The sequence below is a fragment of the Crocodylus siamensis genome, chromosome 6, assembly GCF_052110815.1.
Source record: "Crocodylus siamensis isolate JL-2025a chromosome 6, ASM5211081v1, whole genome shotgun sequence".
Classification (NCBI taxonomy): domain Eukaryota; kingdom Metazoa; phylum Chordata; order Crocodylia; family Crocodylidae; genus Crocodylus; species Crocodylus siamensis.
The window spans coordinates 16,152,063-16,222,981 of record NC_143400.1 but is presented as its reverse complement, the minus strand read 5'-3'; the positions used below and the strand labels follow the sequence as shown (position 1 = coordinate 16,222,981).

At 47.9% G+C, this 70,919-nt stretch overlaps 2 protein-coding genes and 1 pseudogene across 4 annotated transcripts; all 3 read left to right on the top strand.

Annotated features, from left to right (window-relative positions):
- Window positions 1-454: 454 nt before the first annotated feature.
- Window positions 455-4,453, top strand: MLLT11 (MLLT11 transcription factor 7 cofactor). The gene is made up of 2 exons (XM_090056448.1): window positions 455-772; window positions 3,216-4,453. The coding sequence occupies exon 2, from the start codon at window positions 3,222-3,224 to the stop codon at window positions 3,486-3,488; it is 267 nt and encodes an 88-aa protein (XP_089912574.1). The 5' UTR covers window positions 455-772; window positions 3,216-3,221; the 3' UTR covers window positions 3,489-4,453.
- A 31,173-nt stretch (window positions 4,454-35,626) lies between these two features.
- LOC149861271 (U2 spliceosomal RNA) lies at window positions 35,627-35,785 on the top strand (annotated as a pseudogene).
- Window positions 35,786-51,449: 15,664 nt separating this feature from the next.
- Window positions 51,450-70,702, top strand: GABPB2 (GA binding protein transcription factor subunit beta 2). 3 transcript variants are annotated; one of them, XM_090056392.1, is made up of 9 exons: window positions 51,450-51,529; window positions 53,614-53,753; window positions 55,111-55,278; window positions 55,900-56,094; window positions 56,621-56,771; window positions 60,511-60,624; window positions 64,323-64,508; window positions 67,013-67,146; window positions 67,993-70,702. In XM_090056392.1, the coding sequence occupies exons 2-9, from the start codon at window positions 53,646-53,648 to the stop codon at window positions 68,275-68,277; spliced, it is 1,341 nt and encodes a 446-aa protein (XP_089912518.1). In that variant the 5' UTR covers window positions 51,450-51,529; window positions 53,614-53,645; the 3' UTR covers window positions 68,278-70,702. The 3 variants fall into 3 exon arrangements, with proteins under 3 accessions (XP_089912518.1, XP_089912520.1, XP_089912519.1); XM_090056394.1 differs by having other exon boundaries at window positions 51,512-51,590; XM_090056393.1 differs by lacking the exon at window positions 51,450-51,529 and adding an exon at window positions 51,613-51,776.
- Window positions 70,703-70,919: the final 217 nt, after the last annotated feature.

The following is a 70,919-nucleotide window of genomic DNA, read 5'->3' as shown; positions in this document are numbered from 1 at the left end:
CACCCATGGCACCACCACCCTGCCACTAAAGTCTGTCTGGACCCAGTCCCTAAAAAGCCCTGCAATCCGGATCCGGCCTAGTGGGACAGCCAATTTGCCCCCCTCCTTTATAGACAGGGGGGGAAAGAGATAGGCCTTTGCTTTGGCATCTACTAGTTTGAAAAGGATCCCTTGCTTTCACATCTCTTTTCCCATGTCAAAGTTGAGGGTCGCAGGGAGAAACAGGATGGCAAGCGAGGGTAGAAGAGGGAAACCGCTGCACAATGACACCAAATATTTGAATTCTGAGCAAGTAAAAAAAGCAATGTCATACCGGGCTCAGCTCCTACCTCTCAGCACACAGCCGGGCAAATGAGATGGAGCTGGCCCTCCCTTATGGTATGTAGGCCAAGATCATTTTATTCTAAAACCTTATTGTCATTGCCTTTCTCACGATTATAAAACCCTCTGCTGAGATCTGCTGGGTGAAATTGCACTGGAAGTGAAATTGTGTCTGCTTTCCACCCCCATCCCCTTCCCCAATTAGAAAGAGCAGGCGAGTGACTTATATAGGAGGGAGCTCATACAGCTGAATCATCCGCCCAGCAGCCCTCGCAGGAGGGGTAATTAATGTGCTTGGTTAGGAGGGGCTGCATTGCAGAGGGAGACGCACAGACAAAAGCAGGGCAGAAGATCCCGCAGCCTGCTGATACTCAGCACCAGCAGCTTTCGGCACAAAGAAGATCTTGGCCATCAGACGAGCAGCCCGTAGACCTGATCTTTCCTTAGACAGGTAAGTGCAACTTTATTCTTTAAAATGATGATTTGCTTGGGAGGTTGCAGGGATGCTTAAAAGGCTGCAGTGTCAGCTTCTGGGGACTTTCAAGGGGGAAGAAAAAGAGATATACATATATAATCAGCTTAGAAGTGGGCTTTTATTGAAACTAAACAAAGGCTCCTTTTACCATCTAACCTGCATGGTTATGATGGTCACATTAATAAAGGCAGTGGGGTTTTTATTAGCTCTGTGCCTGGCATGCAATGCAAAGGAGTCTCTGAAGGGTTCTCTTCTGAATTTAAAAAAAAAATCAAGTATTTCATCTGTTCCTTCTCCACCCCAGTTCTAAATTTTGTCTTGGTTCAGTCTATTTCTAAATTAAGCAGATTGCCCAGTGGTGAATAAGCCGTCTAATTTTAATAATTCACTCTCATCCTGCAAAAAGAAAAAAAAAAGAAAAAAAGCTACCCAGAAATATATCCATGAGGAAGATGCTATTTAAACCCATGTGCTCATTTTAAGGAGGGGATGACATGGTCATTCATTGTCTTCAGATTACATTTTGGATTTTAAATTTAGATGTGCATGGGGCATCCAGTGACGGGTGCAGCCTCCAGGGTGCATTGGGCACCCAGCAGTAGGATGACTCACAAGGATCCAGCCGGGACCTGGTGAAAGTGAAAGGAGTGCATGGTTTTCACATGGCTCGACTGCAGCATTTCAGAAATAATCTCATCCAAGCAAGGATAAAATGACACCCTCCTGCCACAAAACTGCTGATGTGATGCGAATGAGACCAGGCCAGATCACTGAGGGGTAGAAATGAAACGAGCCGTGCATCCACGCAATGGATGGAGTCAGTCTACATAAAGAGCTGGGGAGGGGTGGAGAGGAGGGGCTCTGCGGCTAAGGCACCAGGGTGGGGCCATCTGCAAGGAGGGTGCAGCTCAGCGCACAATGGCTGCCAGTGGTCTGGGAGCAGCTGGAGAGAGCGGGGAGGTTCCTGGGTGGGGAAATCCTGCGCTGGACTGACAAGCAGAGGTTTGCTGCAGTCAGCCACGGATCTTTTGGTCCCTGATCTGCTTCTTTCACTCACTGGTTTGACAAGGGGGAGACTCAGCTGATCTCCCTGGGCTGCATCCTGATTTCTAGGAGGGTGTGGGAAAAGGGAGTTCAGCACTTTGTCTCTGGGTGTGTGTATGTCATTTGAGTGCGCATTTATATGTACACCCACCTGTCACGTAAATGCACACTCACCCATAGATGTATGCAGCCATATACACGTGTGTATAACCCTGCCTGTACCCTAGGCCCCATGCAGGGAGCTGTCTGCAGTTTTGTGCATCCTTCTTATACATGCTGCTAGCCCCGCTGACACTTCTGTTCCTATTTTCATTCCCACTCTCTGTCCCATTTCTGTTTTTCTTCCTGGTCACGTGCAGGTTCCTTCCTCATTGCTAGAACCAGGCAGTCTTGATATCATTTACTTTTCCTCATCATTCAGTGCTTCCCTTTCCTATCACACAAGTTCTCAGGAGGTCTGTGCATCAGAGGCCAAAGGCACTTCCTATAGCTAGTGGGTATAAGTATACCTTTTCGAGGGGGGAAGTGCAGGGTTCAAAACACAGGGGGGCTCAGGGGGTCTGAGTCACTCCATAAGCTCCCATAAGAGATGAGAGCCCCCCATAAGCCTCCCCATAAGAAACAAAAGCCCCCGGCTCACCCCATACCTATCTAAGCAGCTCAGGTGGAGGCAGCTCTTTCCCGCTTCCAGCTGTCACCACTGCAGACCCCCCACAAAAGTATAATGCGAACCCTGGGAAACTGAGGCACAGAAGCATGCAGTATACCACCCACACACCTAAGATTATAACTCAGATGTGGCAGACTGTTACACTATCCATTAGGCCATCCTGGGCCATCAAGAGACCTGAGATAATTAAGTAGAGTCTCGACTAGAGAGCAACATTGAACTGGCAGCATGGCAAACTGGTGCTATACCAGACCTTTCCAGTTTGGGGCGAGGAAGGGGCTGTCACCAGTCCCTGGATTTCTGGGAGAGATCCAATTTCATTAATGCTCTTTGGATTACAGGAGCATCATGGGGGAGTGATAGAAACCAGGTCTGAATTGTGCTGGATGCTGCATGTACACTGAACAAGAGACAAAAGCCCTTCAAATCTAAGCAGTTGAGGCAAGGAAAGATTGTTAGGACCATGCTACAGAACTGAGGCTTGACAAGATGAAATGACCTAAATTAGGTATTACAGAGAGTCAGGAATTGAACTCTGAGCCTTGGTGACAAGGTGATCCTTCCTCATCCTCTTAGCCATGACAGCAACATACACAGGCTCCAGCCCAAGTAAAAGCATCACATTGTGTCAAAAAGTGACAATGGTCTAGGTTGCCCTGGGACTGCTGTCTATGGCTTTAACAGGTCATTTCTTCTTCCTTACAGTGAGAAATGCTGGACACCATGAACACCCAGTATGACTCCTTCCTGTACTGGAGGATGCCCATCCCGGAACTGGACCTGTCCGAGCTGGAAGGTCTGGGCTTGGCTGACATGGCGATCTACAAGCCCAAGGGAGGACTGGGCAAGCTGTCTGGGGACCGGCACCAGCTCCACAAGGACAGCTCAGAAGAAGACAGTCTCCTGCAGTTCAACAGCTTTAATTTCTGGAGAGCTCCTATAGCCAATATTAGCACCTTAGATTTTGATCTCCTCTGAAGCTGCCTGTCCCCAGCCCCTTCCCTGTCTGTCAGGTCCAGGGAGAGGTGTTTTGGTTAGTCTTGTATGTGGTTGTTTTCTTTTAAAGCAGTTCTTGATGATGCTCATTAACTCAGCGCTCCCACCCCACCCTGATAAAGACAAACAGGTTCACCTCAGTGCCCAGTTTTCCCTGCCCACCCCTTTTGCGGCATCTCAGATTAGCTTCTCGGCCCGGGAAAGCCAAGGAGGGTGCAAGGCGGGCAAGCAGCTCAAAACATACCTGCGTGACCATGCACTGTAGACCCAGGCAGTAGTTGTGGGAAGGGTTTGACTTGAGCTCATTCCTCTTGGGCTTTATTCTGAAACTCTGTTCTGCAAACAGACACAGTGCAGCCTTGATTATTTCCCAGCACCTACCTCCAGTTCATTGGAATTCCCTCTTTTTGAGAGCAGATCATATGAGGAGTGGGAGGCAGCGTATCCCTGCTGCTCTCAACCCATGCACATCTCACCCCGTTACGTTCAGTTCCTCTTCCCCTTCCATTCAGTTAATCAAGGTTTCACTGTAGTACCAGTGTGCCAGAGCACTTTGTTCTGGGACTGCTTGGACAGATAACTGGGAAGACACATTCCCCCCAAAAAAGATTTTAGACTTATCTGCATTTTGCATCCAAAACCACAGAGCGAAGGGAAAGCAATCAGTGACTGGGTTTTGCTGAGATGTGAATGCGATAAGTTTCCTTTATAATCTGTCGCATGTACATGTCAACTCACCAAATTATATGTGTCCTGAGCTCCCTTGCCCTCGGGGTGCTGCTATAATTCACAGGTACTTGCAAGTAATTTGCAGTGTGATTTGCAGGTATTCTGTGTAATGAATGTTTTGGCACACCAGGTGTAGCTGCAGAGCCCAACATGGATCAATCTTCTTCTGACCTTTTTTCTTTTTAAGTTCATTAATTAAATTAAATATTGAAAAAACACCTTTTTGTGTTAGTTGTCTCCAGTTTCACTGTAGTGACAGCTAGTGTGTGTTGGGGACTTGAAGATTGGGGTGCTTGAACTATGCCAGGCATCCTTGAGCACAGGAGCATAGTCACTAAAATCGTGTTGCAAGCCCCCCACTTATTACAGGAAATGCCCTCACGGATAAAAATGTGTGATCGCTCAGCAGAACACTTCAGTGCCCGAACCCTAATAAGAAGTACCAAGGTTTTGGGGGTGACTTCCCCCATGATATCACCATGCATCTGCCATCATCCACCCACTCTCCAGCTCACTCCAGCAAGTGAGTCCCCAGCTCCTAACTCTTTGGGTGAAGACAGGGCCCACATCTTGCCCAGAGTGATATTGCATTTTCTTGGCTTGTAGCAGAGGCCCATTCCTCACTGTTTCCATGAGATGCTCCCATGTGACACCCTCTGTGGGTGGGGCTAATGGACCCAGACCCCACCGCTGCTGCTGAGAAATGGGTGTGCTCCCCTTTGCAGCCCCACCGCAGCTCTGCCTGTCAGAGGTGGGCAAGAGCGAGCGCAAAGGTGGGGAGGAACAAGAGGGATCCACAACTGGCCCTAGCGCATGGCAGGCCAGGGCAGTAGGTGTTTTCAGGAGCCTGGCACCCACCTCAGCCCCAGTGCCCTGAAGAAGTATCCCATCAGCTCTTGCCCACCCCATGTGCCCAGGCTGCCCGACTCCTGGGGACCCTGCTGGGTGGCAGGATGGGGCCTGTGGAGAGGAGCTGGGCTAAACAGTGGTCTGACAGCACTGCAGCCTGCAGCTGGGAGAGGTTTCCTTCCCAGGCCCAGTCCAGCTCCACTGATGATCCCCAGGCTGTGGCGGGCAGACCCCGCAGTGCATCACTACATCCTGCAGCCTTCACAACATCAGTCAGGGGGACAGTGATGCCAACGGCTCATCCCACCCCGCCCACCTCTCTGCAGCAGAGCCCACTTTGACCCCAGAAACCAGCTCTGCTAACAGCGAGTAGAGTGGTAAGGTGCAGAGGGCAGTCTCTGAAGGCTTGGACATTGTTCCCCAGGTCTAGGGCAACCCATGGGGAGGACAGTAAACCGACCCAGAGCTTAGGCAGCATCAGGCACTAGGAGCTGGGACTCCCCACATGCTCCACTGCCGCTCCATGAAACTCCAGTTCCCAGAAATCCTTATGCTCCAGGCACATCGCCCAGGCCGCTGCAGCGTGCAGCCAGAAAGCACAAGCAGGAGCAGGAGCAGGAGAGCAGCATCTTCTCCTTCCAGGCATGTGCGTGGCAGCCCCAATGGATTTCTAGCCCAGCCCTGGGGGATGACACAGCAGCATCAGATGCCTCCAAGGGCAGACCCATGTCTTGGGCAAAATCAGATTCAGTACTCAAGGATGTTCAGTGTATCTCAAATCCCACTGTCCAGCTGTTCCTTGCCCTGGATTCTTGCTTCTGGGACACAGCACTTGGCTGGAAAGCAGTTTCAAATGGGGATGGGCTTTCTGGTTGCTGAGAAGAGCTCTCCCTGGCATCTGGGCTTGGCTAGTCTCCTCTCAGGGCTGGAAAGGACTATTATGGTCCCGTTGCTGTGGGTTTTCACCATCCTCAGCCCACCACTGGATGCCAGCCACAGTCCAGACCAGGATGTGGACTAGGTGGTGCCAATGCTCCTGCTGGGACGGAGCGGAGTGGCAGGGTGGGGCTCCTAGCTGGAAAGGTTTTGTCCTCCGCCCAAGGCAGCTCAGTGCTGCACTGGGGGTCAGAAAGGGGTTAGACCCCCTCCGACACCTCCCGCCCATCAGACCAGCACAGACTGGGAGACGGGGTGCCTGTGGCCTCCTTTGCTGTGGGGATCAGGCCTCTGCTTGGAGGTTCTTGAGCATGTTTTAACCAGCTCCTCCCCGGCCTCATGAAGCAGGGGTCAGACACAGCTGATCCTGCCCTGAGTTGGGGCTGGCCAGATGGAGAGGAGGGGAAGGACCCCCTGGTGCTTAATGGTTTGGGGCAGAATCAGATCCCACTTGGACACCACAGGCCCCGGGAGAGACCAAGTCAGGTGACAGGATCTGGCCCAGCGCCCCCTCCAACAACCACGTACAGCGCCAGACACGGGTGGCTTTGTGATGTCGTGCTCGTGTCATTCCATCACCACGAAGACTGAAGGGGCAGGCAATAAATACCAGCACCAGGGTCATAGTTTCATAGTTTCTACGGTCGGAAGGGACCTGAGCAGATCATCTAGTCCGACCCCCTGCCATGGTAGGAAAGAGTACGGGGGTCAAACGACCCCAGCAAGATGTGCATCTAACCTCCTCTTAAAGACCCCCAGGGTAGGAGCCAGCACCACTTCTCTTGGAAGCTGGTTCCAGACCCCAGCCGCCCTGACTGTGAAGTCGCGCCTCCTGAGGTCTAACCTAAACCTACCCTCTGCCAGCTTGTGACCGTTATTCCTGGTCACTCCTGGCAGTGCTCGGGGAAACAGGGACTCCCCCAATGCCTGCTGATCCCCCCTGACTAGTTTATAACAGGCCACTAGATCCCCCCTCAGCCTTCTCTTGTGGAGGCTGAACAGGTTCAGGTCCCGTAGCCTCTCCTCGTCGGGCCTGCCCTGCTGCCCCCGATCATGTGAGTGGCCTCCTCTGGACCCTCTCTACGTTGTCCACATCCCTCTTGAAGTGTGGCGCCCAGAACTGGACACAGTACTCCAGCTGTGGCCTGACCAGTGCCGCATAGAGGGGGAGGATCACCTCCTTGGACCTGCTCGAGATGCATCTGTGGATGCATGACAAGGTGCGGTTGGCCTTCCTGACTGCATCCCCACACTGCTGGCCCATGTTCATCTTGGAGTCAGTCATGACTCCAAGATCCTTTTCCACCTCCGTGCTGACTTGTTGTTCCTCCCCAGGTGCATCACCTCACCTTGCACTTGTTTGTGTTGAAACCCATCCTATTCTCGTCCACCCACCCTTGTAACCTGTCTAGGTCTGATTGTAGCCTGTTGTACCCTTCCAGTGTGCCCACGTCCCCACACATCTTAGTGTCGTCAGCAAATTTGAACAGGTGCTTTTTACCCCCTCGTCCAAATCACTGATGAAGATGTTGAACAGTGCGGGCCCGAGGACCGAGCCCTGGGGACCCCACTGACCACGTCCTTCCAGGCTGAGAAGGACCCATCCACTACCACCCTCTGGGTGCGGCCCTCCAGCCAGTTGGCGACCCAATTGACTGTATGGGTGTCTACACCACAGCCCCCAGTTTCTTAATGAGAACGGGGTGAGAGACAGTGTCAAAAGCCTTCCGGAAGTCCAGGAAGACTATGTCCACTGCTACCCCTGCGCCTAATGATCTGGTGACCTGGTTGTAGAAGGCCACCAGGTTGGTCTGACAGGACCTGCCACTGATGAACCCGTGCTGGTTGCCCCTAAGCATGCAGTCCTCTGCTGGCCCCTCCTGGATGTGTGCCAGAATAATTTTCTCGAACAGCTTGCCTAGGATCGAGGTAAGACTAACCGGCCTATAGTTTCCCGGGTCCTCCTTCCTGCCTTTTTTGAAGATGGGGACCACATTGGCCCTCTTCCAGTCCTCCGGTACCTCACCAGAGCACCACAAGTGCTCGTAAAGCCGTGCCAGGGGACTTGCAATGACCTCGGCCAGTTCCTTTAGAACTCTAGGGTGGAGATCATCCGGGCCGGCTGACCTGAATACGTCCAACCCCTCCAGAAGCTCCCTAACTAAATCCTCACTAACTCTTGGACTAGGTGTGCCTCCCCCAGGGCCCGAGGGGGGCCCAGCAGGGAGGTGGCTGTTCTGGTCCCTACTTAGGAAGACAGTGGCAAAGAAATCATTAAACATGTTAGCTTTGCCATCTGGTGTGACGACCAAGTTACCCATGTCGTCCTGCAAGGGCCCCACATTACCCGGGACCTTCTTTTTACCTCCTATGTATTTAAAAAAGGACTTTTTATTGTCCTTAATCTGGGAAGCTAGTCCCAGTCCCATCTCCGCCTTGGCCTTCCTAACTACCCCCCTACAACCCCGAGCAACTGCAGGATAGTCCTCCCTGGTGCTGACCCCTTTTTTCCATTGGGTGTAAGCCTCCTTTTTAGCAAGGAGACATTCCCGGATGCTTTTGGTGAGCCACGGAGGCTTGTGTGCTCTCCTGCTCCCTTTGATCCTCGTTGGGATTACCTGCCTTTGGGCTTGGAGGATCGTCTCCTTAAGGAGCGACCACTCTCCTTGGACACCTGGCTCCCCTCCCCTCCGGGACCTCAGCGCTTCTCCAGCTATCCTCCTTAGCTCGTTGAAGTTTGCCCTCTTAAAATCTAGGGCCACTGCCTTGCTGCAGGCCTTTGCCACCTTGCGCTGGATAGTGAATTCCAGCAGGCGATGATCGCTGTCGCCCAGGTGGTCGAGCACCCGCAGCCCCCTCACCAGGTCATCACCCGTGGCCAGCACTAGGTCCAACAAGGCGTCCCCCCCAGTGGGGCTGTGCACCTCCTGGGTTAGATGGAGGTCCTGCACTCTGGCCAAGAACCTACGTGAGCGGTCAGACCTGGCTGACTGCTCTTCCCAGCAGATGTCCGGGAAGTTCAGGTCCCCCATGACTACCACATCCTTAGCCTTCACTACCTCTGTGAGCTGACCCAAGAAATCCTGGTCAAGCCCCTCTCCCTGGTTGGGAGGTCTGTAGTAGACTCCCACCGTTAAGTCTCTTTCCCCTCGACTGCCTTGTACTCTAACCCAAAGCACTTCAGAGTGCCCTCCCCTGACTCCTTGCTAATTGACGAGGATGTGTATTCCTCCTTAATATAGAGCGCCACGCCCCCACCCCTCTTTCCTATCCTGTCCCTCCTGTACAGCCTCTAGCCCTTGACATTCACCGCCCAATCATGCCTTGCGTCCCACCACATTTCCGTAATCCCCACTATGTCCGGGCTGGTGTCAGCCAGCAGGAGGGTGAGTTCCTCCTGTTTGTTACCCATACTACAAGCGTTTGTGTAGAGGCATTTGAGGCCTCCTGTGGATGTGTGTACTGCAGTGCTCTCAGGCGGGCCGTCTCCAGCTTCTTCTTGTGATGGGCCTTCTCCTGCGCCTCGAACTCTGCTTCCCGTGCCTGCCGCAGCACAGCCCCAGCTCCATGAGCTGCGGGGCCACCCTGAGCTGCTGACCCCCCCACGCACCGCACCGGCACACGTGTCACAGTGTCTCGTGTGTGCGTGTGTGTGCCAGGTCGCTCATGCATGTGCATCATTCTCACACAGGCATCATCATGCGGCTATTTAGGGATTTCCTCTGGGCCCACGCACTGAGATGACACACTATTTGCATAGCTGCATGTGCTGATGGGTACAGGCTGCACATGCAAATGCTCCATGTGTGGCACATCACATGTGTGTGACACTGAATGCTACACACAGGGGCACTGCACATGGGTGTGCATGACACTGTGTGTGAATGCTCTGTGTGCATCACTGTGTGAACACTGCACATGCATGTTAGTGCTGCACATGGTTGTGTGTGGCTGCTGAGTACACATGCACACATGTGGAAGAAGAAGCTGGAGACGGCCCGCCTGAGAGCACTGCAGGAGGGGACCCAGGACCTCCAGGCTGAGAAGGTAATGCATGCGGCTGCCTCTGTCCAGGATGCCCTGGTCAGCCAGCCTCTCCTGCTCCAGCTTCTGCTCCGTGCACCTCAGCATTTCCTTGTTGATTTGGAAATCCTTTGCATGGGCTTCCCTTTCGGGCTGCCGTTTCTGCTCCATGCCCTGAGGAAGGTCCAAGTGGGTGGGACTGAGATGCCAGGGGCATGCCCCAGTACGGATCCTCGTTCTGACTCTTCTTCCTCAGCAGCTTCCCAGAGCCGGATGGTGCCGAGCCCAGCTTAAGCCTGCCAGACCTGCCCTGGCCTGGGTCTGCGGGGCAGCCCTGCTGCGTGGCACTCATGGGGCACAGGGGATCTGATCCTGCTTTTGGGCAACTGGGTCAGTGCAGCTCCATGTGTCACGTGGGGCAAGCCCAGACCTGCATTGATGGGGATGGTGAAGATGAGCCCTCCCCTCCCTCGCCCATGCCATCCATACCCTTAGCTCTTCCAGATGAAGCTGCTGCAGGCGGTCCCGTATCTCCTGGGCCCCCAGGTCCTGCAGCTTGGCCTGTATGGCCCTCTCCTTGTTGTTTTTGATTTGCTCCTTGAGCTGGTGCTTCCCCCTGGGTGAGACACGTGTCCTGGGCAGGTCCCGGGAGCCCCTGCCAGCAGGACCCCTGCAAGGCCAGCTGGGTTGAGGGGGCCAGCTCCCAGGATGCTCTCCAGTGGCCAAGAGGTGAGCCTGAGCCTGAGCCTGAGCCTGGTAGTGTCCCTATCTCGGCCTCCACGTGAGGTGCTACATGTGGGAAGTGCCCGCATTTGAGGCAGCCCCTACCTGGCCATGGGGGGAGAGGGCCTTCCTGCTCACTGGATCAGCTCCTGCTTCCTCTTCTGCTCCAGCTGTTCCTGCATCTGGATGGCTTTCTGGTGCTCCATTTCCATCTTCTTGTCTAGGTGTTTCTCCTGTTCCAGCTCCTTCCCCATCTGCTGCTTCTCCGACATCTGGGCATCCAGGACGGCGTGGCACCTGGTGTTAACAGTCTGGGGCAGAACTAGATCCCGCTCGGACACCTCAGGCCCTGGGAGAGGCCGAGCAGGGAGCCATCCTCTGACTGACTAGGTGGACCCTGGCGCTGGTATTTATTGCCTGCCCCTTCAGTCCTCGTGGCGGTGGAATGACACGAGCACGACATCACAAAGCCGCCAGGCTGAGAAGGTAACGCACGCGGCTGCCTCTGCCCTCACTCCCTCCTGGCCTGTCTGGCAGTCGGGGACCCAGCAGAGCGGGAGAACCCCAGCCCCACGCACATGGGGAGAAAAGTGGGGGATGCTTCCCTCAGGATGGCAGCAGGGTGGACCAAGGCTGGAGTCCCAGGGCTGAGCAGGACATGAGCGGGTGTGCGGCAGGCAGGGCTCAAGTAAGAGGATGTTAGCTCTCCAAGGCGGGAGGCAAAGCTCTGCAGCTCACCTGGGTCCTTCCAGCTGTGCTGTGGCAGCCCGCACCGCACACGGAGCAGAATCTATACAGCCAGAAGGAGCCAGGCAAAGGCAGCCTGAGGGTCGGGGCAGCAGGTGCGGTATGTTGGCCTGGCTCCCTGCTGCCTGGGCGGCACAGTCAGTGCCTCCCTCCCAGCAGGACGCTTTCTGGGCCAAGCGGCACCAGGAGGGTAAGGAGAGGGAGCAGTAGCACAGAGAGATGAAGGCCTTGCTCTGGAAGGTGGAGACCTGGGATGACAGCGGGGTTGCAGGCCCTGGAGAGCATGCCTGTGGGGGAGCCAGGCTAGGGCACATCAGGCTTGCCCTCTGCAGCTCTGGCTGAGCCTGGGGGGCACGAGCTGCGGTGGAGACGACCTGGCTCGGGTAGACGTAGGACCCCATGTCTGCGGGAGTGGGGTGGGCCAGCCCCTGGCAGGAAGGTCATGGCTTCTCCAGCCTGCTGTGGGGAGGACGGGCACTGCCTGTGCATGGGGCTGGGCTGGCCCCTATCACCAGCACTGGTGTCTCCCCCAGGGAGCAGGCACTGAAGAAGCAGAGGCAGCAGGAGAAGTGGGCAGCCCAGCATGTGGATGCCAAGGACATTCGGGGCCAGATGCAGAAGTATCAGGAGAAGCTGGCGTGTGAGCGGGTTGTCTCCTTCAAGGACATGAAGCATCTGCAGAAAGAGAGGCAGCGGCATGCTGACCACGTTGCCCAGCTCAAGAGGCAGAGGATAGAGGAGCTCCGGTGAGGATGGGGCCATGCGGGGGCTGGACCGTGGGTGCTTGGAGGGGTGCTGGTCTCTGGGCACTGCCCACCAGCATGTGGCACAACTCATCCCTTCCCTGCCCCTTTGCCATGTCCTAGGGCAAGCTGAGCCCCTGAGACTTGCTGGCTAGAGAGGGATCAGGGCAGGGGGCCCAGGCCCTGGGCTAAGGGCAGGATGGCTGCAGCAGGACTGGCCAAGCCAGTGGTGGGAGCTGGTTGGACGGGCGGGAGGCAGCTCACCTTACTGGGTGCTGCCCCAAGCTGCCCTTCCTGCCACCTGCTCTGAGCCTCCCTTCTGCCCCCCATGCTCCCGTGCTCACCAGGGACTGGGGCTCCCCATGGGAGCGAAGCCACGGCAGAGTCCTTCCAGCTGGGCTCAGTCGTCACCTGTTGTCACAAGTCAGCCCTGGTCCTGGGGGGCCGAGGTGCCAGATGTGTTGCTGGGCCCCTTGGGACTGGCTCTGGGCCCTAGCACACCTGGAGATCCCATGGCAGGTGGCCCTGTACCATGTCTTGCTCCATGACAGTGGTCTGGGCTTTTACTAGTTTTTTTCCTGTTTCCAGAGCCACCGGCCTGCCTGAGAAATACTGCCTAGGTGTGGAGCGCCTGGGCTTGATGAAGCCAGGCCCCAACGACTGAGGGTCTTTGCGCACTGCCCAGCCTGCGCCAGGGGACTTCCAGGGGGTCATGCATGGCCTCCCCCCAGCCTAGACTGTTTATATTCTTGAATTTAGAGAGCACAAATAAAGCTGTTTGTGGAGCTGGCCGTGCCCATTGCCATTGCTCACCTGAGCCAGCCTGGCCTGCAAAGCGGGTGCCAGCTGGGCCCCCTGCAGCTCAGCCCTACACCATGGGCCCTGGGGGATGGGGTTTGGGTCCTGGGCCTCTCGTGCTCCCCAGGAGTGTGGGGCTGACAAAAGCAGAGGGTCTGCCTCTCCGCAGGCGCAGAGTCCTGTGTCCTGGCTCCGCCAGACCCCTGGGTGCCTGCTGGGCAAGGCCCAAGGGGGTTGTTTCCCTGGGCCATGGGGCAGATCTGCACTCCAGGGCAGAGCTCAGCCCTCTCCTTGCCCAGGAACTGAGCGCTGGGGCCTGATTCCCAGGGAGGGGCACAGGCTGGGCCCTTGCTCACAGCCAGGGACCGCTCTCTCACCGCCCCACTTGCCCTGCAGTGGGGAGCGCCCAGCCCAGGACTTAAAAAGCAGCCCTGAGCATGGCTGCCCTGCCTGGTGCCAGCCCTCCCTGCTCACATGCACCCTCCCTGCTCCAGCTCTGGCCCCAGCTGCACTAGGAGAGGCTGCGGGGTCACAGCTGGGCAAGGCACTGCCCTGCTCCTGAAGTGATGCTGGTCTGCTTGCAACCTGACATCCTGCAGCCTACCAAGCCTGTCTGCAGGCAAGGATGGGGGCAGCAGGAACAAAGGGGATGATTTATTTTAATTTTAAAACATTGTCATTATTGTAGTTGAAAGTTGAACATATTCTGTGGGGGGAGAGAGAACCAGCCGAGCAGAAGGAAATCCATCCACTGTGCACGTGGGGGATGCGCACCTCGTGAGCCTTGGAACAGCTGTGCCACCAAATTTTGCCGCAGCAATGAGCTGCAATGAGCTCATAAGTATGGGGATGGGGAACACCTGAACAGGTGTGCCACGGAAAGTATGTATTGTTGTAAGTGTACCATGGGCTGGAAAAGGTTGGGAAATGCTGGTCTACATCATACTGTACTGTAGTATAGTCAAAACAGCTCAAAACAATCCCAGAGCCTACCACGGGTCTGGGGCAGGACCTAACAGAGATGCCTTCTATGGCAACCCAGTGAGGACCAGCAGAAACCCCTGGCAGGACAGAGGAGCGATGGATACCCCCAGTGGCATGGTGGAGTGACAAAGACCCCAACGGAGAGCCCTGGAGCTGGCATCCACAACGGCGCTTCCTAGCATCAGACCCTAGCACCGCTCTCCACCATCAAGGAACTAGCCAGTCCTTGCTACTTTGGCTATCATGGTAGAAGCCCAGGAGAAGGGCAGCTATTAGGGGTGCACCCATATCTCAGTTAGCTATTGGATCGGCACTAATAAAAGGAGAAATGACATTTTTGGCTATTGGCTCTTGTGGGTCATTGTAGCTGATGATGTTTACCGATAATTATGCCTTCTGGCGCATTGATTGCTGCACCGCATAAACCAGGAAAAGAATATATTTGCTGTGGTGTGCACCGTGCAATCTCAATCAGCTGTAAATATGTCTCAGGGGGCATTTTTTTTAAGTGTCTGAAAAGAACAACAGAACAACTGATTGCCAAGTATGTGCTGCAAATATTTCAGGCAGAGGCAGCACCAGTAAAGATGTCAATGCAACCAATTTAGGAACGTGAACAAAATCAAAGGAAGCAGACGACAGCACTACAAACCCAAGCACCATGTTTGATGTATGATGAGCTATTGGAGGAAAGTATATGTAGGGTACAAAGAAAGTAATGCTTCAGAAACAAAGCTACCTGAGTGAGACCATGCTTCCAAGTACAAAAAAAATGAAATACCAGGAGAGCAACAAAGGCCGATTTCCCAGTTTGGCTGGAGCTGCACAGAAGTTTCTCTCTGCCCACCCCCCGGCAGCAGTGGTCAGGGCAGCTTCACATGTTGTGGATGAGGAGAGGAACTGACTGATATGCAAAAAAGCAGAAATGTTCCCTTATGTCAAGAAAAATCTTCCACTCACCCACTTACTACAATAAAGCTGTGAGTAAGCAATGAGGAAGTTACACATATAAGGTTTTTTTACTCTACCAATACTGTAAATTATTTCTTATGATGATGATGATGATAATGTGCTACAAACTGTATCTCAGCATTTTTCGTTTTGTCATTTTTACATTTTGATCTGCATTTCTCATGGGTTTATCTTGAAGCCAAAATTGTTACGGTTATGCTGTTTTTTTCCCCGACTTTCTTTTACCCCAACAAATTGAAGATTGAGTTTTATGACTTTGCTGTCAAACAAATCATTATAGAAACATATAACATATATGCTGCAAACTACCATCTTAAAAGTAAAAGTTTTTAAGTTAAATGCTTTATTAAATTTTCCTACCAAATGTTTCTAGAAGCAGGAATCCAAAAAATCTATCATCTGTGTGTGTGTGTTAGAAACGCAAAACAAACAAAAAAGGGTTTATTTACCTCGGGAGTTTAAAACAAATTACTGAATATTAGTTATCAGATTGGCATCAGCCAATATGGTTGGTTAATCATTGGCTATCAGTATCAGCCAAGAAAATCTTTATCAATGCACCCCTAACAGCAACCCTTGCAGAGGGGAGGTTGTGGACCAATGGCATGAAGTTGCAGCAAAGTAGATTTAGACTGGATATAAAGAAAAACTTCTTCACTGTGAAAATAGTAAGGCTGTGGAATAGATGCCCGGGGAAATTGTGGACTCCACCACTGGAGGTGTCAAGAAGAGGTTGGACGTAGATTCATAGATGCTGGGGTCGGAAGGGACCTCAACAGATCATCGAGTCCCACCCCCTGCCCTGGGCAGGAAAAAGTGCTGGGTTCAGATGACCCCAGCCAGATGCCTGTCCAGCCTTCTCTTAAAGACCCCCAGGGTAGGGGAGAGCACCACCTCCCTTGGAAAACGGGGATGATTTAGGCATAGCAATGCCTACATGGGTCAGGGTGCTTTTAAGACTTCTTCAGAGGCAAGGCTGAGACTTGAACTGGGGAGGTGCTGATTTTCCTGCTAGGAGCAAAGCCAGAGGCTCCTGGCTGGAGGGTCTTGCCCTTCACTCAGGATAAATCCAATCGCCACATTTGGGGTCAGGAAGGAATTGTACCTCACAGTCAGATTGGCATCTGGACTGTGGAGGTTTCTGCCTTCCTCTGTAGCATGGGCATGGCTCTACCCAGGAGCACATATGGATAACATCTCACAAAAGCGGGGCCGTGGCTGCCGTAGTTCCCCTACCTTCCTTGTGCCAGGTTCAAGCGTCAGGTCTGTGTTGTATGGTGTTGTATGGTTAGATGGGATGGTCTGGATTCTGCCTCGGGCAGGGGTGCACCTCACGTGAGCTCTGGGGGTCCTTTCCAACCCCACTTCTCTAGGATTCGATAAGTCTATGAGCCCCTGGCAGTGGGGAGCAGCAGAGCCTCTGGGGTGGTCCTCCCTGCCCAGAACTTATTACTAAGCCGGTGCAGGTGGTAGAGTCCCTGGATGGCAGCCCTGGGTGAGACTCCCTTCTCCAGTGACTAGACTCAGATGTAGCTCCCCGGGTTGGTTTGCTATGACTGTGATCAGTTTTGAGCTACAGTTGAAGGTTAATAGTTAAGATTTGGCTTAGGGAGCACCATTGTTTCCCTTGTCATAAACTTGGTTTAGTTTAACATTTGCTTGTGAGGGAGCAGGTTTCATTAAATTACATCATGCAGTTCTATGTTACTTTACCAAGTTTCTGCATGACAGATGAAGGTAAGTGTGAAAAGCTAGTGAAAAATCCCTGTGTTGGCACACAGCTGTTCTTCCTGCCATCCAGTGCCTGGCAGAACAGCAACATGCAGGTCTTACAGGTTGGGTGCCAACCAGCAGCTCACACTCAGGAACCGAGCTTTGGATCAGTTGGTGTATTAAACATAAAAGGTGCCAATTTGTACTAAAAATATTAGGTCCTATTGCATACATATGATTGAAGTGCATTTCAGCTCCTAAAAACTTTATTGCAACTGTCATGAATATATTTATGTCAACAGAAGAAGATCCAATCAACCCCAAATCACTCCCTAATTATCTTTAATAGGGGAAGCAGCAGCTTTGCCATTGAATCCAAGTGCCATTAAAATGAGAAAATACATCTCAGCACTGCAATTCTCTGTCTCAGAGGCAACTATCAATTAAATTACATGCCCCAAAACTTCATTAATTTTGTATTAGCAGTTACTAAATCCTCATGTCCTTCCAGAAGGTAATGACTATCTTAAATATCTGGAAAAAGTAAAAGTTATCATTGTAGGCATTTCTCTTCATTTGAGAGTCAAGTCAGTCCTGAAGCCGCTACGACCACTGGGGCACCTTAGAAGCTGTAACAACCCTAGGTTAGTTGAACTGCTTTGCATTGTTGGCGATTCTTTAGGCAAAGGGACCTGGTGGCACTCATCTGTCCAAGTATGGCTGGCCTTTGACTCAGAGGGAGCTCGTCCACCCTTTGACAAGTCTTGCTTGTCTTAGTCCTGCTGGGTGTCCATACACTATCTTCACACAGGCAAGCCCAGGTGGGAATACCGGTTTAGTTACCAACAACCTGACCATGGAACAGGCTGTACTGTACTGGTTTACATGGTACCAAATAGCAGACCAAGAGAGACCTGGCCTGACTCGGTTATTTGATAATACCCCATAGTTAAAAATAAGTACACTGATGCTCTTGGGACTCGGTGCTATTATAATTCCATTCAGATATTAGCTACACCAGCCAGCAAAGTGGCAGGTCAAATGTTAGATTTCAGCTTTAAATACATCTGCACTCCCTCTACACCCTGGATTCACAGTTGTACTGGGCTGGGTGAAACCTGGGTGATTCAGGGCTCTCGGAAATAAGGTCTCGGCTGTGAATGCATCCATGAAGACATCCCTCCAGACCAGCAGGAGAGGGTTTGCAATGTGAGACAGGCAGTAAAGATCTATGACTGGACTGGAGTTGGGGTCCCCAGGAAATCATATTTGGAGTGGGAATGCTTCTAGGGCTCCATCTGGCTGCTCTCCATGACCATGGATATCGGCCTGGTTCCCCGGGTGGTGGTAGATGGGCAGTAGCATCTCCCACAGACAGTCCTGGTCCAGCGCCTGGCTGAAGGGGCACTGGAGCACCTGGCATGTCCTACATATACATACTACAATTTTAACATGGTAGTTTTCCTTCAAGGTAGGGAGTGCCAGAGGTAGCCCATGTAAATAGATAAAGTATTGGGATAAAATATATCAGCATAGCAAAGGTAGCTAATGTGGATTGCGGGGACTTAGACACCTGGATGGTATTGGATCAAAAACAGCTGGATCCCAGTGTGTTCAAACTAGAAAGCAAGCTTTATTGAGAGGCATTGACAAAAACACTCATAAATACTGGCCATATACTCATGGGTGAGCTTTTTGGGAGGGGGAGCCTAGAGAGGCTTGCTGCATCAGAAATACAAGTGAGGCTCATCTCCTCCTCTCTCTGCCTAATGTACAGTCTCACAACCTGTGCAGTGACTCTTCTGGTCCCAGGCTGCCAAAGCTCATCCAGAACCAGTCCAATTTGGTTTTTATGGGGGTGGTTTATAAAAATACATATAAGATATATATTAGAGCTGTAGTTCTTAAAACTCAACCCAATGAGCCACTCAGCACCTCCACATAAGGCCAGCCCTCAACTAGCTCAACTTATGCCAACAGATGAAGTTATCTTTGGACTTCCAGGGGTGTAAAAGCAAGTGTAAAAGCAAATAACTCTGTAACAGTCTTTGGATTTTTTTATTAACATAAAATCCCGTCTCCTTCCCAGACTGTTAACACGTCATTCCCAGAGTTTCTGTCACCTGGCCAAGTCTGTGGGAACTGGTACACAGAGGTACATCTGTGCCTGTTCTTTTAAAAAGACATTCTTTCCATTTTGCACAGCCTTGCATCCAAAAAATTCACAGAAGTTGGAACAGGTCTCACTAGCAAACGTGTTTGGAAAGCAGACCTCTGGGAGCTGAAAATGTAGCACCCAGCAGCACTCAGTCCTGCCTGTCCCACAAGCAGTGGGTATTAATTGAAGAGCAACAATCACATACATCCCTCTGTGTGAATTGTGGCCAAAACACTGCAGTTGAAAAGAATAAATGCAGTGCTTATCCAGGGGCAGGTCAGGGATGAGGGCGGTGGGGAGGGTGCAATTGCACCTCCTTTTTTATTCTTGCTCCACCCAACCTTTAAACCCAACTGACTATGAGAGGCAGTGGCATTTCTATTCAGGCAGCACTGAGGCAGTCAATTGACTTCATGCCTCATTAAAATCTACCTGCTAATTTAGCTCCACGGGTGTTTAATGACTCTCTCTCCACTGCGGGGAGGAGGGGGGCAGAGACGGGGTGGGGGGTAAGTACTGGTGTCTGGGACCCCTAAAGCCCCTAAACCTGCAGCACACCACCCCCTGCTGCCCCCAGAGCATGGCACCCCCTTGCTGGACCCCCCTATCCTGACCCCTCCTAGCATGGTGCCCCCTGCTAGATCCCCTGCCCTGCCCCCCCCAGCGCTGTCCCCTTCTCACCCCCTTCTCCACCAACACCACAGAGGCCCCTACTGGACCACCCCTACCCCCAGCACAGCACCCCCTGCTGCCCCCCCCCCACGTCCAGCACAGCACCCCCTGCTGGACCTTTGTTCTGCCCCAGCCTGGTGCCCCCTGCTGCGCCCCCTGCCCTCCAGCTCACCCAGGACCAGGCTGGTGCAGGGCAGCGGCTGCAGGAGGAGGCTGAGCAGGGCACCCTACAGCCCCAGCGCCTCCCAGCACAGCAGCTTGGCATTGCCGCTGGTGCTTACCACGTGAGAGGCCAGGGCTGCTGGGCACTCCCAGCACAGCCGGGCCAGCGTGCCTGGGCTGGGCCAACAGCTGCTGCTCAAGGCATAGCACCCTTCAGGGGGGCTGGGATCAGTGAGGGGCACACATTTCTTCCCCACCCCTCACATAGCACAGACCCTCCATTTCCCCCAGACGAACAGTCCAGACCCCCAAATTCCCCCAGCAGAGCCCCACCGCCCCATTCCCACCTGTTGACCCCCTCCCACATCTGTCCCTGGCAGTCTACCAACCCCCCCACTGAACCCTCCATCTCTCCAATGCAGCCCTGACCCCCCAGCACAGCTAGACCCCCATGCTGCCTGTACTCCCACTGCCCCATCCCTGCTAACACCCCAGGACAGGCTTCCCATTACCCCCTCCAACCGCCCAGCACAGAGCCCCTGTCCTGCCCACACTCACTGCCACCAGCAGTCCTGACTCCCCCCATGGCCCCCAGCACAGCCTTGATCCCCCCCATGCTGCCCTCATACCTGTGCCAAGTCCCCCAACCCCTCCACTCCCTCAGCACAGCCCTGCCCCTCAATACCTGCCCTCTAACCCTCCTGACCCCCCCATTTCCTCAGCACAGCTCCAAGCACCCACCCCAGCTGAACCCTGAGCCCTGACCCCACATTTCCCCAGCACAGCTCCTGACCTCTCCCATCTCTGCCACTGGCTACCTCCCAGCTTCCCCCCCAGCACAGCCACTGTCCTCCCCCAGTACCAGGGCACTGATGGGGGCCCCACTGGGTTTCTGGACCAGGACCAGGTGCAGGAAGACCCCAGGCTGGAGGCCCATGCATTCCCCATCACCCCCCAGCTTCAGGATGCAGCGGGCCTGGAAGGGGGGTCTGACCATGTCCCCCACAGCAGCAGCTGCTTGTACATGTACCTGGGTGGGGGGCAGAGAGGAGGGGTCACTGTGGAGGATCAGGGGGTCCCATTTCAACCCCAGAACTAAACTAGGGGGTGAGTGTGAGACTGGACTCCTGGGTCCTTGGAGGGAACAAGGGGACCCTGTTGGTGAGAGCCAAGAGCCTGGACACTGGATACCATCCCCAGCTCCAGGAGGGTGAAGAGGCCTTGCAGGGGGGAAGGAGGGGGGGCAGCTAGAGCAGGGAGGGCTGGGAACCCAGACACCTGGCTCCATCCCCAGCTCCAGGCGGGTACTCTAATAAGAAACTTATTTTGAAAAGTCCATGTCACAAACAGTTCATCTTTGATGTTAACATCTTAGCTTATTAAAAAGGGGAAATTTTATTTTTTTGCAGGTTGGAAGATAAAAATCAGTGAAAGCAGTTGCACTTTTCTTTATATTTGGTTTCACTTCCGTGTTCATAAGACTAAGTAAAATCTCATGAAAATCAAAAGGTGTTTTTCCATTGATATCAGTAGGATTTAAACCAGGTTCCAAATTACCTAATACCGACTTTAGTTAGACAATTGTAAAAATGTTTAACCTAGCTGGCTGCAGGGAAAAAGATGTAAAAGGTGATCACAGTAATTTTTTTAAACACTGAAGACAATTGCATAGTTGTTTCTAAAAGTGAAAAGAAAAATAACTACAATGTCCATATGTGCAGCACCTACGTTTCTATTCCTCTTAACTTTTATAAATGCTTATTGCTACAAAAAAAAAGTTACGGGACAAAATTGACAGTGACCATTTAACAAAAAAAAGCATATATTCAGATTAAATTGTAAATCCTAGCTGAAATTTCTCTCATCAAATACTATCACTAAAATATAGTATTACCAAACTTAGGTTCTCACAAAAACATGAGTCAGGCCCCCATAAATCACGCCACTCTTGAAAATTAAGAGGATTTTTTCCCTTTTGTTTATGTAACAAATGCAGGATTTTTTTAATTTGATTTCCAAAGTCATTTGAGCCTTTAGGATAAACTTTGTTCATGCTTTTTTCCCTAAAAAGTCAGGCTACTTATTTTTAAAACTAGAATGTGAAATCTCATCTCACTTGACTTAACAAGCTGAAGTTATAAAACGAACACCAAACATCATGAGACTCAGTAAGATAGCCATGAGAGCTGGTGACACAGACATTAATTGCAGTTATACACAGCTGTGGGTATCTCATATAGTGCCTAAAAATTAGGGTTGCACATACATTTTTACAGGATGAGGGCCTTTCTAGCACATCTTCCCAAAGGAACAGGCTTATATAAAGTCATAGAAAGTAAAGCTGAACGGGACCTAGTCCAGTTTCTGGTTCAAGGCAGGATCCTCCCTGCCTAAACCATCCAGAGACATAATTGTTTAGCTTGCTCTTTAAAATCTTCCAAGGAAAGAGACTCCACATTAGCCTAGTACTTGCATTGTGAGAAACAGTCAATAATAAATCCCCACTGACCTTCTCTACTATTTATTTTGTAAACCCTTATCACGTCTCTCCCTTTTTCCCACCCACCCCAATCTTCTTTTCGAAACTGAACAGGCCTGGCCTTAACTCACATGTATTAAATCAAATGAACACAAGGCAAAATTCTGGTGAAGACAAGGCAACTTGTAGTTGTTCAATGGTTAGCTGAAGGCAGGCAGGGAAGCTTCCTTCACCTGTTAACTTTCATTCTTTTAATCACTAATTTGGGAAGGCACATTTTTCTACTCTACAGCTTCACCCCCTGGTGAAAGGTCCCAAAGACAAGGCTGAGGGAAACTGCAGGCACCTTCATTAGAGATGATAAGAAAGCTCTAATGAATTTACTGGGCAAAGAAAAGAAGAACACCTAAGCAGTTAACCAAATAAAAAAATGCCTGGAAAATGGAGAAAATTCTTCCTCCCCTCATCACCCACTTCATAAAACATGATGCTCCTGGGGCAGGTATAATTTTAGGAGTGATGCCTTGGAAAAACGTTTAAAGGAACCCACTGCAAATTTGGCCATGACTTCCTAGACACATGGAGCATTGTCCATTCCAGGGCAACCCAGAGAACAACCCCTAAAGCCCATGAAAAACACCACATGCAGCCCCATCTCTTAAAGGGAATGGGGGTGCCAAACAACATACCCCTACACCCTAAATGCTGGAGGCTGCAGCAAGGGAGAAGTCAACAGTGGGAAAAACCCTGGTCAGACCCAATTCACCCTCCCACTCAGCCCCACGGGGTTTTTTTAATTGCTAAAAGTTGGTTTCAATTCTATTTCAGCTTTGAAATCTTCAGTGGAGAAACACTGCCATCATTGAAGAAATCATGTTTATGATTACCCTGGAAGTGCACCACCAAACAGAATATTAAAATTTAACCATCCACTTTACAAGGAAAAATTAAGGACTACAACAATGTTGCTACTGGACTGTCAACACTACAATGCTTACAACCGAACAAGGGAAAGCCACCAAAACACCTCCCAGCAGAATGGTCCATTGAACCAACCATCTTAGATCATAGAAAATGAGGGTTGAAGGGACTTCACGAGGTCACATCTAGTCCAACTCCTGCTCAAAGCAGGACCAGCCACAACTACATCATCAAGGCTTTGTCTACCTGGGTCTTAAACACCTCTGAGGATAGAGACTCCACCACCTCTCTGGGGAGTCTGTTCCAGTGCTTTACTACCCTCCTAGCAAGAGGTTTCCCTAATATCCAACCTCAACTTCCCTTGCTGCAATTAGAGCCCATTGCTTCTTGTTCTGTCATCTGCCACCACTAGGAACTGTCCAGCTCCATCCTCTTTGCAACCACCCTGCAGGTAGGTAAAAGCTGCTGTCAAATCCCCACTCTGTCTTCTCTTCTGCAGACTAAATAAGCCCGGTTCCGTCGGCCTCTTCTCCCAAGTCACATCTGTTGGAAGTCAGAAAAAGCAGGAATTTTATCAGGGGATAAGGCACAACGCCACATGTATTGGAACATAAAACTTGCAACATGACAAGAATAAAGAACAGTAAGGTTATCTGCTTTACTCATTCCCATGCATGCTCATTCATTCATACAATAGAGACACGCATACACACAGAGAGAGTTAGACAGTCCTGCACAGGTTAAGGTGTTACCAAGTTCTGAACTCACTCAGGTCAATCTGGTGGCCAGCCAGACTAGCCACGAGGGCTGGGGTCAGGTCTTGTTGGATGTGCCAAAAACCCCTTCTTGCAGGTGGAAAAAGACCCAAAACCTTGTCTTTGTATTCATTCTTTATAGTGATCGCTGTCCATACAAGCCAATGGATTCTGCTGAGTCAGGCGCAAAAGGTCATCCTCCTTGTCCTGTTGGCAGGCTGGGATTGGTAGGACATGATCTTCTGGCTTTGTGGTTTGCAATCTTCAGGGGGGTCGTTGCTTGCAGTCTTCAGCCATCAGGGCAAAGCATGATCCAGTATTTGGAAATCCTTAACTGCTGACTCAATGCCACTGCAACCTTTAACTGTTAAACTAAAGAAGGCTATTTTCACCTGCTGCAAGAGGACTGTCTTCCTTCACATTGGCACATACATACATCATTCACTGTTTCATTACCTCTTTTTTTAAATGTTAGACATACCACAGACCTTACATAAGCATTTTCCTTATACTAAATTTAAGTTCTAAAATCATGAGACCAATAGGTCAAGTATATTTATGCTAAGCAATAGGAAATTTAAAATAGAAGGTTAATTCCAGAACACTAATAAGGACTGATCAAAATATTATAAAAAGTAAATCATAACAAGATTAACTTTATCTTAATGCTTAAATATTTCATTATATAAAAAGAAAAATAACAATATAGGTAATCATGGTTATTGCAATACTACACATCCTCCAGCTCCCAAACCACTTTCATTACCCTCCACTGAACTCTAATTTGTCGACATCCTTTCTATAGTGGAGGGCCCAAAACTGAACACAGGACTCCAGATGTGGCCTCACCAGAGGGGAATAATTAAATTCCCTTGATCTGCTGGCAGCACACCTGCCAGTGCAGCCCAGGATGCCATTAGCCTTCTTGGCAACATGGGCACCCTGCTGGTTCCTATTCAACTTATTGTCCACTTCACCCCAGGTCCTTCTCTGCAAAGCTGCTGCCAGCTAGTCAGCCCCAGCCTGAACCGGTGCATGGGACTGCTCTATCCTGATCATGATTGCTCATTAATGATTACACTACCGGTGTCTCTAAATTAGATCTAAGACTAAGCAGCATCAAGAGCTCACTCCTGGGTGAGGGATCCAACCTGCCATTTGCTTTCAGCAGGGCTTGCTTTCAGGGCAGAGTCCCTTCCACAGCAGGGTTGTCATAAGTCATAAAAATTGGGACTCAAGTCAAATTGAGTCATTTGTGAGTAAAGACTTGGAGTCGAGTCATTGACATACCAAGCTCAATCGAGTCCAGTCACTTATCTGGCTCGAGTCAATTTGAGTAATTCGTTCTGACCAATCAACATGGTTTGATTTATTCAGATGAACTTTACACAAGATTAGCAATCAACAATTAAAAAACCAAGAAACTTCCAAATCAAATATAAAACTGAGATGCACAATATGAACATACATCCCCCACTGACTTTCAGCATAATGAAAGGACCATTAATGTAATGAAATGAAATGATGCAGCCTTTCTTGGGACAGATTTATTGCTATAGGCATTAGCACATAGGAGTTACAAAGAACAGCAATCCCAGTAGTTGAGGCAAAATCACAGTTTAACTGTACCAGCAGGTTAGTCTGTATGCAAGTGCAAGTATCAGACTGCTGTCTGAGGTTGACGGTTGCATTTAAGAAATATCAAGTCCCACAGTAATCTGTCACCAATATGAGAGCAATGTGGCTGCATCAACAGTCCCCCCCAACTGAAAACATGATCTACTGGTGCACTGATGCTGGGACTGCTATAACCTTCTTTACAAGGGCATAAAGCAAGTTCAGCTTTGTTTTATTAGGTGCCCAGAGCTTCAAGCAAGGAGCTTCAGTATCTTCGGCTAATTCCAAAAATCTCACTAGCTGGAAGGCAACTGTTTTGGGAGCACCGTTGGAACGTTGTTTCTTGCAGAAGGAGAAGAGCTTTGCATATTTGTAAGGTGGCTCATCATCTTCTTCACTCGTGCTTGAAGTAAACGTATTCCCACCCACAGACTTGGCTTCCATCATCACTCTTCTACATAAATGAAAATAAACATAAAAAACTGGGGGGGTTTACAAGATAAAATATACATTTTCACTTAAAACAGAGACGTAATGGTACATGCCTACGTTGTACAATATTGGAACTGGATTGCATCTTAATAAATCTTTTAAGTTACCTTTGATAAAGTTGTTGCTAAGTTAATGGTAGTAATATTATAATATTACACTGACATACATGCAGGGAGTCAGTGAGGGACAAGAGAAGTAAAAATCTGGGTTGGTGAGTCAAGAAGCTGACATCTTCAATCAGATTACGGTTATAGGCTAAGTTTTTTCAAACATGTTGTCATTCAAATTAAATTTCTTCCAGATTTCTACATTCACCAGGAATGTTAAAAAGGTACGTGGAATTGATGCACTAGAACTTCCAGTTTAAAGTTATCCTGCCTAGGTAATATTGTTCCCTTATATATTATTTAAGGGGGAAAAGTACACAAAATTCTTATGTTTCACCTTAACACGGATGACCTCTCTTTTCTTCATGAATATTCACATCAGCAAGCCACTGAAAAGGGAAGGCAGGATTCAGGACTGTCGCCACACCATACACCAACTCCCCCAATGGATGGATGTTGTCGAATTCGGGCACTCCTTCCTCAGTCATACCGACTGTGGCAGGGCACTGTTGGTGCCTGCCACTTTAAGACCTAAGCCAAGCAGCCAGCAGGTGCCTGACTGCAGCAGCCATTTTAGATTCAGGGCTGCCTATATAAGCAAGGCATTTTGCTGCTGGCAGGCCAGGCAGCAACATCACCTGGCTGCAGGGCTGCTTGTATCATCCTGGAGGTAAGGGAGGAGCTGTGGAGATGGTTAGGAGGTTCCTGGTCCTGGGCACAACCTAAAACTGCACCCTGCTGGGAGTGGGTGGCCTGGTAGGGCTCTCAGTGGCGCGGAAGCCCCCAGGAAATGCCAGGCCCTGCTCCCAAAACTGGGTGGGTCACCTACCGGTAGGGTCCTGAGGGTAGACCCCAGGAGTGAAAGTGGGGCCAGAGGCTCAGAGGCCTGACGGAGAGTGCCCTCGACTGGTCAGGGCTGGGGCCAGGACCAGAACAGTCAAAAGGGCCAGGGGCCCACGGCAAGGGACGCCCAGAGGTTGGAGGGCCTGGGGTTCCCGATTGGCCTTGGGGGCAGGGCCAGGGCCTGTGTGGCCAAAGGTCCCAGGGGGTGGACCATGTCCAAGAGGGGAAATAGTTTCAGGGAGCAAGGCAGCCCTGAATGAGGGTGGGATAGGCCGCCTGAATGGAGGGATCTTGGAGGGGTCCTGATAGGAGGATTCTGGGGCCCGCTGTGGGGCCAGTGAGAATAATAGCCGGATGCCATCTGCGAGGCATGGGCTGCAGTATAGGGAAGGTAAGGAGATGCAGATAGCGCCCCTGGCATCGGGGCAAGAAATGCGCAGCCTCCCACTTAATTAACAACTTAATTAAATGTCATCAAGGCGTGGCGGGTGAGAAGGCGGGTGGTTAGCCCAGAAACAGGTGGGCCGGCTGAAGACAAATCACCCCTGAGGAGGCCCCCTGTTACACCGACACTTGTGAAAATCCCCAAATAACGCTTACGGAGACATGATTTAAGCTCACTAATAACATGTGGGGGTGCACATGGGTGCACGTGCACCCCCTGAACATGGCGGTGCACCCCCTATGGAAAGGTGCTGCCAACACTGCCAGCAGTGCCTGCGGGCGGTCACTGCTCGCTACCCCTCCCCTGCCCCCACCGCCAACAGCACCAGTGGCATTTCTGAGTGGTCTGCGATTGCCAGTGAACACTGCTGGTAGCGTCAGCGGATGATAGCCAACCACTGGTCAGTGCTCACTATCCTTCCCCACCCCCCGCCAACAGCACCACAGCTGCCTACAGGAGCTCCACACTTACTGCCACCACACTCCTGCCACCACCAGCACTGCCTGCCGGAGCTTGCCTTGCCCCCCCAGCCTCCAGGGGCACACGGCATTCATGCCATTGGGTGGCATTGGGGGCTGGAGTACATTTGTCTGCTCCAAAGGTTTTCTCAGATGCCTCTTTGAAGATTGAACTGGAGGGGAGATGCACTGTCAGTCTTGGACATAGCAACTCTAACATCTAATTAGAAACAAATGAGATTCATTTCAATTAAGTTATTACCATTTCAAACAGAAACTGACGCCCATTTACAATTTGGAAAATCCCCTGTGCTTGGGAACCCCTCTGACAGTCGTAAACACAATTAAATCAAATTCTTCATTTGCACTGAATGATCTGTATGAAGTGGTTTAAATGAAAAATGTCCTTTCTAAAACCAACATTCTTAGCATATTGCTATGCAACAAATAAACTACTGTTCAAAGCTGAACAGATTACCATAATAAAAAGTTAAGATTTTTATTTCGCTTTTTGTTAAGCTGTTGTCACAGAACTGCTGCCAAGATGTTTTCTGCGGTTGATCACTGATATCTTAAACAGCTTTCATGGTTCATTATTTTGCAAAACTGCATTTTCTGCTACTAGCATTTACTCTGAAATTATTAACCAGACATTCTTTTCTTACCTTTACACTGTTTGAGCCCATCACTGACACAGAGCTGAAAAGCGTGGGTGAAACATGACAAACAACACACCCGTGCTGTGTTGAGGAACATGGAGTCTAACTCATGCTGGTCCACATCATCTAGCGGCTCCCAAAGAGTGTCATCAGCAAGGTCAGCTGCTGAATCAATGGATGACTCTACCCCATCTTCTGCCACCTCTGCAGTGTCCTCATCAGCCCTGGGAAAGCTGTTGTGAATGCTTTCTTGATATTTGAAGCATTGTCAGGGATGATAAAAATCAAGTTTGTTCTTGATTCTATAGTCCTCGAGCATTTTGTCAAATGCTGATGCAATCCTGTCACTCGTATGCCTATCCATAAAATGTTCACAAGCCAGAGTGTATGTTGCCAATTTAATTCCCTCACCGTCATCTTCCATGATGTGCTGTTACACCAAGGAAAGATTGCATCATTCTATCTGTCCATAAATCCACTGCAGTGTCGACAGCTTCACATTTTGCAAGTTTCTCAGTTATTTCCTACTTCAGGTTGTTTGCCTTGTGGGTGATCATCTTTTTTCATGGTCTGCCTGCACAAAGGCTTGTCCCAAGGATCAACCTTCTGCATGAAGTTGAGACATCCTTGTGACTCCACTATTCGCAGTGGCAAGCTCTCACACAGAATTAGGTCCATTACGACTAACTCATGACTGGCCTGTGCACTTTTTGATGAATGGTAGCGATCAGATTCACCTCCAGCTGGCTTGGGTGAACACAGGAAGCTGGTTATTGTGGTCTGTCCAGCTCCAAATGAGACTTTTCTTGTTTTGTAATGCTGAAATCTAAAAAGACAAGCAGAGTAGAAGAAATTCAGTGATTTGTTCATTTAGCTAACACCGGAAACTTTCAATAAATGAAGGATATTATTCAAATGATGAAGTTTCAGTTATGCCAGATCATGGGTGACTGGTGCCTCTCAAGTCTGGGAGGGCACAAGATCGCAGACAGGGGTGGGGGGGTCCCCTAACAGCTGATCACCAACCTGGGTGGGTCCCCTACTTCTGTTGGCACTTCTGGGTTCATGGCTGGTGCTTCCAGGGGCTACACGGCCAATCTCAGGGGGTGCACATGCACCTGCTATGTGTCGCCAATGCCTGGAAGCCCCAGAGGGAGGGACCAGCTCACAAGAATTTGCATTGACCAGACTTGGTGCCCGAGTCCCATCGGGTAGACAGGGCCTGAAACAAAGAGTGGAAGGGCAGGAGCATGGCCCTGTCTTGCCCCTGCTCTGCTTTTCCTTGATACATTTCATTGTGAATGTTTGTTTGAAAATAATCACACACAAAAAAATCTTAAAAAAGGAGAAACATTTGCTTTCTTCTGGCTGCTCTCAGCCCACATCACACACAGCAGGCATCTCGGCCAGTGCCAAGGAAACCTCAGCCTGGAGGAGGGCGCAGCTGGGAGGAAGGCAGTGGGGCCTCGCAGGTCCCTGCAGTGCTGCCTGGAGGTGTGAGCCCCGCTGCCCAGAGGAGCATTATGGCAGAGCACCTTTGGGGTGCTCGCCACGTAGTAGGGGCTGCAATAGGCTGGGGCTGAGCCCAGCAGTAAAAACAGCCAACTGAAACCCCCCCAGATCTTATTCTAAAGGGGGAGGTGTGTGGCAGAGCACCTTTAGGGGTGCTCGCCACTTGAGGACTCTCACAGGCTCTGAGGGGAGCCTGCTTTGGAGGAGCAGCTGGGGAAACCTTCCCCAGGTACCATTTTAAGGGGGAAGGTGTGTGGCAGGGCATTGTTGGTGCCTGCCACTTTAAGACCAGAACCAAGCAGCCAGCAGGTGCTTGACTGCAGCGGCCATTTCAGGTCCCTGGCTGCCCATATAAATAGATCAGTTTCCTACTGGCAGGGCAGGCAATAACATAATGTCCTGGAGGTAAGGGCAGAAGCTTTAGGGGATGGATTGGAGGCTCCTGGTCCTGGGCATGACCTAAAACTGCACCGTGCCAGGAGTGGTGGCCTGGTGGGGCTCTCAGTGGCATGGGAGCCCCCAGGAAATGCCAGGCCAGTTATCACCCTGGTGAAAGGCGGGTAGGGGCGCCTTAACCCTAGCCCTCACCTTCAGGTGAGTTAAGTAACACCAGAGGCAGTTGGGGGCCAGGCACAGCTGAGGCCACCTGATCCCTGTGGGGTGCAAGACTCCAAAAGATGCCGAGGAGGGAGAGTAGGGGCCAGGCATGACTGCGGCCACCCGAGCCCTGTGTGGGGTGCAAGACCCCGAGAGGCCCTGAGGAGGGAGAGTGAGGCCAGGCACAGCTCCGGCCACCTGAGCCCACTGGGGAGCGAAGCCCCGTGGCCCCAAGTGAGGGGGTGGTGTGGAGCCCCAAGTGAGGGGATAAGAATGCCCTGGTGAGAGGTGGCCCCAGAAAGGGGTGGAGATGAAGAGCCCCAGTGCGGGGGGGGAAGGAAAACCAGAGGGCTGAGTGCCCAGTATGTTTATGTATATAGAGTTGCCCCCGGAAGGGGCTACAGCAAGCTTAGACCCCGTTGGGTAATTGGCTGGCCACAACCCCAGTGAGGGTCGCAGGGGAGGCCCAACAGAGGGTACGTCTGCCACCCAAGGGATGGACTATCTAAGCCTAAGGCCTAAGGGGCCAGCTGCAAGAGGGAGCAAGGCAAGATGAGTCGTTGATATATGAAAGAGACCCTGTGAGAGAGGCCCTAGTGAGAGAAGGGGAGTATAAATGTGTGTGTGACTGAGGCCTGACGGCACGGCCTAAGCTTGGTCCAGCTATAGGCTGGGAGCACTGTAACATCTGGATGCCATCTGCGAGGCATGGGCTGTGGTGTAGGGAAGGTTTGGAGCCGCAGATAGCACCCCCTGGCATCGGGGCATAAAATGGGCAGCTTCCTGACTTAATTAACAACTAGTAAGAACAAGGCGTAGCAGGCGAGTCAGGTGGGTGGCATGCCCGATTGCAAGTGGGGAACCTAGCACTGTGGCTAGGCGGGGAACCGCACTTTGCCACAGGTGTCTTGGCCCATTCCGTAAGAAGTATGCTCCCTTCTGCTGTTGGGAGACAGAGGACGGTGGGAATGAGTGGCCAGATCTGGGGCTTAAGAACTGAGGCCCCAGAGCTGGGGCTACATGTGGGGAAGTTTCAGGCCCAGCAGGGCCCTCCAGGCATCATCCAGTCCATCCCCCTGCTTGGAGGCAGGATCAGTGACACCTGGACCACCACACACAGAGGGGCATCTCCCCTGATCTGAAAACCCTGCAGTGAAGATGATTCAACAATCCTCCTCGTCCAGTCCACAGTTATCTTTACAGCTAGAAAGTTCTTCCCAATTTCCAACTTCCCATAAGATGGTTTGTTCTCATGTTCCTCCAAGGGAACAAAGAATCACGGCCATCTTTAGAAATCCCTTTTTCACACCTTTAAAGGCTAGCAACCTATCTCTCCCTCCACACTAACCTGCTCGGGGGAAGAAACAGATTCAGTTCCCTCCATCTTTCCATGCTGGTCATGTTTTTCAAGTCTTTTCTCATTCATGTTGCTCTTTTCTGATCGTCCTCCAATGTGTCAACTTCTTTCTAAAAGTCTGTGGTCCAGAAAAAGGACATGGGGCTCTAGTTGAGGCCTCTCCAGTACTGGGGAGAGTGAAATTGCTTTTCACATTTTACAATGCACCTGTTAGGACACCCTGGAAGAACACCAGGGTGGAAGCTTCTTTTTGTAGCTTCACTTAGTTTCTGATATAAGCAGGGGGCCCAGGTCTATTTTGTCTTGGGCCTGAACTAGAACAAGCACCCAAGCACAGCACTTGGTTGGGGTATAAACTGCAAAAAGGACAAAAGTAGGCCCAGGCCTATTTCACTGGGCCCGGACCAGGCAGCAAGAAGCCAATCAGGCCTATACACCACTGAGGCCTGAATAAGCAACAAGAAGTGCCAGGGCTTCACCCTAGCCCAAATCTACCAGCCAAACATATGGCTGGGGTTCAACCCCACACCGCTGAGCTGAAATGCAGCAGCCTTAAAACAGCAAAAAGGGCCCAGGGTTATGGCCGCAGCCGGGACATGTAGGCTCACCTATACCAGCACGCTGAGACACTACAGTCCCCAGTGCAATGACTGCCAGGACCCCGCTCCAGGGCAGCCTTTGATATAAAAATCACGGTTCGTTTCTTTGGAGGCTCACGAATAATAATCCTTCAGGCACACATTGTTAGTAACACAAAGGATATATTTGCAAATAGGGTCAGAGTGAAGACAAAAGACCACACTCTGCCCTCAGGGAAAACTCTCAGCTGGCTTTTATCCTCTCTCTCCTGAGCACGTGTGCAGAAGCAGGAACTCTTACAACTCATTTCTGGTTCATACAAACATATATGTAAATACGTCACTTCATACGTCGCATGTCTATTATAATTAACTACTTAAGTATGCGGGGCGGATAGGCTTATATGCATTAGCTAATCACGCATGCTTAGAAAAGCTCTCCAGGTTACCAAAAGTTCAAACCCTCTCTCTGTCTCAAGGACACAATCATTAAAATGACAATTTCTCTTATCTACATGAGAAAGCACAGGGAGTGTGATTTAGTGTAACAAAGAGATAGTAAATTTGCCAAAGAAGAAAAGGGAGTGATACCTTAATACAAAGAGTTCTTGGTAGTTTCTTCCCCCCCCCCCGGCAAAAATGCCAGCTGTGTGGTTCTAACAACACTCTATTCATTATGCATTTTTAATAATATTTCTAACAATATCCCCCCTCAAGATGCTTTCTGCTCCTTCATTTAGGCAAATCAAGATAATTACAAGGAATTTTTCTGAGGACCATGACTTTTGCTGCAGTCTGTGCTTTAAGAGGGACTGCTGTGACTTGCATCCCTTCTACAGTGGTGGTTATCAATCTAGTGAAACAAGGAATAAGGCAAGGGATAAAAATCAAACCAGTCAGAGCACACAAAAGCACAAACCCTACTTTCCTCCACCAGGGTCCTCCGAATAATTTAAACTACCAGTCTTTGCCCCATGTGCTTTCCCACGTTTGTATTGGTACATGGGTTATTTTTCTGATCTCTTTGGCAATCTCTAAGACTGCTTTCCCGTTATCATCTATTTGGAGGCAACAATTAGAAAGGTTGAGCTTTCCGCAGACTCCGCCATCCTCTGCAAGTAAATAGTCTAAGGCCATCCGATTTTGATATATGGCTGCTCTCATCTGAGAACTCTGTCGGGCTAGTAACTCGAGAGCCGTGGCAGTCTGGTTAGTAATTACTTCCAAGACTGCCTGCAACCGAATGATTTTATTTAGCATATATATTGGTGTCCGGTATCCCCAACTCCCATCAGTAGCCCATGTAGCTGGTCCATAATACTCAATAATCCTCTGAGGAGGCCACTCATCCTCCTTCCATTTTTGGGAGCCACCCTGTGTCAAACTTACATCAATACCTCTCTTGGCTCTTTTCCAATCATCATACAAAGAGACTCCTAGCTTATTTCCAACCTCAGACGGTAACAAAAAGAAAGCTGGTACAATTACTCCCATATAGCAAGTTCCTGTCCACCCTTGTGGTAGTATTGTATAGGCCCGTTGTCCACAAATCCAATAGTATCCTCTTAAGGCCCTATTCTCTCTATTAGTGGTATTTAGAGGGGCCCAACCATAGGGCATCTCGGGAAACCCCAAGCCTCCTTCTGGACCCAAAGGACCAGCAACTGCGTTGCCTTTTTTCTCCTGGAACATTCCCATAGCCCTTCCTGGTTCTTGTCTGTACAATATGTCCAATTATCACTTTGATTTGTGGCACTCCAATACTTATAAAACCACACAACTGTTCCATTAGGATACTGCCACACTAGCCGATTATACCCTGGCCTATTAGGATAATAAAGCCGTTCTAATTTTGTAAGGTTCATCCATTTTACTTTTAAGGTCCATATGCAATGGCTGTGTCCCAAACTTTTTCCTGTATCATTATTACTGATGCAATACTCTTCCAATGCCACTTGGGAAAGCTCCCAGCTGTGGTACTCATCCCATTCTTGACTAGTACTCTTAACATCTGCCTTACTACTCACTAGCCACTTTGGGGCCAAAGGAAAAGCCCTCCAAGGCCACCGGCCTCTGGTTTCTTGGAGCCCCCCACAGGCCCAGCAGTTGGTAAGATTAAAAGTACCTGCAATTCTTTCCATCATATCAACATACAAATTTGTCCCTGGGGGAGCAATTTGGGAAAGCGAGGGTGTAGGCAATTCTGCTTCCTTCACTATACAGATAACAAGGCATATTAAGATCCCCACCATATTTTCCCCTTTCATGAGATCAAATACAGCCTAAATGTTTCCCTTTTTACTTTTTTTTTTTTTTGTCTAATTTTCTGAGCTTTGATTAAGCCGTCTCAAGCGCACTTGGAGATCACCCGTAGGTTCACAGCTCCACTTGCTGGCTTCTTGTTCCGAAGACGACTCAGCTTCCGGAGTGAGCTCGTCTTGGGAGTTGATGTCCTCTGATGCTCGTGGATGTCGTTTCACACGGGTATGGTGTATCCAACGGTCATGGCCAGCAATCTTTACAGCGGTGTGGGTTGTTAGAAGTACCTGGAAAGGGCCACTCCACCTCTCAGTCAAAGGTTCCTTTTTCCACCGCTGCACCAAGACCCAGTCTCCCTGGGAGAAGTCATGTCTAAAGGCAGACGCTGAAAGGAGGCTGCATACCTGTGAAGAGAAGACAAGACAGACTGCAAAGCAATAACATACATATGAAGCTCACTATTACCGAATTCAAAAGTTACATTTTCTCACATTCCAGGGGGTAAGACTCGAGGCGGTTTGCCAAACATAATTTCATATGGGGTCAATTTGAGGCCCCGTCAGGGAGTGTTTCGAATGCAAGTAAGAGCTAGCGGCAATGCTTGAGGCCACTTAAGGCGTGTCTCAATACAGATTTTGGTGAGCAGAGTCTTCAAAGTCCTACTCATGCGTTCCATTTGTCCTGAACTCTGCGGTCTCCTTGGTGTGTGTAGTTTCCAAGTGATCTTGAGAGTTTGTGCGACTTCTTGAACCACTTTTCCCACAAAGTGTTGTCCTTGATCCGACTCGATGGATTCAGGCAGGAAATACCGGGGAATGATCTCCTGTAACAAATACTTCACTACTGTAGCTGCAGTGGTCCCCGACGTGAGGACTCCACACTAAATGGATTTTTTTTTTTTTTTTTAACTGGGAGATGGACTCGGAGCTTGCTCCATCCACTCCATGCATCGGCCCGGTATAACAGTGCCTCCAGGAGTGGTGCACCTCCCCTTGGGGAGAATGTACTCATAGCCAAGCCTCCCATTCAAAAGCAAACAATTTTTGACTCTCTCGGTGAAGGGGAATAGAGAAGAAAGCATCTTTCAAATCTAGCACTGAAAATATTTCAGCTTCCCCCGGTACTTGTGTTAAAATCGTGTGAGGGTTCGGGACTACAGGATGGTCTGAAAGGACCTTCTTATTTACTGCTCGCAGGTCTTGGACCAGTCTGTATGAGACTCCATCTGCCTTGGGCACTCCAAGGATGGGGGTGTTATAGGGTGAGGACCCTTCCACTAGCCATCCGCACCTCTTGTATTTCTCTATTAACGGCTTGAGTCCAGCTCTGGCCACTCGGCTGAGTGGGTACTGCTTTACCCGAACGGGCCCCTCCCCATCCTTGAGTATGATCCTTACCGGGGAGACTGACTTAGCTCGCGCAGGGGTTCCATCAGCCCATACCGAGGGGTCTACTCCAATCATGTGACTTTCCGAACTTACTGCAGGACGCCGGTCCTCTAAGAGAGCCATCTGATAGTTCGAGCTCTGCTTGACAGGTAGCTGGACCACCATCTGATCGTCTCTGAAAAAGATCTCAGCTTGCAATTTTGTGAGTAAGTCCCACCCAAGGAGTGCAACCGGGCAACTTGGTGAATATACAAAGGAGTGCTCGAGCAAATGGTCCCCCACTTTGGTGAGGAGTGGTTTACAAACAGGGAGTCAGGTTTGCGTTCCCTCAATTCCTTCCACAAGTACATGCTGTTCACTAGTTCCTGCACAGGGGGGGTTTTCTGGAATCATTGAAAATGTAGCCCCAGTATCCACCAAGGCTTCAAAGTTTTTGCCACCAACCCTAATGGTTACCATGGGATCTTCTCGGGCTCCAACCCGAAGGGTAGTGGTCTTAGATCCCCGTCCCCTTCATTCTGTGTCCTCACCCTTTTCTTCTGCCCGCATGAGGTGACCTCTCGGTTCCCCCTCTCTCTTCTTCTTCAGCTTTGGGCATTCCCTCTTTCAGTGTCCTTTCTCTTTGCAATAAGCACAAACGTCTGGTCCCACTCTTTCTCCTTTCCCCTTCTGTATCCCAGCCTTTCCAGGGTTACCTCTAGTTATAGCAGCTGCTAGTGCTGCCATCTGTCGCTGAGCCTTTTTATCCTCCTTGCGCTCCTGCACTTGCTCACGATTCCCATATACCTTATATGCAATTTCCACCAGCTCTGAAATCGGTTTCCCAGCACCTCCCTCAGTTTTCTGTAACTTCTTACGGATATCAGCAGCAGATTGACCAATAAACATAAGATTTACCATGCGTTGATTATCTGGGGCTTCTGGGTCTAAATCCGAAAACCTGTGAAACGCCTCATACAGCCTCCCGAGGAAAGCTGAGGGATCCTCCTCTCTTCCCTGTCTCACTTCATACAACTTAGACAGATTAGTAACCCGAGGCACCTTATCTTTTCAGGGTCTTCACGAAAAGAGGGGCTCTGATTCTTCCAGTTAAATAAATCTGAAGTACTAAATGGGGTGTAGACAAAAGTTGCATTGCCCCCCTCTCCAATAACCTCTCGCATCAGGCAGTTCAGCACCGGCTGTGACTCTACAGGCTTGCGCAAATAATAGCCCTTATTCCCCAATTCAGATGGGGCACTTGGCTGAGGCTCACACTCTAAATCATTAGGTATGTTTTGGTACGCCGGTGGTGGTCTCCCTGAGGGAGGGAGCAGTGGTGCAGAGGGACCGGATTCCAAGGAGGTGTCTGATTCATCTTCACTACCTGACAGGGCAACCGGAGAGCGGGTCCGACACTCAGCCAATTCAGAATTCCCCCCCTCATTAGACTCAGGGAGTACAGGCGGTCCTCCTCGAGTCTTTCCTTTAACAACCATCACATGAGACTTTACTAAGCATTCTTTAATCCAAGGTGGTTGATTTTGAACCACCCACAACCAACAATCAATATAAGGAAACTGATTCCAATACCCGTTCTGCATAATTATTTCATGGATAGCTATCACTTCTTTTACCACAAAGGATCCTTTCGGGGTCCAGTGGACCCCAAATGTTGGCCACTCGAGTTGACAAAACTTAATTAAATCACCTTTTTTCATTTTTACCCCGTAATCTGCCGGCTTTGCAAATTTATTAGTTTCGTAATACAAATTCCAAAAGGGCGTATCCGGATTTCTACACGAGAGCGACTCGTACCCATTTGCCCACAAGAGTGTGCCCAAGGCACACCAAATACCAAAAGACCCTTACAACAGAAGGTTTACTGAAAGCTGAGCCGAAAATTTCCCAGCGATCGCTTACCCCCTTGTTTTGGATCCAGAACCAAATTGGGCAAAGGGAATTTGTATACTCACTCAGATACGCCAGAGATCTCGATCAAAATACCGACATGTGTGCCTGGCGACTCCAGAAACTGAGAATTTGCACAGGAGCCTTTAACTTCCCAGATATCCCGACTCACGTCTCAAGCCCTCCTGGGAGAGCCCAAAAAGGCGGCTCGGTGCGCACTCCCCGTGGTGGCAGAGACGATCTTGTCACTGAATTCCGGGGTCGTCCAAAGCACTCCTGCCTGGCTCACCAAAAATTGATATAAAAATCACGGTTCATTTCTTTGGAGGCTCACGAATAATAATCCTTCAGGCACACATTGTTAGTAACACAAAGGATATATTTGCAAATAGGGTCAGAGTGAAGACAAAAGACCACACTCTGCCCTCAGGGAAAACTCTCAGCTGGCTTTTATCCTCTCTCTCCTGAGCACGTGTGCAGAAGCAGGAACTCTTACAACTCATTTCTGGTTCATACAAACATATATGTAAATACGTCACTTCATACGTCGCATGTCTATTATAATTAACTACTTAAGTATGCGGGGTGGATAGGCTTATATGCATTAGCTAATCACGCATGCTTAGAAAAGCTCTCCAGGTTACCAAAAGTTCAAACCCTCTCTTTGTCTCAAGGACACAATCATTAAAATGACAATTTCTCTTATCTACATGAGAAAGCACAGGGAGTGTGATTTAGTGTAACAAAGAGATAGTAAATTTGCCAAAGAAGAAAAGGGAGTGATACCTTAATACAAAGAGTTCTTGGTAGTTTCTTCCCCCCCCCACCAGGCACGAAATGCCAGCTGTGTGGTTCTAACAACACTCTATTCATTATGCATTTTTAATAATATTTCTAACACCTTCACTAGGAGGATACACTCCTGGCACCACCCCACTCGAGGCCTGTGTGGCCAAAACAGCCAGCAAGACACAGAGCTGGGGTTCAGGTCACAGCTATGCTGAACCCAAAAGAAGTTGCAACAGCAACTAAAAGATGCCAGGCTCTCAGCCCTGACCTGGAGCGCACCAGCAAAAATGCCAGGCTGCAACCTTGGCCATTTTGCCAGGGATTGATGCCCCCTGCATGGGATCATCCCACCCAAAAACCCAGAAAACAAAAGGGGAAAGGAGAGGGAGAGAACAGAGGTCTCAAGCCCTGAGACAGGCTTTCTCTCCCTGTCCCTGAGCCTTTCCCTTCACATAGCTTCATTTTGCTTCTTCAGTGAAGAGCGGGGAGTGACCCCCCCCTTCCCATGGGAAGCAGGCTTTTTTGGCTCCCAAATCAGCGTTCAGACATCAGCAGCCCCAGGAGGTAGAAGAGAGAGCAGACCAGGTGGCCTTGACCTTAAATAATTTTTCTGACCTCATCCAGGGCCCCAGCCCAAAGCAGCCTCACTGGACACCATAAATGCAGAGCAGTCGATGCCATGGGGCAAGTCGGCACGCCAGGATTTGGCCAGTCACTCGACTGGTTTTACAGGCTCTGTTGAGGAGTCTTAAGACAACAGCTCTGGACACAATAGAGTTAGATGGGAGGTGGGTCTCTCCAGTCCTAGAGGAAACAATACAGCACAAACAATATATACTGCAAAATAAAACCAGACACACTTGACCACACACAGCCCCAAGTGTGTGGGTGTTACACCCCTCCACTACTGCAGCACATGATTTGCTACAGGCACGGCTGGAGGATGTTCTGCTGCTTCTCCTTTGCTAAGTAATTGGGCTTCTAAGTAATTGGGCAGCTTTCTGGGTTGCAAAGTAACACCAGGCAAGCAAGGAGGCCAAGCCTGGCTCCAGCCAAGCACTATCTCTGAAAAACCGGAGGAGGAAAGCCAAGCACGCTCCAGCCGTGTGGAAAAAGTATGAACTCCTCTTAGCAGCAATGTCACCTTTTCATTCGACATTTCCCCAGTGACGATTCTTAAAAATACCTGACAGTTGTCGCCTTCAGACTCCTGAAGATTTTGAGACAGACTCTTAGTCTGGGACGACTCTGACCCTGCTGTTGGATGTAGCCAATGTTAAAGGGATCCCATGTCTTGTGCTGTCCCCATTTGTCTTGTGTAAGCACAACAAACCCTGGAGAAACCAGTGAATAGATGGCCTTGAGGATTCAGGCTTTGCTTTAGTGTTTTATCTGTTAATTAATGTTTTTATTTGGCTTGGGGCACAGGACCCTTGGAAGACTGTCTGACTACTTGCTTTTTGTTTCAGACTCTGGCAAAACCCAAGCCTGCTTCCTAAGATGGCCGGGCAGCTCAACCAGCCCCTTTCTGGGTACACTGGCTTCCCTTTCAGGTGACAGCAAAACTGCTGTGGCTCAGTACATAGAGTCTCTTCCCGCCTGCAGGGCTCCTCGTGTCCAGCCATCAGGAGAATCCATCACGACTGCACATAAATCTCTCTTGAACGTCCATTCCCACCTCCGGAGAGACGTTTGCTGTCCCACGGTCATGGTGCCCCTCACACTGACTTGACTCCTTCATCTTCATAGATGTTCCTTCTACATGAAGGAACAGTACACCTCTCTAGAGGCAGAGATTGATAAAGAAGGGTGACTTGAGACAAGATACGGGGAGTGCATGTAGAAGGGGACTGAAGAGCTCTATCTGACTCAAGAAGTCTATGGGCTGACCAGGGGTAAGGCAGTCCTGGACCTGGTTCTGGCCAAAGGGGATGATCTAGTAGTGAGCAACCTAAGGATCCAAGGGCAGCTAGGTGACAGTAACCAGGAGCTGATCACCTTCTGCACCCACCGTAAGACAGGGAAATCATTCAGTAGGATAGAAATACATGATTTTAGGAAAGCTGACTTCCACAAGCTTAGGAGATTGATTAGTGAGGCCCTGTGGGACCATAGTCTGATGGGGAAGGGAGTACAAGAAGAGTGGTCATTCCTCAAAGATGCAATCCTTGGAGCACAAAGGAAGTCCATTTCTTGTCGTAAGAAAGGCTGGAAAAGGGCTGGGAGCCCCCCTTGGCTCAATAGCAATGTCATGGACCTCCTGATATTGAAAAGAGAAGCTTATAAGGGATGGAAGTCAGAAATTACCACCAAGGAGGAGTACACAGCAATAGCCCACACCTGTAGGGAGGGGATTAGAAAAGAAAAGGCAGAAACCAAATTCAAATTGGCAACTGGAATGAAGAAAAATACAAAGATATGTAGGAAGTCAGAGAAAAATAAGGGAAGCATAGAGCCACTGATGAATGAAATGGGGAAACTGATAATTGACACTCAGGAGAAAACTGAACTCCTAAACAAATATTTCACATTGGTATTCCACAGTCCAAGGGTGCTAGCCTGCTTGACAGGATGCAAGATGATCAAGGTGGGAGTGCTCACCCTCCAATAGTTGGCAAAATTCTTGTGGGGGGAACACCTAGAGAGGCTGGATATCTACAAGTCAAAAGGACTGGATGAATTACACCCAAGAGTGCTAAAAGAATTGGCTGACATCACTGCGCAACCTATGGCAAAGCTATTTGAGGTCTTGTGGCACTTGGGAGAGGTCCCAGAAGACTGGAACAGGACCAGTGTGGTGCCTATCTTCAAGAAAGGGAGAAAGGAGGACCCAGGGAATTACAGACCAATCAGTTTGACCTCATTCCCTAGTAAAATTCTGGAAACAATTACCAAAGAATCCATTATTGATAGGCTAATATTGTAAAGGACAGTCAACATGGCTTCACTGCGGGAAGGTCATGCCTGACCAACCTCATTTCTGGATAAGGGAAATGAGGTTGATGTCATATACTTGGATTTCAAGAAGACTTAGTCTCCCATGATGTCCTCAGTGTAAAATTAGGAAAATGCAGCCTTGACTACTTTATAGCCTGGTGGCTAGAGAACTGGCTCCAAGGCAGGACCCAGAGAGCATTAGTAGACAGAACTGAGTCAACATAGCAGAAGGTGACCAGTGGCGTCCCTCAGGGTTCAGTACTGGGACCAGCGCTTTTCAACATGTTCATCAATTATTTAGATTTGGATGTTAAAAGTTTACTGGCAAAGTTCACAGACAACACCAAATTATGGGGGAATGTGGCCATGCTCGAGGGCAAACTGGGGATACAGATTGACCTGGACAGGCTTGTGTGGTTTAACATCTATGAATATCCTGCCCATCTCTGATTTTCACCCTGAGGCCTTCAGTGGACTCCACACCAAGTCAGCTCAGCTCCCACCTAGGTTCCACTGTCTAATTCCCAGTGGTCATGCACCTACAGATGCAAAGGTTGTCACTGGGAAGCTAAATGTGACCAGCATAAACTATTAGTTTAGTCGGCTCGCTCTTGACTCCACTCACTCATGCTCTGTTGATGTGTTTCCTTGCAGATCAAGGAGGAGTGTGGCAGGGCCGTGTGTGTGCCGGCCACTTTAAGGGCCTGGAGCTGGCAGCCAGCAGGTGCCGGATGAGGGCAGCCATTTTGAATCTGGGAGTGCCCGTATAAACAGGGCAGTTCTGCTGCTGGAGGCCAGGCAACAACATCTCCTAGCTGGAGGGCTGTTATATCAACTGGAGGTAAGGGAGGAGCTGCAGGTGATGGTCAGGAGGCTCCTGGTCCTGGGTATGACCTGAAGCTGCGCCCTGCCAGGAGCGGGTGGCCTGGTGGGGCTCTCAGTGGCGCGGGAGCCCCCAGGAAATGCCAGGCCAGTGATCACCGCGGTGAAAGGCAGGTCGGGGTGCCTTAACCCCTAGCCCCCACCTACGGTTGGGTTACCCCTTGTTTGGAGGGTCTGGAAGGTGGACCCCAGGAAGAAGAGTGTGAGGCCATAGACTCACAAACCTGACTGACATTTCCCCCTACTGGTCAATGCTGGGGCCAGGACTGGAAGGGTCAAAGGCCCAGGGGCCCACCGCAAGGAACGCCCAAGAGCTGAGGGCCTGGGACTCTAACTGGCCTGGAGGTGGGTCAGGGCTAGTAGCCCAAGGCCAGGGGTGAGCACACCCATGAGGGGGAAGCATCTCAGGGAGCCACGTTTGCTGAGGATTAAGGTGGAATATGCTGCCTGAAGAGAGGCATACAGGCGGGGTTCAATTAGTAGGATTCTGGGGCCCAGTGTGGGGCCGGTGATGATGAGAACATCGAGATGCCATCAGCAAGGCTCAGGCTGCAGTGTAGGGGAGGAATGGAGCTGCAGATAGCACCCCCTAGCATCGGGGCAGGAAATGGCCAGCCTCCTGCTTAGTTGCATCTATTGATTAATTAACAAGGTGTGGCAGGTGAGAAGGCAGGCAGTTAGTCCAGAAAAAGGTGGGCGGGCCACAGTTAGATTAGCCCTGAGAAGCCCCGTAACAAGGAGCCAGCACAAAAATACTTCTTGGGCATCGCATCCACGAGGAAGAGGACTCCGGAAATCCGGCTAAGAGACACCGCTTTTCTCTTGAGGTCAGAAAGAAGGGGATATGGGAGGGGTTTTTGTCACGGAGCAGGATGGGCCCATCACTGTCAGGGGAGAATTTCTCTCCACAAACACCTTGATACAGACTGCGGGAACTCTTGCACCCAGACAGGTTGGCATGAAAAGTGGAGGTTTATCACTGGATCGATGCCTGTCACATAGACCGCTCCATGAGTTTAACTAAAGCTGGCAGCCCTTTAGCCCCTGGTAACCAGTGAAGACCAAGCTGTATGCTGGACACTTCAGTGCAAATCCCTCTTTTCAGTGCAGAAGCCGTTGTCTGTTACGTTGGTTGTGGGACTTCCTTCTATCTCCTACCAGGGAGTCCCTTTGAGAATTCAAATTTTTAAGCATAGCTTCAGTGTGCGGATGCTTATTTGGGGTCGTGGGGGGTGTTTCAAAAGGAATCGGGACATCCAGACCTTCTGAAGGACACCTGGATTTGAATCCTCTCCATTCAGTAAATGGCCCCTGGATCTTTCTCCCTTTCACTATTGTAGCACACTAGAAAGGCTGGATGTTGTTCTTTTGCTTCTCCTTTGCCAAGCGATCGGGCATCTTTGGCAGCTTTCTGAGTTCCAGAGTCTCCCAGGTGACACAGTGCTTCACTTTCCACACAAGCAAGGAGGCCAAACCTGGCTTCAGCTGAGCCCTATCACATAATTACCTGAGTTGGAAAGTCAATTGCACTCAAGACGTACGGAAGAAGGTATGAAATCCTCTTAAGTGACAAGAGGCCACCTTTCCATTTTACATTTCCCCGGTGAAGATTTTTATTAAAAATAGCCATCAGTTGCCCTCTTGAGACTCCTCAAGATTTTGATACAGAATCTTAGTTTAAAGGATGACTCTGACCCTGCTGTTGGATCTAGCTGATATTAAAGGGACTCCACGTATTGCTTCTTCACCACTGTCCTCTGTAAGGACAGGAAGAAACCCTGGAGAAGTCAATGAATAGATTGTGTTGGGTCAGCCGGCTTTGCTTCAGTGTTTTGTCTGTTATTTAATGGTTTGCCTTGGCTCGGGGCGCAGAACACTTGGAGGACTGTCTGATTGTTTGTTTCCTTTTTTTAGACTCTGGGAAAATGAGAACTTGCTTCCACGGATGGCCAGGCAGGTCAAGGAACCTCTTCCCAAGTATCCTGGCTTCCTTTTCAGGTAAGAGCTGGGTGCTGCTCTGGCTCCGTAGCTTTTATTTTTTTCCTGCCTGTGGGGACTCCATGTCTCCAGGGCTAAGGAGAATTGATATTGTTGTGAGCCCTGCTTTAGAAATAACTCCCCCTCCAAGCACTTGTGATTAAGGGTGCAAGGCACAGTCCCTTGTTTGTGGGCATCAGCTGGGTTTCTGCTTCTACCAGGGGCTGTTCTACTGCTCAGGGCTTAGCCCTTGTCTGTGGAAAATGGGTCCTGGAAAGGAAGGTGAGCAGTGGTTGCTCTGCGTTAAGGAGACCTTGAGCTGGGGAAGATGCTATGTTTGGTTTGGCCAAAAGGAAAAGTCCCCATGTCAGTTCAGTTCTGAAGTTTTGTGGCAGAGCTCTACTGGGAGCGGTCCCAGGGGTGGGGGGTCTGCCTCCTCTCTGCCACTTGCCAAATCTTCCCAGTTCCCTTGGACTCACTTGCCCCTTTCTCCGCTTTGAGTGAAACACATGCAAGTCCAACAAGTAACCCGCTGCTTGACCTGTGTCTGATAGCATCCAGCACTGTCTATGAGCTCCAGAAAAGCACAGCGGGCACAAATCAGCTCCTCCACACTCATCCTACATGTGCTGGAGCAGCAGCAGAAGACACCAGCGCCAGTAAGTTCTTGTCCTTCCCTCTCCTCTATCTGGAAGGGCTTGTGTGTGATCCTTGCATCTGCCCTCCAACTTGGCCTGTTTCCCACCCCCAGCCACAATGCTTGCCACTTAGCAGTCCCACGGCTTGCAGCAAATGAGCCCTTTGAGATGTCCTTGTCCTGCAGTTGGGGCAGCTGCTGCCTGAGCACCCAGCTTCCCAGCCACCACTGGGGTGCAATCCCTCTCCTGTACTGGAGATGCAAGGCTGGGGCTCCCCTGTGGTGCTGGGGCCCTGTGCCATGCTTGGCTGCAGCCAAGGGAAACCTAGGTCACCTGGGCATGGGCAGGATCTGCAAGATCGAGGGGTTTTCCTGAGAGAAAAGCTCAGGCTCTGGAGTGGGAAGGGACTTCTTGCTTGGTCACCAAGTGCTGTGGTGCTCGGAAGCTGCATTTTGCTAAAGACCTGATCTTTTCTGAGTGGAGGCAGCACTGATGCTGCCATTTGTGGGAAGCAGCCAGGGCAGGCAGAGCTGCTTCCCTCCTGGCTGTGCACTTGTGCTTTTGAATACAGTCTAGGTTCCTGTCAGGTCATGGGCATTACTTACCCCTGCACATGGGGACACTTCACAGTGCTTGAGGCTGGATTTCCAAATGTGCCCCAGGCAGGCAGCAGCTGTCAGTGGCATGGGGACAGCAGCCCAGGAGCCCAACCCTGTCTACATAATGGGAGCTTCTGAGTCTTGGGATGCTTATACTATTACTCAGGACCAACTTCTAGCCAAATGGATGGGACCGACGGATAGAAAAGACAATGGGACAGGAACGTGCCCTGCAATTCCCATGTGGCACCATGCCAGGGCTAGCACTCACCCTGATCCCACTGACTGAGAAGTTAGCATGGTGATGTGGGATCAGGGCTGTGGTACTGCTGGGAGCAGAAGTTAATGCCCAACCTCTGCCACACTCAGGATGCAGGAACTTTTGTGTCCGAATCCTGTTTGCAGCCTCTTTGTCTTTCTCAGACGTTCCCATTGAAGGGTCAGAGGATTCGTGTTCTCTGCACGTGTATTAAACCATGTCCTGCCAAGGGTCTGCTGACCAACGTCTGCCAGTCTGGAACTGGAAGCACAGCTGGTAGAGCCTGGCAGCCTTGAATTCCCCCGGGGAAACAACCTTGTGAAAGTGCTGTGCCCATAGAGGAGTTCCCTAGGAAGGACAGGCATCGACCTGAGCCCCAACGTCTACTGCTGGTTGCCTTTTCTCCTTCTAGAGTAGTCAGAACCGACTCTGGCTTTGCTTTATTTCCTACATGTAATTTAGTGTTGTGCGGTGTTTCTTTCATGCTTACTTGTGGGTGGGGGCACAGGGCCACGGGAAGACTGTCTGACTACTTGTGTTTTTCTTTTTTCAGACTGTGGCAAAAAAAGATCGTGTTTCTAAGGCTTCTAAGTAGCACCAGCTCCTTCCCAGGTATCCTGCTCACACCTTGTCCACTCCCCCTTCCAGCATCCACTCTCTGCCCCTGTGGGACATGGGTGTCTGGGCAAGGTGAACCTCTGGTCTGACCCGGTGAACAGCAGTTCTTCTGTTCTGCGCCATGTTAAATCCTAATCTAAGGTGCTTGGCCCTAAACCCGTGCTACCCAGCTCATGAATCCCAAGTGACATGCTGCCTGTGAAACCATCCCAAGGTGATCTCCTCCCCAGGAAAAGCCAGCTGAAGAGGAGCACAAGGGCAAAGTATGATGTTGCCCACAGCATAGTGCTCACTGGGTACTGTTGCCCTTGGGTTGCTTAATCCTGGGGACCATCGCCTGAGGCAATTAAAGGCTTCTTAAACCTTACAGAGAAATAAGATTTATATTAAAATAAGTCCAAATGTGCCTTCTAATGACTGAGTGGACACCTGTCCCCAGGATCTCAGTTGAAATATCCTTATGACATGATTCAATTTACGCCCTGTTCACTGAATTCAGTCACTTATTTTTTCTTCACTGGTCTCTGCAAGACCAGATCCAAACTCCACAGAGATCAGTGAAGAGATTCACATTGACTTCCTGGGGCTTCAGTTCCACTTCTTTCCCTCGGTCCCAAATGCTCTCCTTGCAAGAAATGGCCCCTGGATCCTCCTCCCTCTCCCTATTGCAGGACCTGATTTGCCATCTTAAGCACTGGATGATGTTCTTTTGCTTCTCCTTTGCTAAGCCATTGGCTTCTCGGGCAGCTTTCTGGCTTCCAAAGTCTCACAGGTAACAATGTGCTTCACTTTCCAAGCAAGCAAAGAGTCCAAGCCCAGCTCTAGCCAGGCACCATCAGTGAAAACCCACACTGGGAAAGCCAAGGAGAATGCAGCCCTACTGAGGATGGTAAGCAATGATCTTAGCAGCAATATCACTATTACATTTAACGTTTCGCCAGTGAAGATGTTCAAGTACCGGACAGTTGCCCTCTTCAGAATCCTGAAGGTTTTAATACTCAATTTTAGTTTAAAGGGTGACTCTGACCCTCCTATTGAATCTGGCCAATGCTAAAGTGTTTCCAAGCATGGTTTCTTCTCCATTGTCTTGTGTAAAGACAGGTAAAAGCGTGAAGAAGCCAATAAATTGATAACCTTGGGTTTGGCAGCTTTGCTTTAGTTTTTTGTCTGTTACTTAATGCTTTGCTTTGTTTTGCTTTGGCTGTGGGCACATAACCCTTGGAAGAGTGTCTGACCACTTGCATTTTTTTTTCAGGCTCTGGGAAAACATGAGCCTGCTTCCAGGGATGACCAACCATCTCAAGCAATTCCTTCCCAGGTACCCTGGTTTTCTTTTCAGGGGACAGCTGAACACAGCTCTGGCTTAGTAGATAATATCTCTTTCTCCCTGTGGGGACTCCAGGTCCCCAGGCCTAAGGAGAGTCCATAGCGTTGTGAGCTCTGCTTGAAAATTACTCCCCGTTCAAGCACATGTGATTAAGAGTGCAAGGCGCAGTCCCTTGTTTCTGGGTGTCAGCTGGCTTCCTGCCTCTATCAGGGCTGTTCTCCTGTTCAGGCCTTAGCCTTGACTTTTGGGAATGGGTCCTGGAAAGGAAGCTGAGCAGTTGCTCTGAGTTAGGGAGACTTTGAGCTGGAGAAGACACTATGGTCGGTTTGGCCTAAGGGAAAGGTCCCCGTGTCAGTTCATTTCTAAAATTTTGTGGCATAGCTCTGCTGGGAGCGGTCCCAGGGGTGGGGGATCTGCCTCCTCTCTGCCACTTGGCAAATGTTCCCCTTCCCTTGGACTTGCTTCCCCCTTTCTCCGCTTTGAGAGAGAAATGCATGCAAGTCCAACAAATAACCCAGTGCTTGACCTGTGTCTGATAGCAACCAGCACTGCCTGCAAGCCGGTGAGCAGCCCGGAAGGCACAAATCAGCTCTGCGACACCTGCCCAACAGAAGCAGATGCAGGAGCAGGAGACACATGCTGGTAAGTTCACGTCCTTCCTTCACCTGCATCTGAAGGGCGTGTGTGTGATCCTTGTGTGTGCCCCCAGACTATGCCTGGGTTCCTCACCAGCAACACCCCTTGGTGCTTCCCGCTGGAGTGTGCGTGTGTGTGCGCGACCTCTCCTGTGCTGGAAGCTGCAGGACTGGGGCTCCCCTGCCCTGCTGGGGACCTGGGCTAAGCTCAGGGGGGAACTAAGGCAGAACCAGGTCACTTGGCCCTGAACAGAATCTGCAAGCTTAAGGGGTTTCCCTTGGGCGGGGGGGGGAAGAGGGGATCTCCAGGCCTGGAGGTGGAGGAACCCCTTGCTTGGTCAGCAACCACCTGAGTTTGTGGAAAGTGCCTTTTGCTTATGGTCTTGATATTTTTCAGAGCGCACAGAACAAGGAAGCTGCCATGTCTGGGAAGCAGCCAGGGCAAGCAGAGGTGAGTAACCTTCTCAGATGTCCACTTGTGTCTTTGAATGCAGTCTAGGATCCCTTCAGGCCACTACCCACGGGGACACTTCACGCTGCTTAAGGCTGCATTTCTAACATGTGCCCTTGGCAGGCAGCAACTTTCAGTGCTGGGGGAAATGCAACCTATGGGGCCCACCCTTTCTCCCTGATGGCAGTTTCTGACTCTTGGGATGCTTATAGGATCCCAAGTATCAACTTCCAGCCAAATGGATGGGATGGACAGATAGACGAAGTGATGGAAATGCAACGTGCCCTCCAGTGCCCATCTGGAACCAATCCAGTGCTATCACTCACCCTAGTCCCACTGCCAGGGAAGCCAACCATGTGATGTCGGATCAGACCTTTGGTTCTGCTGGAAACAGGTTTATGCCCCAGCCTCCCCCAGATTCACAATGCAGGAAGCTCTGTGCATGAATCTCCCTTTGCAGCCTCTTTGCCTTTCTCACAGGCTCCCACTGAGATGATTCATGTCCTGTACACACATGTATAAAAACCCGTCCTGCCTAGAGACTAGGTGTCTGCAGGCCTGTGTCTGCAGGCCAGTGTCTGTGGCCAGTGTCTGCAGGCCTGGATCCTACAAGCTAAGGTGGTACAGCAAGGCAGCCTTGACAGGTAGGCAAAACTCCTGAGCAACTAGGAGACTTCTGTGAGCTGTTTATCATACAGCTGGAACAGAAATCCTAAAGCTCCTGTGGAAATGTTCTTCAGGTAGGAGCTCCTGTATCGTTCCATCTTTCCCAGTTGCATCCCTTGAGACGGGAAGTGCTGGGTTGGTGCACAGTCTTCTCTTACCCCAGTCCTAACACAGTGGGGCTCCAAGGCACCTATTATACTTCACAGCCCTGTGAGTAACATCATGTTCAACTTTCTAGACAGGAAGAATTTGGGATCCTTGTCAACCTGGGCCCAATGAGAAGGGGAGGATCCAGTATCTCCTGGAGTCACTGGAAAAGGTATCACGTCTCTTAGTGCTAACTGCTTTTCCAATTCTGCACTCCAGCAATGGCCCATGTGGTAAGAACGTATTCGAAATTGCCCTTTCGTGTACTGGGCTGGAACATCTTTACATGGCATTTCGGCTTCCAGGGAACTGAATTAGCTTGATACCACTCAGATTTTTCTTTCTCTTCACAAAGTCAGGAGAGACAGGCAGGTGAGGGTGTTATGTCTTGGGACATGTCTTGAGGGTGTTCTGCCTGGTGACCTTGATTGTGCTGTGCCAGTACTCCTGCTGGGACCATAGCCAAAGGTTCCTGTCTAGAGGGTCTTACCCATCTGCTCAGGGTCAGACTGACACATTTTGGGGTCAGGAAGGAGTTTTACCCCGTGCTCAGATGGCTGTGAACTGTCAGGGTGGCGGGTTCCTTCCTTCCTCTGTAGCGGGAAGTCTGACTTGTACCCACTATCTCTTGAGTATACATTGAACATTTCACAGAAGATACTGTGGACTCGTTCAAGAAACGTTTGGATGCCTATCTTGCTGGGATCCTGTGTCGCCAGCCGACTTCCTGCTCCTGGGGCAGGGGGCTGGACTTGATGATCTTCAAGGTCCCTTCCAGCCCCAGTGTCTATGAAGTAGGGGTGCGCCTTCAGGGCCGATACCGATAGTCAGGTGTTTGTTTTCAAGGAGGCATGTTGGCCGATAAGGCTGCCTCCAGCTGCTCTGCATGTTGAGAGGGACCGAGAATAAGGGAAGATCAACCCGCCCCTCCCCACCGGGTCAGGCGGATTTTCCTTATATCGGTGCAAATCCGATATGGGACCAATGTATGGTGCAGCTGCAGCCCCGAGCAGGAGAAAGGCCGGACGAGCCGGGGCCAGCACCGCCCCAGGACCAAAACACGACACCCGTGTGTGTGTATGGGGGTGGTGATTGCGGGGTGCCCTACCCGGGGTGCCGCAGCCGAGGGGGGGCCCCGAGTTGCAGGCGGCGGCAGAGCCCCGGGCACGGCTGATGGCGCACGCGGCTGAGGAGCCCGGTTTCGTCCTTGGCGCCGCGTGACGTAGCACCGGTGTTGTGACAGCTCACGCTGTTGCCTCCGCGTCGGAAAGGAATCCCCCCGACCCTGCCAGCCCTGCCGAGGACCCCCGGCACCCCGCACGCGGGCAGGGGTTGGTTCATCCTAGGAGGGTCCCCTAGCGCGCGGGACGGGGTGGGAGCTGGTGCTGCGGCTGCTCCCTCCGCCTCAGGGCCGGTGGCGCGGATCCCTCCGCGCCCGGGGCGGAGCCTCCGGGCACTTCCGGGTCCGCCATCTTGTCTCCCGCCCTGCGGCGCTGCGGGGGGTGGCGCCCCGGGCCCGGCCTGGCGCCCAGGTGAGAGGAGCCCGCGGGTCGCCGGGGGGCACGGGCCGCCGGGGACCCCAACCTGGGACTGGTGGGTGTGGAGTCCGGCTTGGAGCCGGGGGGCGCAGGCAGACGAGACGAGGTCCCGTCGCTGATCCGTGCCCGGGTCCCGCTGGAGCGAAGGGGCTGCCACGCGCCCCACGTGGCGAGAGCCGAGTCTAATCCCCGGGAGACACTGACAGCATTTTTAAAAATCCCCGGGCTACGAGCAGCTCAGGTGCGGGGGGTTTCGTGCTGTGCTGGTGCCAGCCCCAGGTTTGGGGGCGAAGCGCGCGCTGGCCGGGTCGCAAGCGTGTGCTCAGTCAGACGAGCTGGGTGCCTGGCACCGACACGCGCGTGGGCACGTCCTGGGCCCCCGTCCAGTGCAAGCGCGCGGCTGTTTTGTGTCGCATTGCCCGGAGAGGGAGGATGGAAGCCAGGACGCAGGCTTGCGGATCCCTTTACAGGTTGGGCCGTGTGAGTGGGAGCTGGTTTCAAAGCAGAGGGGGTTTTTTTCCCCCTCCCTTTTTTTTACATGTTGGATTTCATGAGTGTCAGGTCATTGTGGCAATGGAATAAAATGATTCAGCTCCTGCCTTCTTATAATTCACGTTGCGGACAGCGGCGCTTGTAGGAAAGTTAGAGGCTTTAAAACAATGTGGCGTGCCAGTTTACAAGTGTCAGGTATCTGGGTTGGAGCCGTATTGGTCTAGAGGGGGGGTGGGGAAGCAATCAGGACTCCGGGTGGAGGTGATATCTTTTATTAAACCAACTAGATTTTTGCAACAACAACAAAAATCTTTAATTGCAAGCTTTCAGGCACAAATGCGCCTCTGCAGACATCAGAGAAAAGATTCATAGGTGCTGGGGTGTGAAGGGACCTCAACAGATCATCGAGTCCAACCCGATTGTAAAAATTGTAAAATGAAAGTTTGTATTTCATAGGAGAGTTGAAGGGGTGATAAAATGCCCTGTTTGGAAAAGTTCATTTTATATGCAGATTAGGCTCACAGAAAAGTTGGAATAGTCTGTTTACCTCAAAAGCTTGGAAGTAAAGAATTTTTTTGTTTTGTTTTTGCAAAAATCTAGTTGGATATCGCCTCTACCAAAAGTCCTGCTTTGATTTTGCAAGTGGAAATTTGACACTGTCAGTATTGCCGGATGAAAGCGTATGTGCGTGTGTGTCTGCGTGCACCAAATTGTTAATTGAAGTATAACGTTTTGTTATGCAGCTTTCCTTCCATTCATTCAAATTATTTTTAACACTTGAAATTAAGAAAACAGTATTGCACTTAGGACCTGTCTAGGTCCTTGTGGAGTTGCAGATAAGCAGTTGACCTATAGCCATTTGAACATTGCACATAAATTAATTTCTAGGCTTGAAGTCCGTATTTTAATAGGAATGAAATTCCATTGTATATATGTCATGGACATGAGTGTTGTATTTCAGTCTACCTTATTACCATATTTATAATTTTATAATACAGTTTTAAAAAATAGAAGCATTGTTTCTTGGTAGATTTAATAAAAGTCTGGGGACTTCAGAATTATGGGACTTCAGAATTATATTTCCACTTCTAATACAGACTGCCTTTATGATCATGAACAAGTCATTTGAGTTATAAAGTTCCCTTTGTTCTCTGTGAACTAAGGGCAAGATCACTGGCACCTGCATGTGGGGCGGAGGGTGGTTGTGAAGCTCGAATAATGGCTGCAAAATGATTTGAAAATAAAAATTGTTGCATGCTGTCGTTACTGGTTAATGATGTAATTGTCCTTACAGGTCTGATCCTGGAATCAGATCCTTATCGGCAAACTGCATGTCTACATAGCTGCCCTCAGTTAAATGGGGTTGCGTGTCAACATTCTCAGCTGATTCAGTTTCAGGATCAGGCCTGTATTTTTGCATTCCCATCATGCTTCAAAAATGAAATATATTTAAGTACTTAAAGCATTAAGTAATATTTACTGTGTTGGTCACAGCTGCCCATTGAAAATCCATGCCCCAGGTCTGGTGGATGTTGTTTTAATCATACCATGCATTTTAAAATATTTGCTTGTCTTTTTTTAAACAGCTTTCTGAAAATATCTGTTCCCATGTATAAAAATGTCGTTAGTGGATCTAGGGAAGAGGTTGCTAGAAGCAGCTCGCAAAGGACAGGATGATGAAGTGAGGACATTGATGGCCAACGGTGCTCCTTTCACCACTGATTGGGTATGTTTTGAGCAAAAAAGGCCCTCTTCTCTGGTATAGAACGGAGGTCCTGGGTGGCAGTGTGATAGCAGGTGACAGAATCTGTAGTTGCCTTTTAGATACACTTTCAAAATACCATTTGAAGACCAAGCTGATGAATAACTGCATTTTATCGCTGACAGATTCAAAGTACTTCCTAGTCATATGATAATAAATGACTGTTTATAGAGTTCTGGGCCCTGATCCTGCAAGCTGATCATCATGGAATGACCTGTTTCCTAAGTAAGGCTCATGTGCTGAGCTTTGCAATTGGAATAGTTCTGCTAAACTCTGTGGGGCTTCTTGTGGGTAGTAGAGTATGTGAATAAATGTTTGCAAAAATGGGGCTAATCATGACATTGCCTTCTTCGTAAATGACCGGTTTGGGTCCTTTGTTCTTGGGGGAAAGTGCCAAAATAATTCCTTTAAAAATGCTTTTTAAGATAACATTTTGTCAGCATATTTCAGAATATAGTTACCTGACAATACAAAGAAGGCAGTGACCTGCTGTGGTCAGAGAGTGCAAGTGGGATTTAGAGCTGGTATAAATGGACAGGTAGTGAGCTTTTTAATTCTTATGGTAACACAGAATTATTTGAAATGAAGCATCTTTAAATATTAGACAGATTTTTAGACCAATAATGAATTGATAACTAACCTAATGTTAACATCTGCTTATGTGACTACTGTCTAATTTATGTGCATTTAGTCCCATACAGTGCAGGCACTTGGTGTGTTAAGTCAGATTTCCAAAACTGAACACAATAGTCACTGAAATACTTGGAGGAAGTAGTTAAATGTGAAGGACAGCTGGGAATTGTTTAGGAATGCTTTGTGAGGTCCAGAAAACCCCTGCAGTTTTACAGTTTTGGGGAAAAGTTTTCTGTTTAAAAAATAATCAGTCTGTTTAAGAAAGGTGAACAAACAGACTTCTAGCAATATTTTAAATCTTACCCTATCTAATATTGGTAAAATTCTTGATCATAATGTAGAAAACGTTAAAAGCATTCAAGACATCTTTCAGAACACAGAACAGGAATGAGGGTAATGTTTTTCACTGTAATACGAATAAAACAAGTGTCACAGCAGATAAAGAGTACATTTGTTCCCAAAACAGCAGATGGCAAATACATAAATATATTCACAGGTAAAGAGCTTAATAGTTTACCGAAGAAATATCTTTTGCCTTTTTAAGTAAAAAGGTCAGGTGCATCTTTTTCTTTTACAGAATTAGTTAGTTGCAGTTTCTTAAAAGTGCTTATGTGTTCATTATAATTAATATATGCTTCATGGACTGCTTTGAGCAGAGAGTAACTTTGTCTTCTTAAATCACTTTTAGCTTGGAACGTCACCTCTTCATCTTGCTGCTCAGTATGGCCACTACTCAACAGCAGAAGTGCTGCTCCGCGCTGGTGTTAGTAGAGATGCTCGAACCAAGGTAGACAGGACACCTTTGCATATGGCTGCAGCTGATGGACACACGCACATCGTAGAACTACTAATTAGGGTAAATGACATATCATGGGTAAAACAATATGGAACACAAATCTAATAGCAAACATTATTGTACTACTTGATCAACCTTCTTTTTAAAAAAGTTATGAGGCCATTAGTGCTTGCTTAGATATCTTGGTGATAGAAGACTGCCCCTTTTTTCATATGATTTTAAAATTCTTCTTTAAATTTTTCAGTGCAATTACAGTTTATATACTGAAACATAACAACCATGCAGTTGGCGCACTGGCTGAACTGGGTGTCGTGTCAGTCATTACTTCACTTCTGCCTCAGGTCAGACAGGTTACCTTGAGGTTCAGCCTCGAATAAGCTGAAACAGGTCCCTCTCTGGAGTCATCCTAAATAGACACTTATTGAGGAAAAAGGGAAGTGCATCACTTAGATTAAGTTAATAGTGTCCTTTTAATGTCCATTTGCACTTGTGATCATAAGCAAAACATTTCAACTAATTCCAAGGATGAATATGAGGAAAATTGGTACCAAAACAAAGCCTCTGAGTCCTTTGGTGTTGTGTGTCTGAATTTGTTAACGCTTTTCTTTAGCCTGTTTTTCTAGAATCATGGAATGTTACTACTCTAACAGTACACTAAATAAATGCTTTGATTTCTCTCAGAACGGTGCAGATGTAAATGCCAGGGACATGCTGAAGATGACTGCCTTGCACTGGGCAACGGAACACAACCATCAAGATGTTGTAGAGTTGCTGATAAAATATGGAGCGGATGTTCATGCTTTCAGCAAGTTTGATAAATCAGCCTTTGATATAGCTCTGGACAAAAACAATCCCGAGACTCTGGTAATGCTGCAGGTGGGTGAAGGAAGAATACTGTTACCTGCCTGTAGCACAGTGCAGTAGAATAAGAAGAAGTATTTCTTACAGAAGTTTCTCTTTGACATACTTGAATAAAAAATGAATGCTAGCTTGTATAAAAGATTGCCTTATCAACCAGGTGTTAAATTCTTAGAGTAATAAGTTTGAAGCATTAGTTCTGTAGTAACTGATTGGCATTGCATCATGTGTAAGCAGTGGAATACTCCTGAATTTGTGGCATGGACCTTTTTTGTAGATTTTAATAAGCCTGCTTCAAGGAATGAAAATTAATATTCACTTTCTTAAGTTGATTGTTTGATTAGTAAAGGTCTTTAGAAAGCAGGCCTGACTGTCTACTGCTTGTATGTAGCACAGTGACCTACACCGCTCCTTTGTTTTTGCCTCACACTGTTGCAAACTGGTGTGACAAAATTGGGTCCTCAAAAGTACTCGAAGGGACACACAATATTTATGGTGTTGGAGATGAGATTAGAACCTGTACCTTATTCATCCTGTTCTTTAGGAGGCAATGCAGAATCGGGTAAACTCAAATCTGGACAGATCAAATCCCATCACAAGCACAGTGACTGTTTCCTCACCATTCATCCTTACTTCAGGGGAAGTTCTCAATCTTGCCAGCCTCGTTTCTTCAGCAAACACCAAAACAACCTCAGGTAGGCTGTTGTGAATACATAGGGGAAAAGTTTCCTTTGATTGTTGTTGGTATACCAGGTGTTTAGAGAGATGCATCCCTTAGTTCAGCTGCCTCAGGAGTAGAGAACACACAGTCCAAGTTACTAGGCAAAGAGTTGTAAATAAAGTGGGGTGCACCAAAACTAAAATTAAGAGTTATATTCTGCCCTATCCATAAAACTTTAGGATGACAGTCAAAAACAACTCACAAGATGAGAGAGAAATACCTGTACTAGCCAAAAATATACTATATTTGTAGGAGGGGATGAGCCTGCTCTTCAGCTGGTGCAGATGCATGTAGCTCGCTTTCAGCAGAGCTGTCCTGTTTACACCAGTCGAAGAGCTGGTCCAGTGTATTATAAGCAAGAAACTAAAATGGTTATAGCCCAAGAACTAGAAAAACTTGACATTTAATTAGTTTACCATTCCAAAAAAAATGCAGTTCGGCCACGTGTACGTAATCCTTATATTTATGCAGGAGTCAATATCTTGCTTAATTGGTTATCTACAAAAGTAAAATGAGTGTTGTATATTTAAATGTCAAACGAGAAAACAGATGGGAAATCCTTCTAGAAGAAAAAAATATTGGGTCCACAAACCAGTAGCATGTATTATATTTTTTGTCCAATTAAAGATGAGAGAGAAAAATAGGAGATCTAGTTATTTCTGTCTCCCTTAGTTAGAAAAAAAGTCATTTAATCCTGAATATAAATTCTTATAAGCCTCTGAATTTTTTTTTTGTAATTTGAAGTCCAGACCACTGTTTCTTTTCAGTCAGATGGAGGCCACTAAATACAAAGATTATGAAGGGCTTTACTCTGCAAACCCTTCTGCATGTGTTTTTTTAAGTTAGCGGGGCATGAATGTTTGCTTTAGCTGAGTGGGGCAACAGTGCAAATGTTCATGTTGATATTTCTGTTTTCAGTTCTGCAGCCAGAGCTACACAGGTGATCTCTGTGCCTGTTGCATGACCCTGCTGATTTCAGTGGGTCTGTGAACACGTGCTTGTAGAAACTTGTCCTCTGATTTATTCATTTAATACATTTGACAAATTCCATCCCTTTTAAAAAAAACAAACAAACAAACCTGAAATTCTGAGCAGAAACATTTGTATTATATACCATGTGGCTAATGCCATGCTTTCTCAGCAGCGTCTCAAAGCAAGAACATTCCTGTATTGTGTACAGGCATAAGACTGGAAAGGGACTCCTGAACTCTTGATATCAGACATATAAATAATTCCTTTCATTATCTTATCACACTGAGTCTTGAAACTACTTAAAATGTTTGCCTCCTGCTCTTGGAAGACTGCTTATGAGCCTCATTCCTCAAATAGTCAAAACTTTCTAATTTCCACTCTAAATCTATTCATGGTTGTTTGTTTTATGCTGGCATTTTCCTTTAGTTTATACCAGTGGTGCTCAACTTCTTGCCTATGTGCCAGATCTAGCCTGCAGAATCAGATAATGTGGCCCCGCAGGTTATGTGCTAACCACACATGGAATTTGCCTCACAGACCAACCCCATGCCACTCATCTGGTCTGCAAGCTCATACAGTTGGGTGCTATTGATTTTAAATGCTTCTCTCCCCACGGTATTCATCCTCTGAAGAATTAGTAAAGAGTGGTGTCAGCTCCTCTTGGCCTTCATTTTGGTAGACTAAGAAACCCAGGCACCTTGTCTCCACTCCCCAGAAAGGCTCTCTTCTCCTCCCCTGCCTGCGTTCCAGTTTGAATTCACCTTTTTTAACTGGAATAATGCACAGTATTCAAAATGAGGGCCGTGTACAATGGCCTTATTACTTCTCCATGTCTCCTAGAAGTATTTCACCTGGTGTATCCTAGGCATATTGACATTTTGTATAGCCATACGGTGTTGATGGATCATAGATTTCTTGTGATCTACTAACTCAGCCAGGTCTTCTGCTCACTTGTTTCCAACAGCAAGTTAGTGCTAACATTAAAAAAGATGGGGAAAAATCCATTAAAGACATGGTCTTTCCTGTTTTTTGCTCTCAGCTTGATGACATAAGCATTTTCCCTTATCCCCACAGGAGGGCACTAGTGACTCTGTTTTCAGCCCAAAAAATATTTTTGCTTTTTTTTTTCCTCACTGGTTAAGGCATTCTTATTTAACTTATTACTCTTAGATCATCACATTTTTCCCTTTAAATCTCATAAGGAAAAATAGCTTGCCAGGAGATGCTTGATAAGCATCTAAAAATAGTTCAGTGAGCATACAAATTTGGCCTCATCTATTTATATTTCTTGTCATTCCCATTATCTCAGTCCTTTTTAAATCGGGTATTACTGTGGTCAGTAAAAGGAAGAGGCTCATTTGTGTTGCTTCAACAAATTGGCAGCTGCATTCCAGTAACTTGAAAGGCCTAGTGCTAATAGTCCTTGCAGCAGTTCTGTTTTTATTACATTTCAAGCAGGAAAACCCCTACTCCACACTGAGCTGAATTGCTTGAGTTGGCATCCAGACCGTATGTTGAAATTGTGAAACAAGAATTTGGGGGGATGGATTTGCTTGTATTGTTCAAGCTGCTTTGGATTACTGAACAGCAAGTATCAAAGTAGGAATTTTGGAAACTGGCATAGCCAGGACATGACATATAGCAGTCACTTTGGCATAATGCAAAAGTGTTTATGCTGTGCATGAGTGTCATGTCCAGGCTGAAATAAACTCCCTCCAGAGGTGGTGCAGTCACCTACGCTGGAGGTTTTCAAGAGGAGACTAGACAGTCACCTCGCTGGGGTTGCTTAACCCCAGTTGTCATCCTGCCTAGGGTGGGCGGGCTGGAGCTGATGATCTGCAAGGTCCCTTCCAGCCTCTAACAATCTATGAATCATGGAATTGGAGAAAATTAGGGTTGGAAGGGACCTTAGGAAGTCTAGTCCAACCCTGTTGCTCAAAGCAGAACCAGCCCCAACTATGTCCTTCCAGCCAAGGCTTTGTCTACCTGGGCTTTAAAAGTCTCTAAGGATGAAGATCCCCTCCCACCTCTCTGGGTAGCCTGTTCCAGTGCTTTACTACCTTCCTGATGAGAGATTTTTTTTCCTAATATCCAACCTCAACTTCCCTTGCTGCAACTGGAGGCCATTGCTCCTTGTTCTGTCATCTGCCCCCACTGAGAACAATCCAGCTGCATCCTCTCTGGGACCACCCTGCAGGGAGCTGAAGGCTGCTATCAAATCCCACCTCCATCTTTCCTTCTCCAAACTAAATAAGAGTACTGAAGCTCAACTGTGTTTATGTGAGGCTCTTCATTTTGATCATGCAACGTGGAATGGGTTTTGAAGACATTGTTCACAACTGTTCAGAATGAAAACTCAGTGAGGTGCCAACTTAGAGTTTGGTAGCCCAATAAACTATTATATGGCCTGTTATAAGTCTCTACAACAGTAAAATAGTCCACCTTGCATCAGTTCATTACTGTGAATTCCTTGGAACTTGTTCCTAGTAACATGCATTTAAATCCAGTAAAATGAACAGTAGGTGCAAGATATGTATTTCAGGTGTTTTAAGAATAGTATGCTTGGACTGTTTTAGCTCTTGAAGTGATGATGCTGAGTATGTATTACATGCTGGAAAACTTTTTTTTTTTTTCATTTGAGCAGTGTGGTTTGCTTTCACAGTTCCTCTTGCATTGATTTAAGGGTAAAACATGCTTCTACTGAAAATATCCTTCAGTTTACCTTTATCTCTTCCAAACAGGCGATTCCCATATATCTACAGTGCAATTTTCAAACTCAACAACCTCAGTACTTGCTACCCTTGCTGCACTAGCTGAAGCATCTGCACCCCTTTCCAGTTCAAACAGAGCTACAAGTAGGTGAAATGAATCTGACATTCATATAAACTTATTTAATCCCTAGCAGGTAGCTTGCAAGAAATCTCAAGGAAATCAGGTTAAGTGCAGCTTGTAAATGAATTCACCATAACTAGAGAGAGATGCTAAATGGTGACATTTGACAGTGTCTGTGAGACTATTAGATTCACTTGTTATCGCAGCTCATGCTTATTTTATTTTACTACCATAGCTGCCTGTGTTTTATCTCTCCCTGCCCAGCTTCAGAGCTATGAAACAGCTTGCTTGGAGTGTTGTGTCCCAGATTTCATAGTTTATGCATTTTCTTGACTTCAAATAAAATGTTGGCTTTATAACCATCATTTTGGATGTCATAAGACCTTGGTAGAATGTGCGTTCTGTTAATGTTTTATTTTGGAAAGTCCTTTTGCAACATTTTTACAATGTGTAGCTTGTGAAAGCTAGCAGCTGACTTTATTTTGATCAATTTAAGGTTTTTTTAATAAGCCTTAAGTAATATCTTTTTAACACTTTTTTTTCCAAAAACGGAATATTTCTTAATCTTTAGTCTGAAGATAAACTCTAGCAGCACCTTCCCCACTCCCACGTAATAATTTTCTATTTCAGATAATGTGTTATACTAACTGCTCTCCACCTTTGGCTACTTTATAAAGGTATGTGAATGAGGTCAGATACCCCTCTCTTTCTTACATTAGCATCCTACCCACAGAATGGGACATGTCTGAGGAGTCCTAATTTCCTTAATATTTGCATGAGCTGTCTAGAGTTTTATGTAAAAGTATCCAAATAGCCAAACAGGCTTTCAGATGTCATCCAGGTGAACTAAAAAGTATTCTCATTGGTTTGGTTGTGCTTAAATACATGAGCAGTAGGGCTGTGCAAAACTTCGTCACTAGTTTTGTTTTGATGCTGTTTTGACCTTTTTGAGATTGAAACAGCCTCAAAATGAAACAAGGCAAGTCGAAATGTTTCACCGTTTCAACACTGTTTCGCCCATAAGCTATCATGCGGAAGGTCAAAACAGCCTATAACTTTGTCATTTTGGGGCATATTTGGACAAAACTTACAGAAACGGTAGCCCCTTCTGAGGGCATAAACCGTGCCAAGTTTCAGGAAGATAGGTGCATGGGGGTTGGAGAAACTGCACCCCAAAATCTTGTCATATGTATGTGTTAAGCCACAGCAGAATCAAAACTGCAGGCTTTCTAGCTCCTGCTGAGGCCACAAAGTCTGCCAAATTTCAAGGAGATAAGGGCTTGGGGGAAACTGCACCTCAGGTTGTGGACAGGCAAAACTCATGACGTGGGTGACACTGTGTGTTAAGGCACAGCAGGGTGAAAGCTGCAAGGATGGTAGCCCCTGCTGTGGCCACAAAGCCTGCCAGCTGTCAGGGAGATGGAGTGCAGGGCCCCAAAACCCTTGCACCTTAGTTGCTGACTGGCAAAACTTGTGACATAGATGATCCTCAGTGTGTTAAGGCGCAGCGGGCTGAAAACTGCAGGGGTGATGGCCCCTGCTCAGGCTGCGAAGCCTGCCAGCTATCAAGGAGATCGGTGCAGGGGGGTTCTGGGGCCCTGCACCCCTAGCTGCTGATAGACAAAACTCGTGACACGGGTGCTTGTGCAGCTGACTGTGTCTGTCTTGGGGCAGTGGATTGTCTGTATTGATTATTTCCTCTCCTTAGTCCTAGTTTTGTAGGTGTTAATTCATGCTCGTTAAGTCATTATATCATAGCTAGGTCCTGTGTATTGAGCTGGTCCTTGAGTGAATCATGATTGATTGGTAACACAGTGACTTAGTGCCTTAACACACACAGGGTCATCTATATCACAAGTTTTGCCTGTCAGGAGCTTGAGGTGCAGTTCCCCCCCAGACCCCTGCATCTATCACCTTAAAATTTGGCAGGCTTTGTGGGTTCACCAGGGGCTACCACCCCTGCAGTTTTGACCCTGCTGTGGCTTAACACATACATATGACATGAGTTTTGCTTTCAAGATTTTGGGGTGCAGTTTTCCCAAACCTCCTGCACTGATCTCCTTAAAACATGGCAGGCTCTGTGGCCTCAGCAGGAGCTGGCATCCCTGCAGTTTTGACCCCACTGTATATTAACACATACACATGGTGTGAGTTTTGCTCTCAAGATTATGGGGTAGTTTCTCTGAACCCCCTGCACCTATCTTCCTAAAACTTGGCACGCATCATTCCCTCAGAAGGGGCTACCATTCCTGAAAGTTTCATCCAAATCTGGCCAGAAATGACAAAGTTGTAGCCTGTTTCAACCTTCCCCATTATATCCTATGGGCAAAGCATTGAAACAGGGTCCAAACAGCAAAATGTTTCGACGGAACGAAATGGAACAGCTGTTTCAATTTGAAACAAAAGTTGAAACGAAACACATGTTCTGTCGAAATGCTGGTCGAAATGAAACGCTTCCATTTTGCACAGCCCTAATGAGCAAGTTTCAGGCTGTGTATGTGCAGAATGTTTGCATTTGTTCCTCTTCTGAGCTGCTTATTCACATTTGTGCCAGTGCTCTAAATTAAGGTGTGAAAAGCGAATGTGGGGTTTTTTTGGTTTTTTACCATCATAAAGCTGTTTTGGTTCTTTTATTAGTAATGCTTTGTCTACGTGTGCAGATACTTCAGTATATGGATTATGCTTAGGCTTGGCAGAATTCAGTTTCTCTTTTTTTAATCATTTTGACCGAAAATATCTATGTTTATTTTTAAGCATGTATTTCAATTTTGATCTTTTTTGGGGGTCTTTTTTTTTAATTTTCAGGGTTGCACAAAACTAGGAGTGTGGGCAGCAGACAATTTATTAATAACACTATACTGTTAAAAGTATATAAAATCACATGTCCAAATGTAAAAAAGTAAATATCCATAAATCAGTAAATCATACCTGCTTTAAATCATTCTGTAGTACACTTTAAAAAAAAAAAAAAAACGTGAAAAAGTCCAAATTACAGTACTTCTGTGTTGGACCAGCATCCCCACATGTCTACAGGCACCCACTCCATAGTTTTAAAATGAGGACTGTTTGGTTAGAAAAACCAAAGAGTAGGTTTAGATTAGACAGCCGCAAGAACTACTTCGCAGTTAGGGCAGCTAGGAGCTGGAACCAACTTCCAAGGGAAGTGGTGCTGGCTCCTACCCTGGGGCTCTTTAAGAAGAGGCTTCATGCCTACCTGGCTGGACTCATTTGAGTCCAGTTTTTCTCCCGCCCAAGTGGGGGGTTGGACTGGAAGATCTTCAAGGTCCCTTTCAACCCTACTTCTATGATTCTATGAAACACATGACATATCTTGACATTTCATTAGAAGAAACTGCAATTTGTTTCTCAGATAAAATCTCCAGCAGCTGTACTTTAAAATAGTCATTCTCTAGAATATTCACAAAAACAGTGAATATTTCAGAAAATATCCTATAGCTCCTCTTGTCATCACACACCCCATCAGCCTTCGTTTTTCTAATGTCTTTCTGTAAATTTCAGTTATTAACGATGGAAATATTTTTTCATCTGTCTGTGACTGTGAAATGAATTCAACATTTATCAGCATTTCCCAATTAAAAATCTAATCCTGCCAAGCCTAATTATGATGCAGTGAGGTTTGACTCCTTTAAGCATTGAGGGGGGTGGTTGGTTGTTCTTAAGATGGCTGATTTAGGAGGATTTTTTGCTCTGATTTCTCCAGCTACCACAGAGGAGGTTGTAGAAGCAAATTCTGTAGACTCTGCAATACAGCAGGTGGTTGGCAGTGGAGGTCAACGAGTCATCACAATAGTGACAGATGAAGTTCCACTCAGCAGTCTGCAGACAGCTATTCCTACCAGTGGCATCAGCCAGCCTTTCATAGTGACCATGCAAGATGGGCAGCAAGGTAAAACACTACGCAGTTTAGAAAACTTGAAGCCAATTTTAAGTTTCTTTCTCAGAAAGGAAAAAAAAAGTGCACACAAGCACACTCACACTGTGGTTTGTGTGTAAATACAAACACACTATATAGCAAAGTAGCTTTTAGACTGTTACTCATGTTTGTGGTATGATGTTACAAGTGTGTACTTGGAGACTTTGCTCTATGAAAGGGTAAGGTAGAAAATATCAATGGTTACTTTACAAAGATTAGACCTTAGAAATTAATTTGTAATTTCACAAAGACACAATGCTGGCCTTATTAGCTTTAATTCTAAAGATTAAAATATAAAGCATGCATAAGTTCATCTTTTAAGACCAGTGGAACTTTTGCACTGGTATCTGATGCATCCTGACTGGTCAGGATTGTTTCCTACCACATGACTGTATGCGTCACTTGGAATATAGACTTTAATGACTTAGGCAATGGAGCTTATACCAGTTCCCTTGGGTGATGATTCCACAGTTTAGTAGAACTTGCTTTTAGGACATTTTTTCCTGGCTATCAGGTTAATTATGCTCTTTCTGTTCTACAGTGCTATTTATATTGCCTTAGGTGATCCTACTCTGTTAGTTTTACAAGTCACGTATGCATAATGCTTAACAAAACAAGGCAGAGATCTATGATACTTCATTTTTCATTTCCTTGAGAATTACAGAACGTCAGCCATATCTGCTAGCTGTAATTCTGTTAACATGCTATATCAATGCTTGCTTATTTGGTTTGATATTAGTAAATAAGAGGATAGTATCAGATAAGCATGGATTTCTTACAACAGAGGGAGATAAATTGTAATGAAATAGCTATTTCAATTTTGCTGCTTCTTTTTCATTAATGGAAAGCAATGGAATAGTTTTTCAGAACAAAAGCTAAGAAAAGGAAGTCCTTTCTCACACAACATGTAATTAAAATGTGGAACTTGTTGCCACCAGATGTGAAAGCTGACAGTTTAGCCCAATACAAAAAGTAATGAACAAATCCTTGGGAAAGGGGCATTAGTAGCTATTGAGCATGGATCAGAGCTTCCTAGACCTTAAGTGCTGGAGGCTCTAAGTGAGAAAGGAGCGGTGGAAAAAACCATGGTCAGACCCAGTTCACTCTTCCTTTCAGCCCCTGCTCTCTGTCCTTGTGTTACACAGGAGACTGGGCAGGAAGGACCTATGATCAGAACCCATCAATGGCACTTGTTAGGTTCTAGAACTATTTTCCAAATTTCAGCCAATAATTCTTGGTCCATAGTGTGTTCTTAGTCGCTGCGGGCATCTTTACATATGCTTGGGTGGATGGGAAGGGAGGGGGGGTGTTTTAATTAGAGCAGCTCCAAGAGCCACTCTTAATTAAAGCACCTACAGCATCTCATGTATTCAGTTGTGACTGCTAATTGGTACACTCCAGACTTGGTTAATCGAGTCTTCTCCTACATGCTGTCATTACAGCGTGTCAGAGCAGCGTCCCCGCATGTCTACAAGGTATCCTGTGTTTTTAAAATTAAGGTTGTTTGGTTAGAGCAATTCACGTGACACATCTCGATATTTCATTAGATGAAATTTCAATATGTTTCTCAGATTTAAAAAAAAAAATCTCCAGCTCCTGTACTTAACATATAGTCATTCTCTGAAATATTCCCCAAAATAGCATATACTTTTTTTACTTAATTCAATTACTGCCTATCAAGAAGATCAGTATTAATTTAACTAGAGGTTTCCCTCGCTTTATGCTGTACATGCGTTCCTGGAAAACGGCACATAACTTGAATTCGCATAAAGGGAACCCACTTTACAATGTAACAAATGGGGATGCATTCCAAGACCTCGACTGTACTGACCTCTAGGCCTATTTCTACCACTTCTATAAGACAATTTTGGTACTCACCAACAGCAGGCAGTACACACAAGCACAGGGCGCTATCATAATGGGGGATGGCAACTACAGAAACATGTTGCAGACCATGAGTGAGGAGCACAGATCCACATGGGAGACTGTTTTGGTGCATGTCACTCTTACAAAGCACCACACAAAGTAGCTAACTGTGGGCTTCCACCACACTGATTGCACACAAGTGAATTTACCTCACATATAACTATTTTTTGGTATAAAAAGGGTTATCACGTAAGTGAATTCATACGTACAGAACCTGCATAAAGCGAGGGAAATCTGTACAGGCATTTTCTAAAACAGTGAGGTATGTTTTTTGTAACACAAATGTTCCTCATAATTTAAGATGTTCCTAGCTAAGTTGTGACTGCTTTGAAAAATCATTCTTTTAGTTGCACTAGATAGGACATCTTATTTCAGGCCAGAACCAGGAAGCAATCCTTGACTGGGTCAGAAGCTCAGCTTCTACCTAGTGGAATTTGGACTTTACTGATTTAAATTCTCTTATTTTAACTTCAGAATTGTCCCTCTCTGTGGATTTTGATTAAGTATCTGTGCTGCTTTGTATAACAACTTCCTGCATTTTAATATTCCAGTTTTAAATGTACCTGCTGGTCAGGTTACAGAGGAGACTGTTATTGAAGAAGATGGTGATGTAGAAGAGGAAGAACAACCACCAGCCAAGAAGCAAAAAGTTGAACAAGATGCCAGTGATTTGGAAGAAAACAAGGTATATGTTTTTGTTCATGACTTTCACTGACAATAGGAACATTCTAAGCAGGTATTCCGAATATACTGAGAAAGTAGGGCTCCTGGTATATTAGCAGAAGCTCAAAATATAAATGACATGACTTGTGTTGCTTTCCCTTGATTTATTGGTATCTTTATAATGCATTTACATAAATGGTTCCTCCCATTCTTTTAATATTCAGTAAGTTAGCATGGGGGTTGGTTAAGTCATTAGTGTGGAAGATGCTCAAATTAATCACTTCTTGCAACCTTTAGTTCATTTTTCAGCCTAAGCTTTTGAGCTGAACTATTCCGCTCCATTGCCAACTCCATCTAAATGACCCCGTAAACTAACTTGCTCTGCACCTTGTCTTGGGAAGCTCTTTATTGGCAGAACTTGCATTTTAAAAGTTTTAGCACCTGTAATTGTCTCTCAGTCTTATGTTTCCTGACTCATTATCACTGTTGCTTTTCTGTCTTAGTAGCCATTTGTTTGCATACTACTTCCTATTATGGAAATGCCACTAATTAGGCTTTCAGAGGTCACTCATAACTATAAAAGTAATCTGATTCCACTAGGTGGTGGCCCAGTGGCTGATGTCTGTCTTAAGGTGTATCCCAGGCAACTCTGATTCACTTACTTTAAGTCACCTGTCAGCATTAGACAGTAACTCTCCAACTGGCTGGGTTTGTACCAGCAGCTTAGAAGCAGAAAGCTTTTTAATCCTCATTGCCTTGAGACACCACACATTTGGAATGCATTTGTTCTGTCACGGATACTGGGATGTTTTGTTTTGGCTGTCACATCAACTTTGGGGTATTAGTCACAGGTTGTCTTGTCTTGTAGGACAGCAATGAAAGGGAAATGTTACAGTTACAATTGCAAGAAGCAAACCGGAAGGCTCAGGAATACCGAAACCAGCTGTTCAAGAAGGAACAAGAAGCAGAGCAGTACCGGCTAAAGCTTGAAGCCATGGCAAGGCAGCAGCCCAATGGAGAGGAGATCACAGTGGTCGAGGAGGTTGCCGAGGTAGATGCTGTTGTTGTATCATCGGAAGAGATGGGGTCTGCAGCCACAGTAGTGGTAGCAGAGCAACCTACTGATGTTGCTGTGGAAACTGTAACCTCCTAACTTTCAAATGACCTTCATTTAAAAAAAAACACAAGAAAAAAAACATCTAAAGAAGGTGCTGTTTGCAAGGAACATTGTGAGCTAGGTAGCATAAGATCTCCACACAGTTAGAAAACTGAAGAACAGAACTGCTTGTGTGGTCCCAGTTGGAGGGCTGAGAATCCCTTCAGCAGCTCCATAACATGGTTTTGCTTTCAGCACAGAACCAAAAGGTGCTTTTTCAGTCGAACCTGGAAAAATGGCATACTTTGTTCATTTTAACCAGCAAGTAATCTAAAAGCCTATTTTGTTATGTAGGCCTGTAACGTTGGAGGGAAGGGGGAGGGGGGGGTTCCTCATTGCCAAAGTAGCTGGTAATAACTCTCAGCTGCCCTGAGTTTACTGCACTGAAAACAGATTTTATGCAATGACCTGACATATTTGCACCCTTTTTGTGTAGTTGTGTGGCTTGGGAGACCGTTCCTAGAAATGTCTGTTTTGGGGTTTTGTTTAACAAGTTGGGACTTCAGGGGAAAGTGAACTTCATTGCCAGAATGGAAACACTAGTGACAGCGTCTGCAAAAAGCACCTTGAGGAAAAGAGAAAAATAGATCAGTCTTTGGAGTACAAAATCCAGACTACACTGAAACACAACCAGTACTCTTGCTGGGGGGGGAAAAAAGCACAGGCTGAGTTTGCATGAATCTCAGTACTTAAGCAATTTGATATATCAGGGAATATCAAGCCTGTCCTTTCTGGTCTGTATTTTAGAAAGTGCTGTCTGCATCTGAATCCTTTGCTGCCAGAGGGCATCACGTTTTCTTTTCTTTTTTTTAAACAGTTTTCTGTGACTGAGTCAGGTATTCTGTTTAGTATTTCTGTGCTATATAGTGGCACCAACTTTGCTTATATATGCAAAATAAGCCTGCTGAGTGGTATGGGAAGACAGCAACTTCTCAGGCTATGCCCATCTTCATAAATGGGTAGATACTTCACATAATTACTAAACAGTACATTTCAAAACTGAAAGCTAAAACCAGAATCCAACAACTGACTTCTCTTTTAGCTAAGTCTTCATGGTCTCCACTTTTCTTTCCTGTACTGTTTCGCTTGGAGGCCCAGCTAGTAAAGTTGGCAAAACTTTCCATGCACAGATACGTAGCTCTCGTTACAGGATAGAAGTAAAACTCATGGGAAGTGTCCCAACTGTGGGATCAGTAATGCGGTTGTAATTGGTGATCATGAGTGAAACAGGTTTAAATTATAAGAATGTCACCTGATCAATTTGGTTGCAGGGTTTAGGAAGGGCTAACTGACCTCTGTCTCAAAAGACTGACATGACGTAGACAGTGCTACTGGTGCCTTAATTAATTTTTTTTTTAAATATCTCTCCTTCATTTGCAAGGTAAGGTTCATGAACTTGATGGTTTTCATTGACAAAATTTGCCATTTGCTCCCACATACAAGTTAGTTGTACATCTGTGAGGTTTGGCAATAAGCACATTAATCATTGTTAATGGTATTATGTACTGATACAGATAGCTCCTTCATTGCATTTCTTTGCCAGCAGATATACCCAGGGGGTGAAAGCTGAGATGGATAATAGAGACTTCATCTGTTAACATGAGAACTCCTCAGATTTGAAACATGGCTAACTCCTTAGAGGAGACTGGCTATCATCATAGGAGCTTGGTATAAATCTGTATGGTAGCTGTTGCTCAAGGGTGGCTGGTTCATAAATGGTAGCAACAATGTTGGAGGTAAGGTCATAAGTAGAGACGTGGGTACTCTTGCTTGAATTAATCAGTGCTCTTGGTCTCTTGCATTTGTGAGAATCCAATCCATAACAGATGTAAAAAGCTAGCATTTTCTAGCACAGAGGTTCCCAGCCAACCAGGCTGCAGCCTGGTACTGGCCACGAAGGGTTGGCTGCCAGGTAGTGGCACAACCCCCCTGCTCGGATCCCTGTCTGGCCATCCAGGTGAGCGGCTTCTGCTGCCGGCAGTCACGTGCAGGGTTAAAACTGGGTGGTGGGTCAGCTCCGGAAGAGAGGCAGCCGCCTTCATATGCCCCATCCTGCTACCGTGCCACTGCGCAGTATTAAAAAGGCTGAGAACCACTATTCTAGCAGCTAGAATTCTGTAGCAACCTTTTCTAAAGCATGAACGGCCACTTCTGTCTGCATGTTCAAAGAGATTCTCATTCTCATGGTGCTTATCTCGTACCTGTTCAGTATATTTGACTATGCACTTTGGCCTAGAAGTTCTCTGACTACACATACTTTACCAAAATCTTCCATTTTTGCTTGTGAACCCTTTCTGGCTTCAGCTAGATTGTGTGGCTGGAATGGAGCAGACTTTGGCATAGCTGCCAACCCGCAGAGTACTTGTATATAGTTTGTATTTATTTTGTACAGAGATTTATAGTATAAAGCTTTTTTAAGATATATGTGTGTGTGTGTCTCATAACAAAAGTGCAGATAAAATATTGTGCCTTTAGAAATGAAGGAAGAAAAAATTTAGCAGTGGATTAATATAAATCTCAGTTATAAAATCTAGTTGCCTTACTGGAAAAGGAGCAACATGTTTTTTGAACAGATATCAGATGCAAAGGCATTGTTTCCTCTTTCATTGGAAGAGGCAGTGGTGTTATCCAGGTCTTTG

What these genes read in the sequence shown, in the direction of transcription:
- MLLT11 (XM_090056448.1), top strand. Translation starts at nt 3,222, where the DNA reads ATGCTGGACACCATGAACACCCAGTATGACTCCTTCCTGTACTGGAGG.
- GABPB2 (XM_090056392.1), top strand. Translation starts at nt 53,646, where the DNA reads ATGTCGTTAGTGGATCTAGGGAAGAGGTTGCTAGAAGCAGCTCGCAAA. An exon ending in TCGTAGAACTACTAATTAGG is followed by an intron (nt 55,279 to 55,899) that starts GTAAATGACATA and finishes GATTTCTCTCAG; the next exon opens with AACGGTGCAGATGTAAATGC. An exon ending in CATGCAAGATGGGCAGCAAG is followed by an intron (nt 64,509 to 67,012) that starts GTAAAACACTAC and finishes TTAATATTCCAG; the next exon opens with TTTTAAATGTACCTGCTGGT.